The sequence below is a fragment of the Lissotriton helveticus genome, chromosome 3_1, assembly GCF_964261635.1.
Source record: "Lissotriton helveticus chromosome 3_1, aLisHel1.1, whole genome shotgun sequence".
Lineage (NCBI taxonomy): Eukaryota > Metazoa > Chordata > Amphibia > Caudata > Salamandridae > Lissotriton > Lissotriton helveticus.
In genome coordinates this window covers 455137094-455209182 of record NC_136061.1, presented here as the reverse complement: position 1 = coordinate 455209182, position 72089 = coordinate 455137094, and the positions used below count along the sequence as shown (strand labels likewise).

General features: G+C 42.3%; 1 protein-coding gene across 1 annotated transcript; it reads left to right on the top strand.

Annotated features, from left to right (window-relative positions):
- Positions 1–30539: 30539 nt before the first annotated feature.
- LOC144824616 (gamma-crystallin M2-like) lies at positions 30540–37701 on the top strand. The gene is made up of 3 exons (XM_078683670.1): positions 30540–30566; positions 35687–35929; positions 37366–37701. Exons 1-3 carry the CDS (start codon positions 30558–30560, stop codon positions 37639–37641), a joined length of 528 nt encoding a protein of 175 aa, XP_078539796.1. The 5' UTR covers positions 30540–30557; the 3' UTR covers positions 37642–37701.
- Positions 37702–72089: the final 34388 nt, after the last annotated feature.

The following is a 72089-nucleotide window of genomic DNA, read 5'->3' as shown; positions in this document are numbered from 1 at the left end:
ATTGGATCAGTGGGAGGAGCCAGAGGTGTGGCCAGAATGCGCAAACCTCCCAATTTTTAGTATTTATTTGGTTTCACTGCCCAGTTTTATCAACCAATGGATACACATGATTATTTAAGGTTATAATGAGTTATTGACAGTAAAATATATTCACAAAGTGGGATATGCTTCTAATCACAGAATACAATGTGGAAGCACAAGCCCTTTGTCTCCAAACCATGGAGTTTCTGTCATCAGCACTTCTCCCTTTTCCACAACAGCAGTTCAAACATGATGGCTTAATATTCTGGGTTTGCAAATATTTTCTAAATAATAATGGCTCTGCCATATTTGCCTCATAATGCAAGATCTGCTGCATGATCTGACCATTTAAACTAATAAATTGCTTGTAGCTCTAACGTATCAAAAGTTAATAATAAATGTGACTTATGTTGCTGCGAAGTTGATGAAAGTAAATGACTCAGTGTTTTACTTATAAACTGCAAGTAACAAAAGGATCTCTCTGACAAAAGCAGTAGCCTGGCCTATTTACATTATGTGCACCTTGTGGCCTGCATGGTACATGTTCTTTGCAGGAGGTACATTAACCCTCTGAGCTACCTTTCCATGAGTCAAATCTTCCATTAGACAAAATACCGATCTCTCTCTAGGAAGAACATTAATCACCAGAGTCATCATGACATTTTTATTGTTACTGAACATTGCTGGAGGCCAGGAAGGAGGCAGCAACCGCTTTTAAAATCATAATATACTTGCGAAAATGATGCCCCCACCTAAAGTCAGCACCTGTTGCGGTCACACCGGTTACACCACCCAAGAGCTGCCCCTTCTCAAGGGTCCTGTGATCTCAGTGACAGGGTCACTGTTGTTCCAGGGTGTGCTGCTTCATAGACCTGCCCTCAAGACTGGAGGTGAACTTCAGTATGGTTAGTGGTGGACAAACCTTGAAGGTTAACCTACATGCTAGGGTCCACCTGCTTGTGCTATGACACCGGGGCTTCTAATGTCTTGTGAAGCATTCTAAGGAGAATGGTCTGGCGGACTGGTTATTAAGGCTGAACCTGGTTCCCCAGTTCCAAATTCAGCAGCCATAGTGCCATATCCTCTCCCCCACTGAACACCATACTGCCCCACTGAGAAAAACTCTTACTGCCTTCAACTACAACCCAATTTTTGCCAGCTATAAATACCAGGATGCGGCTCAAATTAAATTATGCACTAGGCAAGAGCAATATGTGGCCTACAAAAAAATGACAGCATCCTGGAAAAAGCAAACGATCATAGGGAATGCAAAATTTTGCAAACCATGTGAAATGTAAGCAGGAACAACATGGTTACCTTAATGCTTTTACACTCACTGTTCAGAAATCAGTGAGTGCTTTTGCCTGAAAAGGTAAGGACATGACTACAGGGCCCTGAATGGACCCATTTCAATGGCCATTGCTTATATCCTTACAAAACGTAAGCAGTATGGTAAAAAAGACAACATCCCTAGATGCAGAGCAGCAGCAGTACAAATTTTGCTTTTCAATCCTCACATTCCAGGATTGGTGCACTAGTTACATGCCCAGGGAAAACAAAGCCAAGACAACAAAAATAGCGCGTCAGTGGCAAACTCTGTAAAAGTGGCGCTAATCTGTTTGGGTGTGAATAAAATCAATCAGGCCAGTTTGCTACCACTTTGTCTTACTTTATTTAGTTACTTATTTTTCATATTTTTAAACTTTTATTCCCGATACTGCATTTTGGAACAAAATGACAGAAAAATACGACATTGATTTCCAGCAAAAGTGATTTGCTTTTTTGGATACATTTCACAGGGGAGCAAATAAAAGAAAGGAGAGGAAAGAGCGTGAGAACCCCATGGGCAATGTGGATTCTGGTATCATTACCAAGGTCCCCTTTTGATCTTTTACCTGCTAAAATGGTAGCTTCTTTGGGCAACTTACTTTGCCCTTCGATCCAGATGCTGATGAACCTTTCTCTTGGGGAGGGTCGGGTCCCACAAGAATGGAAGAAAGCTTTAGTGAATCCTATTCGTAAGAACTCCGCTCTGCCATGGACAGATCAGCCTAACCTCCGCCCCATTTCCCTTCTGCCGTATTTCAGCAAGATGACTGAGAAGCATGTGAATACCCATTTGTCGAATTTCATCGAGGCATTGGGAGGCTTAGACCATTCCCAATCGGGATTTAGATCCAACTACAGCACAGGATCAGTGCTCCTTTCCGTGACTGATACCATCAGGATGTCACAGGATAAAGGGGGCTCAATAATTCTGGTGCTGTTGGATTTGTCCGCAGCCTTTGACACGATATCGCATGATATACTTCTCAGTCATCTGCAGGAGGTGGGAGTTGGAGTTTGGCTCTGTCCTGGCTAGAGAGCTTTCTCTCAGGCCACTCACAAAGTTTCAGCTTGGGCTCCTTTCGCTCTACATCTATGGAGCTCACTAAGGGGGTTCCACAAGGCTCGTGCTTAAGCCCTACACTATTTAATGTGTATGTGGCCCCGCTAGCCGACCTTGTGAGAGCGCATGGATTCACTCCGGTGTCGTATGCTGACGACACTCAGCATTTATTTCCCTTCCAGACCCTCACCCCTGCAATTAAACACTCTTTTGCTGAAGGTATGAGAGCGGTGTCCTGTTGGATGACCTCCAATTTCCTGCAATGTAATGTAGGGAAAACCGATGTCATGCTATTTGGGGAGACTCCTCTGCTGTGGTCGCCAGACTGGTGGCCACTGGACCTGGGGCCTGTCCCCAGTCCCAAACAGATAGTGAAAAACCTAGGCGTGCGGCTGGACCAAGGACTATCGCTTAAGGAACACGTGAATCAGGTTACCGGGTCCTGCTTTCAGGTTATTGGACCCCTGAGACGCGTGTTCCCTTTTCTGCCAGACATCTTCAGAAAGACCCTTGTCCAAGCCCTTGTAGTTAGCCATTTGGATTATTGTAACGGTCTTCTTTTATCTGCTAATGACACTCTACTGAGCAGGCTACAAGTGGCTCAAAACACCACAGCAAGGCTGGTTCTTAATGCCCCGTCTAGAACTCCATCCCGCCCCCTCCTGGAAAAACTCCATTGGTTGCCCGTCCGGCAACGGGTCAAGTTTAAAATCTGCTGTGTCATCCACAAAATAATTTTTGGCTCAGGCCCTCAGTATCTGACTGAAAAGTTCACCCCCTATAAACCTTGACGTACCCTACGCTCCAGCAATCAATCTCTGCTACAGGTTCCGCCAATTAGAAAGGCGAGATTGGGAGGCCGAGCGCTTTCGTTCTTGGGCCCCAGTCTCTGGAATAAACTTCCTCTCAATCTGAGACAAAACATTAACTATCTTGCCTTCAGCAAAGACCTGAAGACATTTTTGTTTCAGACAGCATGATTCTTAGTATACCCAGGAGAGCGCGGTCCTTAGCACATAGGGTGAACCAAGCGCGGAAATACCCCTCCGGGGGTCAAGTCCTGCGCTATATAAGCCTTTAAATAAATTAAATAAAATAAATACTGTTCAATCCTTGGCACTGTTGATGCTTACATTGTAATAGTGCTTTATGTGTCAGGGGAATTCGTTTACTCTCCTGAAAAAGGTGCTGTGCCTAACTAGACAATGTGGATTTTGCAATGGGATTGTGTTGTATTTTACATTCAGGCAATATTGCTTTTGCCATAATAGTGGTTCTTTACATACAGGGCAATGTAGAAACTCACATGGCAACATTTTTTTCATACAGGGGCAATATACAAACTTTCACATTACAAGTATCTGTAACCTATCCCTTACTCTAATGTCTGCATTTTAGCCTGAACTAGTCCTTAACCCTGAGCAACACCCTTGTCACCGTGACCAAAAGCTTGACACAGCGAGCTGTTTCATATCACGGTTTTCAGTAAGATAATTCCCTTCTCTAAGCACTATTATTGTTAAGACTGTCCCATCCACCCAGATGTCAGCGAAAATGATCCAAGTGTGTTTGCTTTCCTTTTTGTGCTGTGAGGCGCTCCAGCAAAATATTTGACACAGGAGGTCTTGGGCCCCGTGGCAGCTGAAAGTCGTCTTCGCAGGCCTCCCCTCCCGACAGCTCAAAAGACGGCCCCACAGTGGTCTTCTACGAGCCCACAGCTCGTAGAAGATGGAATCAGTGATCAGAGGCAAGCCTCTTCGCTCCGCACTGCCTTCCTCCACCCTCCGCCCGGCCCCGCTCAAGAATTCACAAGTCACTACAGGCAGCATAACCGCTTGACCACCACCCCTGATCATCATGAATCATCAATCAGGGGAATCAATTGGTGCCGGACTCGGAGAAACTCACCTGCTTTGTTGTTGGGAGACAAGGGGTGGCTATGTCGGTGGCCAGCAGGCTAGCCTAAGCCTAGGAATAAAATTAAATTATGGCGGCCCACAAATAAATCCGGCGGTGGTCAAGACAGTGCCTCTACTTCTCATCACTCGTCTCGTGATGCTCCAGTCACGCGCACTTTTTAGGGCCCAATCTGCGCATGCGGTTTGCATCCGGCCTGGGCCTAGAGAGGCGCGAAGTCTACACGGCGGAGGAGGAGACAGTGCGCACTGCGCACAAGCTGCTCCTCCTCCTGAAATGTTAGGTTGCACAGTCACTGCACACACCGCATGGCGTCGGGCCAATCAATCTGTGTCAATGTGTGTTGCTTGCTGAAATTGCTTTGCTTGTTTTCCTGTATGCAGCTGCAGCCTGCAAGCTGCTTAAAGTGACTCTGACTCACGTCACTCATCACCAGTCACACTCACCACTACTCGGACTGAAAATCGGCCCCAGCGGCAGGCAGCATCCACAAAACCGGCCCCCTGTCGCAAAACCGGCCCCTACCCCATCCAGCCTACCAGGGAATTGCCTGGTGCCCGAAAATACCAGTCCGGGCCTGCAACCGAAATCTAGGGCCTCCTCAACAGCACCTCACCTGATTTTCCCTTCCTGATCGAAACATGGCTCAACCTAGCCTCCAATCCAGACATCGCTGCATTCTTCCCACCCGCCGGCAAAATCATACACCAGGACCGAACCCACAAACCAGATGGAAGACTCGTGAACATCTACAAAAACTCAATTGACAACACCTCCTTCACAGACTCGGTCACTAACCTCATGTAACACCGCCACTCCAGGACACGAATGGACTACAATGCCACCCTTATAGGAACCTTTGTCTACTATCTACTGGACCCCTGAGCAGAATTCAGCAACCACATCACCTGAATTTCCACCTGAAGGACAATACAGACCCTAACTCCATGGCCTTGTTGACAGCCTCAGCAACCTCTGACTCACCCAGCTCAAATCACTGAGAGACCACTCCCTTGATCCTATTTCCTCCTCCAATAATAGAATCACCATCACCAACACAACCCTGCTCACATGGTCTGACCACTACATCATACATTTCAAGGTACCCACCCACCGAGCCACCCACCAGAAAAACCCAAAGAACCATCAAGACACTGAGGCAAAATATCAAAAGAACACTGGACCAAACCCTACAGGAATGCCCACCCAACCACACTGGGAACCTCGATGTCGACACCAAGCTCTTCAATAAATGGCACGCCAACTGCACCATTCTTACCAGAAAAAAAACCTACAAAAATAAGAAATGACCCAGCTGGTACACGAATTACCTCAGGGAGTCCAAGCATTACTGCAAACAACTTGCGAGAATATGGTGACTTGACAAAAACAACACTATCAAGATCTACATACAAAGCTGCCCTCAACCTCTACCACATCTATAAGATGCAATGAAAAAGGCCCTAACTCTCAGACTCAAAGCCAGCTCCAAAAACGGCAAAGAACTTTTCACCATCGTCAAGGAGTTCTCCAATCTCACAGCTCCCAACAATGATATCATCCTTTCCCAAGATCTACAGTACATTCAACCCACAGTATATCAAAATGAGCTCCCCGACCAGCCGGACACCTCCTTCATCCCCAAACAGCAGCTAAGCAACTGGATCTATCCCCCCACTTTAAATACAACCTTGGAAGAATCTCTAATGCACTTACAGCTATCAACAATACCTTCATAACCACCCCATCTGTCCCATCTTGCTGGTAAAATGCAGAACTCAAAGTTCTATTGAAGAAACCAACAGCTGACTAGGCTTGGGCAGTGAACTTCATTCACAGAGGTTGTAGTGTTTTCCAAACTCCACAGCAAACACAGAGTTCTGAAAAACTCAGCTCTGTGACACAGGGTTAAGTTGGCGAGTGGGGAAAATGCAATGCTAGACCACCTTCCAGCAAGATTTCTCAATGCAGGCGGTCGCAGACCACTCACATTGTGAAACCATCCATTCACATTGAGAAAGCTGCCGCTCAAGTAGAAAATCTACACGAGCCGCAGAAAAAAACAGCTCTCTCTTGCACTGCACATAGTGCTGTTCGCACTGATTTTCCAGGATAAGACCCGGCACTAAAAATCAGACAAACTACGTGACATAACATACACCACTGCCTCCGGAACTACGCAGAGCGCAGCAGAGTTTTTTGGTCACTTCTCTGAGTTCCATGTAGTGGAACTCAACGAACTCTGCCCAGGCCTACAGTGGATCCCAACACCCTCAGTATCTAGAGACCCACCTCACTCCTGACTTTTCCAGCTAAAGTAATTGAGAAAGCCGTCAATACCGAACTTGCAGTCCACCTATCATTACATTAACTCCTCGACAGCTCTTCATCAGGCTTACCCACCAAACTCAGCACAGAGAAAGCCCTCATTGAGGCAACCGATGCCATCGGAAACATCCTTGACCAAAAAAAAATAGCTGCACTCATCCTCCTAGACCTTTCCACAGCTTTTGATATGGTCTCCCACATGTCACACATCAGAAAGCTTCAGCACATGGGTATCTGGTGATCGGCCCTCAAATGGATATCTACCTTCCTCAGGTCAGCACTCTTAAATGTCTAAATGATGCCACTCTTGGACATTATCAGAGCCCAAGGCATCAACAAAGTATTCTATGCCAATGACACATAGCTCATCCTCTCCCTTACCAACTCAACCAGCACCGCTGTTGCATGAACATGAAATACCTTGAAAAAACAAGATATAAGAGGCATTTGGAAAAATAGTAATAGTTTGTTTAATTAAACAATGCTGCTTGGAGTACATGCATAGGGTCTGAGGACTGTCTCCATTTACAATCGGTCTAAATTAGACTTTTATACAGTTCATTGAATGTAATAAGATTTTTCTGGCAAACCTTTTTGGTAAGGAATGTGTACCTCTGTCTTTGGAGCCATAAATTAAGGCATTGGATGAGGAATCCAGGGGGCCTTGATCTTGCATGGACACAATGTGGCCAGAGGGTAACGTGTCCAGATGTCTGGCATGGGGAGCTGTGTGTACTATGTGTGCTGTGTCTTGATTGGCTAAGTGTTCCTAACTTCATGTGCCATCTCACTATATGGTGTTTTGGGATCATGCGTACCCTTCCGGCCATATGTGCTTTATTGGAGCCAATATCCCAGTAACATTGTGGTGTCCCTGCGCCTATCTGTGGAATTGATTGGGGATTTCCTGTTTGTTTATTTGTCTGCTGGCTACTTGCCACCCCACCTGTGATTTGTCAATCAGTGACCTCGGGCCTGGGTCTCGGGGCCATCCTAACAACATATTTCTGAGTCAGGGTTGACGTGGAGTTCACTATGGGCGAAATCTTCAATAAAGATGCAATTTTGTTTTTATACATGAATGCATCATTATTCATATTGAGATCTATTTTTTCACTGTTAGATGCAATTTATTTTTATACATGAATGTATAATTATTCATATTGACATTGACTTTTTCAATATTAGCACTCGCAAAGATAACTAGCCACTTGCATGAGAAATGCCACAGCTTGTATAAAAAACAACTGCCTCCAGCCCAACACAGACAAAACCAAAGTCCTAATCTATAGCAACACCAATTGCCCCTGAGATGCCTCTTAGTGGCCCTCTGAGCTTGGCCCCCCATCATCCTGGACCCCAACTTCTCCATGATCAGAGAGATCAACGCTGTTTCCTCATCATGCTTCTAAATCCTGTGAATGCTATGCAAGATTTTCAAGTGGATCCCACTGAACACCAGACTAACGGTCACCCAGGCTCTTCTCACAAGTAGACTTGATTACGGAAACACCTTCTACATCGGAATACCAGCCTACTTCAAACCAGCCAGAACATCATTGCCAGACTCATCCTGAACATCCCGCGAAATAGCAACATCTCTCCACACCTTAACAATCTCCACTGGCTCCCAGTCCAAGAAAGATGTAAGCTCAAGCTACTTAAACACACCTTCAAAGAACTCATCAACATCGGTCCTGCTTACCTCAATCACCGCCTCAACTTTTACCAACCAACAAGACACTTTCGATCTGCACCTCAGGCAAGAGCACACCTCCCTCTCATCTAAAAGACAAGAAGCAGAGGAAGCTCCTTCACATACCTTGCAGCCATGACCTGGAACAACCTCCTGAAATACCTCAGAACCTCCCCCTTCCTCATGGACTTCCAAAGGAACCTCACAATGTGGCTCTTCCAGACAAAACAGGCATAATCTTCTTCTCCCCCATCAGGCCGGCACCTATCCAGCACCTGCATAACCTCACGGACAATTAGCCATGCTCTACAAATTCATATAACATAACAATCCATCTTGGAACATTTTCTCTAATGAAAAACTGAATGGAGGGCACTGCTCATCTTTCTTCAGTCTTTATTAGCTATTTTTCCAGGAGACATGCTTGGTGTCTGCTAGCATTTGCAACACAACTTTTCTTTGGCAAGGTACCTAAAAGGCTAATAAGTACCAATTGTATCTCCTGAGTGCCTCCAATTGTGTGCCCACAGTTAATAAATGTAGAGCACTATCAGAGCCTAAACACTGATATCTTCACTTCCATATCTAAACTGAATTCCAGAACCCCACTATAAAGAAGCTTCGCTTCCACCCTATCCTGCCGAGGGCAGAATAAAGCATATAATGTCGATCTTCTAAATGTGCCTGATGGTTAAAAAGAACCAACATCTAAGCAAAATTCAGCTATAACACTAAAAGACATATACATCATATTAAGAATAGCTATATTTACCGAATCTGAGATGAAGACCTCAGTACCCTAACCACAACCCCTAAAACACTATTCAGGAATAACAGAACAAAGAAGTAAGACTCCAAATTATGTACTAGTCAAATAGACAGCACTGCCAAGCCTCGACTCCTATGTGACATATATTCTTATTTTCAACATTGTTCAAACCCTACATGTCTATCCTCCACACAGCAAGTTCCTCAACTTTATGACAAGTAACATCTCCAAACAGCAATGACTCAGAACCAGAGTAGCAATGTAGGAAATATCAGCCACTGCACGCTGATGCCTCAGAGATAGTGATCATGAAGTGCTTCGAAATAAAAAGAGAAAGGAGAAAACAAATTCCAACCAACGACCTCCTTTCTTCGTCACAGGACAACAACATTATCGTAGACAGCTAAGATCTCAAGCACTGAGAATCTGTTTCACTACATCCAAATTGAAACAAGTATAAATCTAAGAATAATCCTACAGGAACCAAATCATCTAAAGACTATGCACTAGCGGAAATCGACTCCTCTTGAGTTTAATTGCCACTGAAAACCAAGGATGAACCCAGTATAACAAGTATGATTACACCTGAAAGGCAAGCTAATCATACTTTGCACTGACAAGGCACTTGCAACCAACTGCATATTGATTGCAAACAAATCCCAATATACTGTCTCTCAAACAGCCCCGACCCCTCTTGATTATCACATCAATTTATGTGCAGGCCAGATCCCAGATCAAAAGTGAAATCAAACAACTTCCCTTGGTAAAGGTACTGAGAAATTAAACCCAAATACTAGTATTGGACACAAAGCTTAATTAAGCATAGACATAAGCAAAAACATTTTTGTATATAAAATATATGTAATTTATTTAAAACAAAAAGTTTTTAAAACATATAAAAATACATTGTCGTTTCATAAAATTTCAAACAGTGAAAACACAGTCATAATTCATTTAGAATAAACACAATCTCATACTGTAATCAATGGAAATCATCACCTAAATCAAACAAATTATACGATTAGAAAAAGAGAGAGGGGAAGAGGGGAGAGACAAACATAGACATCAGCAATTTGTCATAAAGATTTGCACATCAAAACCCTCATTTCAGGCTCAATCCTAGACCCGCTTTGTTTGTGTTGTTCTCAGGGTGAGCTAGATTTTTTGATTGTGCGATAATGGGCATCGATGCGTTTCGATGGACTCTTTCAATAATGTGCCTTCTTTATCAAGACTATAGAATATGTATCTCCTTTTATATGGCACTGGATGGTTGCCTCATACATGAAAGTCCTTATTCCATTTCCATTTTGTTTTACTTTGGATTTGTTTCCGTTTTTGTAAAAAATCGCATCCCTGTTTTTAATTTAATCTGATGGTCCCTTTATGTTTCACTCTTTGGTACCCCTGTTCAGATTTTTTCTAATTGATATTTAAAAAAGATATTTTCTTCCTTATTTTAAAGGATGATTCCTCCGTATTTATTGGTTTTCTACACAGCACTTGGCCACGACATCCGCCGTCTCGTTCTTCTCCCTTGTGTTTAAATCCGATCTCAGCGCACGTTAGTCCATGGATTGGGTGGGTTCAGAAACACCTTATTATTCATGCGTTTTCGTGCAAAGTTACGATCTGTCTGACTCCACACCCGTATCCCGAGCGCCAGCGTCCGTCTTCTTCTTCCAAAAAACCAGATCAGCCATCAACAATCATATTAACAACCACTACAGCAAATACTGTGCCCCCTCACCATAATTATTGGAATCTCTTAAAAAGTACACCTCTCACAAAACCAAACCAAACTCTGCTTTACAGAGGGCAAACTCACCAGTCCAGGTTAACTGGCATACTGATTAAATAACAGGAAAGACAGCCATTCAAGATGCAAACATATACTTGATAATGAACCTGCAGCAAGCAGAATAAAATTGTCCACACATTGAAATCCCTCCTCTCACATCTTTTTTTTTCTTCTTCTTTTTATATAGCGCAAACTAGACCAGAGAAATTGGGTATCAGAGTGCTTTACATAGCACCCGTTTTGTTACAGAAGGACACATTCATTTTTGTTAGGCACAGGGAGGCTAAGAGATTTGCCCAGATTCACAGAATGTTCAGGGTTGTTGCCGAGACTCAAACCTGGTTCCCCAGCTTCAAGGTCGACCGCTCTAGCGGTAAGGCTACATCCTCTCCCCAACTTCATCCAAGCCTCCATAGTCCAGACCACTGGGCAATAGAAATACCTCCTTAGCCTTACTAATAAACAAAGACTGTTACCTACCGCAACTCCCATTCTAGCAAGCTGAACAGAGGCCCCAGCAAGTGAATTAAGCTCCTAGGAGAATCACAAAGAACCATTTATGCTAGCAAATGCTAGATTAGATTCCAAAAATCACACTACAAACCATAATTTATCATTAAGAAATTAACTTGATGTCTTATTCATCATAGAAATATGGTTCGCCAATTACTGTGCTCCAAAAATGTATGGCACATTTCAAGAAGACTTCAAAATTGTTATAAAAAACCTATAGCACAAAAGAACATGTGGATTAGTCGGAGTTCATAAAAATGAAATCTTTACCACCATGCTCTCTAAATCGGCAATCAAACAATACAAAAATCAGCTCATTAAATGCAACAGTACCCCAAACCTGTTCATCAGAAGATGGAAGGTGCACTCGTTGAAAGTAGACACACACACTTTAAATCCAGTATTATTGCTTTCCTTTATTCAAATTTTCTTTAACAACCAAGGCGCACAGCCAAAGCGTTTCGTTCCGAACAGGAACTTCGTTTGGGCTCTACTTGAAATGAGCCAGTAGCTGATGCATAAGATCCAACGAAGATATACAAGGAAAGTTATAAAAGGCACAATATTCAAGGTCAATGCTATTGGCAATAATCTAATTAGTTTATATGTGAAATAGCCAAGAAGTAAAATATTAGATCTGTGTGGATCCACGTCTCATCTCAAACATATTTGAAGTCAATCAAGGTATATTGGCCTAGAACCATTTCCTAAATACACTGGTAATAAGGTGTCAAGGTCGTCAAAAACAAGGCCCAGAAGATACCCAAGTATATCTCATGAGTCAAAAAGGTCTCGAAATATAAGTTGCTCCTCGATACTGACGTGTATATGCAATAGCAGGACAGATGAGATGAGGCGCGTGGTGAGTATCGCTCTAGTCCATATAATATCAGGACAGAACTCCGTGACGAACGACGACTCCCGACTTAGTAGCTGGAAGGACCCGACCTTTTTGACTCCCACAATAGACCATAAAAAGCTCCACTTAACAACCACATTCATTAATCACAGGGAAATGAAAACTACTCAAACATGTACTGACCACCAACACAAGCTCTGGAGTAATTTTCAAGGGACGGTAGGAACTTCATTTCTGCCCAGGGACGACCTGGATTCTCAGGCTCTAGAAACATGAAACTCCACAGAGGCCCCTGACATGCCAGAGGAAACTCTGCATCAAACTCTCCCAGTCACTGATGAAATAAAAGATCAGGAATAATTAAAAGTTTTGTTGTAGCCCGAGTACATCTCGCAGGGGAAATGGGACATCCTCAATAGAGGCAATCTGCTGAAGCTGTGCGCAAACATTCGGGGTTAGAAAAAATAAAAACTACTGATATTGACAGTGTGTCCTTCCTCGCCCCCAGATCAAGCGAAACAAACGAGACGACAGAGATAATCTTCGCCAATTAGGCCATGGCCGAGACCCTGATAGGAAATTATAAGCAACTGGAAAACTGGGGCATACAAATTATGACCCCGGTTCTGACAAAATACCTGGCGATTTTGAAAAGAAGCGACCCAAAGGACCAGCAGGGAAATCAGGAACTGAACAATGGGGATTGGACACCTACAAAGGATTCAAATCGTCCAGCAACTACCACTGGTTCTATTCTCCACGGTACCAAAGGTGGAGCAAAAACAAGTTTGACCAGCGACAACTCATTCAAAATAACAACACACGCAGAAGGGGGCATCCGCTCCTGTTCCACTACGGAGAACACTAACAGAGACTGGTCTTGGCCCCCACGGGCCCTAGATCCCTGCCCCTAACACCAAGTCACTCGCTAATAAAGAGATTCTGACATCTGAGGTCCGGCACCCCCTAAGAGTCAGTTTTGATCAGCACAGGTGCCCTTCGGATAACATCCAAACACTAGAAATCATGAGCTGGAATGTCGCAGGGATCATGAAGATTTTGCAGAGCCCACTGGCACCCACATTTCTCGAAGGAGCTGACCTTATCTGCACCCAAGAAACATGGGCAACTACACCCATACCAAAAGGAGGCTATACAGTATATACCAAACCGGCCATCAAAAATAACATATTTAGGAGACCCTCTGGGAGGATCTCCATATACATTAGGCACTCACTGAAAGTAAACTTCACAGAGGCAAAGAACTCCTCAGACATGTTTCTGGCGGGTACCCTTAATACGGTCGATGGCCCACTATCGTTTCTTGTGATTAACGTCTATTACAACCCCCATGTGCCTGGCCCCAACGACAAGCTCAACCAGTTGATAACTCTGATAGAAGCTTTGCTCATACAGTTTGCATCCATTGAATCCATTATTCTAGGAGATTTTAATACTCACAACATAAGGGACCAAGCACCACAAAATCACAGCTCAGGGAGCACCAGGATCTTCAACGCCCTTATACGGACGTACAATCTGGCAACAGCGCACTCTCTATTCACAAAACATAACCCTAGGGCCTTCTTTGCACCAACCTATAACAATCCAACCACAATAGATTATATCTTTTTAAGTGAGAGAATACAAAAACTCATGACAAACTATAGTGTGCACCCATGGACGGAAAGCGACCATGCCGCCTTAACTGTCCAGTTAACCATCACAGCAGACATTCGCCACTTTCTGCATTGCATTGGGGCATCCAAAGAGGAAAACAGCATAAACGTCTTAAAAGAATTAAATGGGGGCCGATGCCAATAAATAAATTTGATTCTTGGAACCAAATGTGGGTAGGCTGGCAAACCAGCTCAATCAATGTGTTCATCATAAGCGAATGGGACTCTCTCGCCTACGAACTAGCCTCATTGCTTCGGTGGAGCACCAGACATAGAACTCCCACAGACCCAGCACACTCCCTAGGACATATCCCAGCAATCAAGGAAAGTGCTAAACAATTAAATACCAAACGAAGAGCTTACCAGAAAACCGGATCAGAGTCTTCCAAAATCCAATTTAAATCAGCTGCAAAAATCCACTCTAAACTTTGTCTGGAAAATAAGACGAGAATGCACTGAGACAAAATGGCTTAAGATCTTTGACCTGTTGGCACAGAGTAAATCCCAAGAATTTTGGCACTACTTAAGCAACCTTACCCACGGGGCCAATAATAGGGAGAATCTAATTGATGCTGGCACTTGGGTAGCCCATGTGAAAAGCTTGTACTTGGATGTTTCCAACACAACTCCTCCAACTAGCCCATTAACACCAGGGGACGGAACAGGCAACTTTACCCCTGAAACCACTTTTTCGCTTGATGATCCAACCCTCCCAAGTAAGGGATTAGTCTGCACTTCCCTAAAGAAGATTCAACAGAACGGAACACCTGGCCCGAATGGGCTGCCCGGCTCCCTCTTCAGAGAAGACATAATCTTCTGGACGGAAAACTTCACACAGCTATATGCCGAATGCAAGCTCTTGGGGGATGTTCCAGATTCCTGGAGGGGATCATTGCTCCACCCAATATTTAAAAAGGGCTCAACACCGATCCAAAGAACTACCGCATGATCGCCATGCTGGACATCGAGGGCAAAGCTTATGCAAGCACTCTCCTAGTGGAACTAGCAGACTGGGCTGACAATGAAGACCTTCTGCCCTTTTTTCAGACCGGGTTCAGACCTGGGGGCTCCACTGTGCCCTGTCATATCTAGCCCAACAAGCGGTGACCCATCAAACCCTGCACTCTTTGCCTGCTTCATCGACTATTCAGCAGCCTTCGACGGGGTAGATCGTACCATCCTCTGGCAGAAATTGGCACGTTGGAATATCAGCCCGCCTTAACTACAAGCAATTAGATCACAGTATTCACAAACTTGGGTTAGAGTCAAACTCTCGACTGAGTTCACCACAGAAAAAATCTCCACAGATCGGGGGCTAAAACAGGGCTGTGTCCTGGCCCCAATGCTATTCAATTTATATACAGCCGGCATGGGTCAAGCCCTGCATGGAGCCACTTTAGCCACCCCCAGGATCGGGCACACAAAGATCCAACTGATGCAATACGCAGACGACCTGCTTCTTTTAGATCACACCAAAATTGGATTACAAAAAGCGCTTGCAGCCCTCGCAATCTATAATGTCAAAAACAAGTTGGTTGACAAACCAACCAAATCTAAATTAGTGATTTTTGGCCACTCTCCGAAAAAAAGGGGCCATGTGGACGCTGGGTCCATTGACCTTGGACCGTGTACAACATTATAACTATCGAGGGGCATGGCTTAGGGAAACGGGCCGCCCACGGATTCATCTTAACAAACTAAAGGAGAAAGGGTAAAGGGTTACTGAGGCTCTCTGCAAATTCCACGCCACCCTAGGTATCCCAACAACAACCACCATTCAAAGAGTACTGAGGGCAAAACTACTACCATCTATCAATTATGCCCAGCAGGCCTTTCCAGGCAAATTTGGGAACGACCTAGAAAAAATACACTGTACTGCCTACAAAAAGCTATTTCCCCTACCAGCTTGCACCAGGAACAACTTTATCCGTCTAGAGTTTAACCTCAACCAACAAAAACTGCAAGAGATGGCGGCTCTGAGTAAATACTTCTACCTAACAACCACAGCCCCGGAGAACTCAATGAAAGCGCGCCATAAAGTACATCTTTCAATAACCTGGTAATCCTTGGTCCTCTTGTCTCGCCTCTGCTAATGATCAGCTGCAACTTGCAACAGAGAATTGGGACCCAAGCATGATCAAATACTCCAGTATCAAAAAAACAACAAAAATGCAAATAGGTCTACAGTCTCGGACCCTGGATATGGAATCCTTAGTAGCAAGAGGTTTTCACGAGACCCAAAGTCTCCCCCACACACTGCCCAGCCTCAAACTCCAGCTTACGCAGGCTGTGGGGAGAGAAGCCCTAAATAGAATTCTAGCTGCAAGACTACATCTCCTCCCTCTCAAAGATCTATATCCAACTGGGAAAGTAAGGTCAGCCATTACGGAGTGCCGCCCTTGTAACTACAACCACGAGTCTTTGGGCCACATTCTACTCTGCTGCCGGGCCCTGCATCTAGCCCACAGACTCTACCTTAGACCAATTCTGCTCCAACTGGGCACTCGCACTGCACAGGAGGCAGTCCTTCGCCTTTACACATTGGACACAGTGAAGCACATGGCCAAGTTTGGCAAATTTGTCCACCTCACTCGCCTAAAACTGATGGCCACTTCGCCCTAGGCTGCTAGGCAGGCACTGCTGGGGCTGCCGTTCGGCCCCCTCCTTAAAATAGACTGATTTAATACAAAAGACCGATTTAATATAAAAGACTGATCAACACTTGGCTGTTTTTACCCAATTAAGTAAAGAGAATCTTACACTGTATCGTATATACACTTGTTTTTTAAAGACTTTTTAGACTTTATAATGTGTTTATATAAACTGTATTCTTGTAATGGTTTTAAGTAACCACACAAATAAAGAATTCATTCATTCATTCATTCATTCACTCTTGCAGTAGCTGTGCACTTTAGAAGTATTTTTCATTTATTCATTCATTCATAAAGCACTAGAGGATGCTACTTCTTCCTTTACAGTAACAAGATGCTATCACCACAACACATTAGACAGTATACCCCACAGCCAGTCAACACAGCTTAGTCAATATAGTTGGGTTACAATGAATTCACAACACCACACATGATAATAAATAATTTACTCAATAGCACACACTATCCAGAGATGTACTTGGGAGTATAGGGTTGTAGGGATGTCACTTGCACTTTAAAGTCACAGTAAAGGTCAGAGTTCCAGTAAATAACATCCAATGGAATACATTAGACACCACACTGGGACCACATACAGCACAACTCAGATATTCAATATAGTTAGGTATTACCAAGCAAGTTAACAACAGCAACAACTATAATACTAAAAAAACACAAATATAGTTTTTGTTACCCTCAGGTACGTACAGAAGGTCTAGCAAGGTTCATATCAATCCATCAAATGTCACACTCTTGGATTTCTAAAGACTCTGACCTCACAGACCATTCCACCACACTCCAAACACAAACTCTCAATGTGTTCTGTGCCAAGACTACTGGTGATAGTACTTAAACAGAAAGCAGATTCCAGTTTGCAACATAATCCTTGAAACCTGGGCATTACTAGCATTACTGTAGCCTGTGAGGCCATAGTAATGCTAGTAATGTGCTATAAAAATATTTGATAACATAATATTGTGTGTCCATGTTGTGCTTATGTTTCCTGTTCAGGCTCTTTTTGATACAAGTAAATGCTGTGTATTTTCACACCTGACAACTTCCTCAACAATTTATATGCTTCACAGCTGAGCCCTGTCTTAATAGATTATAAAGTACTTATCCTCTGGTATTGCTACCATAGAAAAGGTTCACAAATTCACCCTCATGCACTGCATCATACACATATATATATTTCTGCTCCTTTATCAGACCTGTCCCACTCTGGGCCTGCTCATCAGTATCCACTAGTAATATGAATCATGGGTGAATCTTACACTTGTTGAAGGTTGGTCCTACAACACTTCCAAATATTCAATAGTTTACTAAGTAGAGTGTGCTGTTTTCCTCCGTATATATTCACATAAAATGTAAAACCAGACAAAGTTCACCATTTCAGAATTTGTTGATCAAACATTTTATTGTCTGTGATCCGTCATACAAGTGCCTTTATCGTGCTTCAAATGCATTTTCCAAGAGATACATTTTTTTTATTACACACAATATAGTTCCAATTGAGTCTTAAGTAGTATACCTTGATTTGATGCATATATTGTCCCGTTGCAGCTTAGCAATCCTGAGATGTGTTGTTTTATTCCTTACTCTGATTTATAGGCCTGGACTTTCTCAAGGCTGAAATTACTTATAGCTCTGGGGCTTTTTCAAGGCTGAAATTTAAACAATATAGAATGGGACTTTTGACAAGTATTTGGTTTTGATTGTAATCTCCTGGCTACCAGTACCAGCCTTTTGTGAATATATTGGCACCTGGTGTTAACACTGCACCAGTATTGTATGTGGTGATTGTCTGTAGTGTGCACTTAGTATAAATATTGGAACATAGACACCAACTCTTTAGTGCATTTCTGGACCTGTGGATACTCTGCCAGGAAGAAAGACAGCTGTGCTGCTGAAAGGACTGCCACTCTGCTGCACTGGTACTCTGAAGGAGCTCCTGCCCTGCTGTGCTGACCTGCTGCCTGCTGCCTCTCTTGCCTAGGTGAGAAGGACTGGACCTGCCTCTCTTGAACCCAGAACCCAGAGTGACTTCAATTGCTAGTTGGCTAGCCTCTCAGAGATACAATAAGCTTCCAACAAACTTGCACCTGCACCTGGACTCTGCCATCTGAGAGCCTACCCCGCCAAATGGTGCCACCTAGGCTTATGGCAGCCCCATCAGAACTACGGCTGAGTAATGCATTCTTGGCACAAGCTCTTGCATCCCTAGTCGACGGCAGCCTCAACAACAATGACGATCGCCACAATGTAGTCTCATAGCTCCTCGGAACTGGCGCTTCGCCCCAATTGCACGCGGCATTCTCGACGCCAGACTTTATGTCGCAAGCCCGATCATTGGATCCTTGATGACCATGCCCTCGCAGCACAGCCTCACTACATCTCGAACCGACGCATTGCTTTGGGTGCATGATGCATCTTTGACATGGATCCTCGCTATGCAACGCAAACCAGGATTTAAGTTATCCTGTTCAGTGGGCCTAACTGTCTCTCTCTAGTCACCCACGCTCCATTGCAGTTAGCCTGAAATTGGGACTGAGTTCCAGTCTGGTGCAGCTATATATCCACAGTTGGTACTTTGTGCTTTTTGGTGTTATTTTCATAATAATCTTAAAAATTGCATATCTCAAGGTCTACTGGCGGATTTCTGTTGTTTTGGTTGTATTTCATTTATTTTCAAAAAGTCATCTTTTTCTAACCTTGTGTGCAAACCTTTCTATGTGGTGTTTTCACTTTATTACCATTTTATGTTTTGCACAAATACTTTACACATTGCCTCTGAGCAAGCCATGACTGCTCTGTGCCATGCTAGCAGAAGGTTGAGCACAGGTTAATTTAGGGTTGGCTTGTGCCTCACTCTGACAAGGATTGTGGTTGTTGCTTGACCAGGGCTCACACCCCAGTCAACCCACAGCCCATTTTTTTAAAGCAGGGTATTACATTAAAAACTCAAACAGGTGTAAGCCACTGTTACCATGTTTAAAAGGGAAAACACACATACATTATCACTGGATAGCAGTGGTTAAGTGCAGAGAGCTCTAATGTCAACAAAAGTGAATTTCAGCAAAAAAGTGCAGGGTAAAGGCAAAACGTGTTGGGCAACAGTACATTTCTACCTTAGTTCTTGGAATACTCTTTTGGACAAACCTACCAACAGAATGCTGATACCAATATCCTCATTTTCATCTTCTAGACCCTAACAAGGACAGACAAATAAATACCAGGAATAAAGAGGTAGCATATCAGAAGCATGAATGCATGTCACTTGTAGCTTCAATGCGGAGTATCAGATAGTGGGCACATAATGATATGTTTCTCTTTTAGGAGTATGCAAAAACATCAGAAAGTTACAAACTCTATCAAACGTATTCTAGAACTAGCAACATAATTGAAAGGTGTTTTTGGAACTGTCACAAACTGTATATGCCAGTGCATGCTTACCTATAGCTATCTCAAACTACTGGAGTCACTTAATATATAATTTTGATTTACTTACGAATTTATTACAGCCTTTTCTCAACACATCTTATTACTTAACATCGCACAATCGCCTTGCATGTGTACAAAGTTACATTTCAATTCATAACTGATCACAGGTGCAGTACTAAAACAAGATGGCAAAATATTCACAAAGGATGGTACTGCTAACCCGGATATTACAATCAAACCGAAATACCTGTCAAAAGCCACATCCTATATTGTTTAAATTTCAGCCTTAAGAAAACCCCAGACCTATGCACCAGAGTGAGAGGGAAAACTCATATTGGCCTCTAAAGATTCTTAACAAAGCCCTTATCAACCTGTTTAACAACAACAAAACTCAGGATTACTAAACTGCATTGGAACAATAAGTATATCAAATCAAGGTATACTATATGAAACTCAATTGGAACTATATTGTGTGTAACAAAAAAGATTGATATCCTAGACAATTCATTTGAAGCACCACAAAGGCACTTATATGATGGATCACGGACAACAAAATGTTCGTTCAACAATTTCTGAAATGATGACCTTTGTCTACTTTTAGATTTTATGTGAATATATGCATTGGGAAATGACACACTCAACACAATAAACATACATGATACTGGTTCATGATTAAATCCCTTCTGTTTTAGATCCCTTATCCTTGAAATATTGCATTTTAATACTCAAGGGTAAGGAAGTGGTTACCCACCAGAATCACAGAGTAATTTACGCACCTACGTTGAGATTAGCTTTGCAAACTGCATTCTTAACAGCTGTAATTTAAAGGTGTGTGTTCGCAAAACGGGAATTTATGCTCATGTAGAAACTCTTCCTCCAGAGGTGAGCATTCCAGGATAGGGACTCCATCATGCGTTGATGAACACTCATTACTCTGTGGATTTTAGGCCTGGGCGGAGTTCACAGAGTTACGTGGCTCTCCGCAAAGAGACAAAAACTCTGCCAAGCTAAGCAAAGCTCCGCGGGTGGTGCCGTGCATTACCTCATGCTGTTCATGCACCTTTTTAGTGCAGGGTGTTTGTCCGGCCCTGTAAAATTAGGGAAAACAGCATCACATGCAGCACAAGAGGGCGCAGCTTCTTTCTGCCGCTCAAGTAGAAGTTCAACTTGAGTAGCAGTTTTCTCAACTCAAGCAGAAGATTTCTCAATGCGAGTTGTAGTGGCCATCCACGACTGCCCGCGTTGAGAAATCTGTGAAAGCACATCATCAACATTGTGAAGCATACAGCACAGGAGTGTGATACTGCACATCATATCTGTGGAGTAGGAGTAAGTCAGTATGCCTCCTGATCATAGAAAACACCTCGAGCATGCCTTGAGCAGATCAAACGTTTGTTTTGGGGTGTTGAGAGTCCTGCTGTATGATTGATTGTATGCATTTTCGGCTGTAGTACCAGGATAATATAGTGGAATCCTGGGCAACAGCCTCATTAGAAATATAGAGTCACCAGAAGGGGCAGAAGCAAGGAGTTTGGCATCCAAGTACATTTACTAAAAGAGTTTTCATTTGGATGTCACACAATACGAAACTGGTCTATTGGTCTTTCAATTTCTACCACTTGTTATACTATTGAGAGCGTTGTAATTTTGCCACAACTTCCATAATGAATTGTCATTGATGTTGAGACGCCTGTATGGTAGGTACTGTTATATGGTGGGGTTACTATAGGTATGCATTACACATTTGAGGAAAAAGAGAATAGAAAGAGACAAAAGGCCTTTCCACGTCATCACAAAGGGAGCCTAGTGAAACCGGGAAACCTGAACACAGTGAGAAGACAGGCTAGAGGGAGAGCACTTAGAATAGAGGGGACAAGCTCAGAAAGAAGTGAGTCCCACAGGACAAAACGCAGAGGGGTGATTTAAAGCGGGCAATGAAGGTTGCCCAACAGAACAGACCAGAAGGAAGCCTTTGGGAGGAAACTGTTTTCCGCTGAGTTCCTCCCAACCCAGGCGAGGACAGGACTAGTACTTGGCTCCTGCCATTCACCTTGAGGAATGTGGCTGACACAGGCAGGTGCTCTGGTTTGGGATTGGTCTCATTCTTTGGTGGGGCCATCCCTAGAAGGGAGGAGGGGTACTGTAGAGGAAACGAGGTTCCAGATGAGGATATGCCCAGCAGAACACAATGGAAACAAGCATTGGCATAGCCAATAGGTCTCGCATTTGGGACCTTAAAAGTGTTCAGCCATGCAACAGTTGGTGTTGTTGCACCAAGGATATTCTGCTGCATAACTAAATACTTATAGGGTCCAAAAAGCGAGACCTATTGGCTATGCCAATGCTCGTTTGTTTTTTGTTGATTAAGTTGCCAGATCTACAATAGCTGGACATGGTTTTTTGTTAACAGTTCTTTGCATCAATTGAACTTGTTTTCATTGCTCTGAATGTTGTTTCCATTCTGGTTGTAGGAAGCAGTCATTCCCGGGGTGTGGGGGCTGCATAGCTGTGCGCACGTGCCGAAGTTTGCAAATGAGAAAAAGCCTGGTGCAGTCACAATTTACAAGTGTGGAGTGAGTGAGCCCCAGGCAGCATGACTCACTCACACAGGAGTTCATGCACTGCACCTGCATACTCAGCATGGTTTAAGGAAACTCGACCCACTCGCTCCCAGGCATCGAACACATATTTACCAAGAGCCTGCTTGCTGCACTGACGGCTGGTGGTGTGTGTGCCTGGTAAAAGCGTGCACTGACAGCTGGTGGTGTGTGTGCCTGGTGAAAGCGTGCACTTACGGCTGGTGGTGTGTGTGCCCGGTGGAAGCGTGCACTGACGGCTGGTGGTGTGTGTGTGCCTGGTGGAAGTGTGCACTGACGGCTGGTGGTGTGTGTGCCCGGTGGAAGCGTGCACGGACGGCTGGTGGTGTGTGTGCCTGGTGGAAGCGTGCACTGACAGCTGGTGGTGTGTGTGCCCGGTGGAAACGTACACTGACGGCTGGTGGTGTGTGTGCCCGGTGGAAGCGTGCACGGACGGCTGGTGGTGTGCGTGCCCGGTGGAAGCGTGCACGGACGGCTGGTGGTGTGCGTGCCCGGTGGAAACGGACAGCTGGTGGTGTGTGTGCCTGGTGGAAGCATGCACTGAAGGCTGGGTGTGTGTACCTGGTGGAAGCATGCACCGATGGCTGGTAGTGCGTGACGGCTGGTAGTGTGTGCGCCTGGTGAGTGTGCACTGACAACTGGTGGTGTGTGTGCCTGGTGGGAGCGTGAACTGACGGCTGGTGGTGTGTGTGCCTGGTGGAAGCGTGCACTGACGGCTGGTGGTGTGTGTGCCTGGTGGAAGCGTGCACTGCCGCCTGGTGGAAGCGTGCACTGGTGGTGTGTGTGCCTGGTGAAAGCATGCACTGACGACTGATGGTGTGTGTGCCTGGTGGAAGCAGGAGCATTCACAGTGATAGAAGACACAAATTAAACTGACGAGGAGGGAGGGGGAGTGCGAGCAGAGGAGCATGATTCACAGCTAGAAGACACAAATGAAGCTGACCAGGAGGGAGGGGGGTAGTGCAAGCAGAGGAGCACGATTACAGCAATAAAAACACAGATGGCAGCTATGCACGAGCTTGTGAACGCAAGCTGTAGGCCAGCAAAAGCCTCTGGTGGCACTTTTAAAAGCCACTTACTAAATGTTTCTAAGAGACAGCGCATGCGCTGTCTCAGGCGAGACCTAAAAACACAGATAGCAGCTCTGCACGTGAATGCAAGCTGTAGGCCAGCAAAAGCCGCTGGAGGCACTTTTAAAAGCCACTTACTAAAGGACTCGAAGAGACAGCACTCTGTCTCTGGCGAGACTTAAAAAGGACCTAGGTAACACAAAACTTTGAAGGCAAATATCCATTGTCAAAGACAACGCGTCCTACCAATTACCCGAAATGAAGGACACCAATAAGATCCTCCATCGCAATGTATCCAGATAAGCAGTACATGACTAGTGTAAGACACCAATATGTTTATGGTTAAATAGGTTATACCCACATGCACATCTTTCATCATTCTTCTGTCTCCTTTGACTCCGAAAGCAAAAAATAGATAAAATAAAAATAAAAACCAAACACATGCACCTCCCAAATCGTTGTACCATCTTGCAGTTTCTATTAAGTTGACATGAAGTGGTCAATTACAGAAGTGCACAAGAACAGGATTATACAACTCTGGAGGTGCATCAGTAACACCAAGGTTCAGGTACTGTACTCACTCAATTACAGCAGTTTCAATTTGATATCTCACCTAATCAAGCATCCACAAAAAGGGCTGCTAGACCATAACCTGGTGCAAACCTAAGGCAACTGACAAACTTTTCAAAATCTACAGACACTTTAAGGAAAGGAACAATCCTTAAAATAACTTACAGTAGGTCTGTGGGATTCTGATTTGTAGACAGATATACTTTAATATTATACAAAAAAACCTGCTTGCAAAACCTTTTTGCACTTATCTTCCCCAGTTCTATTAACACACACATACCATTTTCAAAACTTGCGTATCGTCTGAGTGTTCCAGAGACCAGGTTTGATACAAAGCATTATAGGAGGTTGGATGCCCAACTACAGCCCTGCACCTCAAGAATTTTCTCACTTAACTGGCAGGAACTAGAAAAAAAACGAAACTAACCATGGTCGTACTATGACAAAAAATAATTTGCATTCCATCCCAAACATCAGGAAAAGGCTGATCAAAACGATTTCAATGTAACGCCTGCGAAAAGGCACACGCAATGTGCAATAATTACTGCTCGTGTATGACACTGGATTGAAACAGATTTGTCTGGAACAAGGCACTTCAAATCACATACGATCGCTGCCATCGAATTACAACACACAACTGAGACAGGGAACGTACAAGGAGTTACAACATGTCCAACAGCAGGTAAACAAATGCAAAACACTTTATCTTACCCAACTTGCGCAGAATCCTCTTGCACTCATCCCTGCTCAGATCCAGGAGTGTTGGCCATACCACGGGCATCTTCCTGCATTCAGGTCACAGAACTGCTTCCTCCCTAGAGAAGCAAGTTACAGGGTATGAAGGGATGGACTTCTCCCAACTAGTGAACTCCAGTTGAGCTTCAAAGTGATGGTTTCCACGAGTGATATGCAAGTGGCCTGTATTTTGCTTATTCGGTGTTAACCTTGAACATGCCTGCTCAAACCTATGCACCGATACCCCATTTGCATGACTCGCTCGCCGCTGGCATCAAACATATGTAGAAGGCGACGCAGCGGAAGCTGGGGACGAGTACAGAAATGGGAGGCGGGGAATGCAAAAAACAAGAGAGGCCAGAAAGCACCGCAGGGAAGGGGCGGTGCAGGGGCTGTGGATGAGAGCAGTGAAGAGGCTAAGAAAGAAGGGGGAGGGAGGAGCAGCGAAGAACTAGAGTGAAGAAAGAAGTACTTGGAGCGAGAGCAGTGCAGAGCGGCAGGGATAACAGGGGCAGCGTAGTGAAGTGTAAAGACTTGGTCTCACACGTGTCAGTCGAGCATGAAATTGTAAATTGCATTTACATAGCTCTTACTACCCCTGACGATGCGTCGAAGCGCTTATATTTATTCCAGTAAAAGCCTTGACACAGGAACATAAACGGCGTCCCCTTCAGCTCATACAACCCTAGTGACAATCTACTAAAGTACATCATGCAGGGAGTAGTGTCTGGGGAGAGAGCAGCGCAAGGGGGAGGGAAAGCAAAACATTGGCGTAGGGTAGCAGCACTGAAAATGCCAAGAAAGCACGGCGAGGGTGAGGCCGGCTAGAAAGAGAGACTGAAGGGCAGAGAAGTGCATGTAAATTGGGGAAAGAGCAGTACTGACGTGGAGAGGAGCAGCTGGGCTATGCAGCGTAAGTCTTGAGGGGCAGACAATATAAAAATGTTTATGGGCAGTGGAAAGACTTCAAGAGCATCGGGATGACTGTGAGAAGCAATGGGGATATTGGGCTGGACACTGCAGTAGATCGGAAGAAGAGTTGTGAGGAAACTGAGGCAATTTATTATGTAGGATTATCATTGGGAGGACAGTAGGCAGACGTCTGTCACTAGGTTGGCTCTGAGGAAGGTCATATATTCCGTCGGCAGGACTGTCAGATAATGTTGAAGGTAACCCGTTATCCAGCAGGTCTGACATTTAACTACGGAGCTCTCTGGTGACTAGGAGAAGGGGGCGCCATGGCTCAGTGACAGGGGTAGCTTTACCATCTATGCCCACATAGACATAAAGCAGCAGCCTGTGAGAAGCAAAGGGCGCTGCCTTGCCAACTTGATTCTCCTCCCATTCCCCGAGGAGCCGTACCCACCTTCCCTGGGAGCATCGGTGAACCAGTGGCTTGCAGATACACACAACAACAGGGGTAGCCTTCCTAACTGCGGTTCTAAAGATGCTAAAGATGGCGCGGGCACCAGTGCGCGTGCGTGTAGCCATGGCATGCCGGGAGTTGAAGTTTTTAACAAAGACAATTGGCTTCTACCGGTGACATAAACAAAGGACTTCTGAGAGGAGATGTAAACAATTATAATTGGACATTTCATTATGGTAAATGTTTGAAGCGGCTTACAAACAAGTACAAACAACAGCAGCCACCGCAGCGAACACGGAAGACTACGAAAGTAAAAGCAGCTCAGTACTGGGTTGTAACTGAGGGCGGGGGCTGCCTGCGCATGCGCGTCATTCCAAAGTTTCGTTTTTAGGAGCGAGCCCCGGAGCGAAAACGAAGTGGCAGCTGAAGTCCCGGGTCCCAGGAGGGGGCCCGGGTGAAGACCAGCAGATACCAGTGCGGGAGAGAGAGACACGGAACCCGGAGAAAGAGACGAGGGGGCCCGGGTGAAGACCAGCAGATACCAGTGCGGGAGAGAGAGACACGGAACCCGGAGAAAGAGACCGGTGAGTGGGGAGATGTGTGTGCGTGTGTCTGTGTACATGTGTCTGTGTACATGTGTCTGTGTGTAGAGCACGGTGAGTTGGTGAGGGGGGGTCGGGAGTGTGTCTACATGTGTGCGCGTGCGTGAGAGTGATCCATGGTGACTGAAGAGCCTGCCGGAATCGGAGCGCGTGTTGACGCGCGCGACCTGATCCCGGCAGGCTGCTTCATGCGTGCGCGTGCCAGTCTCTTGTCCTCTCCCTTTCAGTCCTTGAAAGGCAGAATGATCACAATAAGTCTCGCAGCGACGGATCGCTTTGCGATCCGGTTCGCAGGTGCGAGACCTAAAAAAGGAAGTAGTAGGTGTTTTTTTTTGTTTGTTGTTGTTGGCATGAATCAAATAAACTAAAGTAATTAAATAAAGAAAAGCCAGATAAGCAACTATGCTGAACAAAATTAGTTCAAGTGGACCACAAACTTGGGGCAGAAAAGGGTCAAAGAAACTGAACCAAGACTGATGTATTTTATTAGTGAAAAAGGCAAATGAGATTTGTTTAAGGTATCTGTATGATAACACAGGCAGTTACCAGGAAGAGACAAGTGATTACGCGAAAACTAAAGTAGAAAAATTATATGGCGTGGATGGTGTGCTTCATGGTTCCTGTATATTTGTTCAATGAACCTTGGTAGAACTAGAGTATATTATTATAGTCAGTGGCTTCTAATACATTCAGGACCTCCCTTCCCTAAATGCTGTAAAACCTAGGCTTGATGAAATTGACTGTCTGAAGGTCTGTGGAGAACACAATATGTTGGGGATTAGTCGAGAAGTGCACCTATGATGAGCCTCAGTACCATGAATACTGTCACGGTTCCTATTCTAGATTTTCTGTTTTCCCTCATTTGGTAATTTTATATTCTACTATTTCAATTCTCTCTATATTTAGACTCTTCTATCTGCTTCATGGAAAGTGTGACTTTTTAAAGACACATGTGAAAATGTTTGCATTATGTCTGCTTACTCGCTAAGATGATTTATTTTATTGTTTATAATGCTTTTCACCTATAATCAATATGGTAATCAAGATGACAATTTTATCACCATGATTGTTTAATCTTTTATATACTTCAGTGTCTACATGTGCTACATTTGTTTACATAATATAATATAAAAATCAGTAATCAGATAAAATAAAACCAGAGGTATTGAACCATAGTCAGAGAGGGACTTTGTGCTAGGACTATCAAGCCAGAGGTCACGTCAGTTTGCAGCACCACCCAGCCTCAGTCGAAGGCGACATCAAGAACAGTGCATGGAAGTGGCCTTCATCGTGTCACTGCTTATTTTCCAGCTGTGATAGAGAGCCCAGGCTTGCTTTTTACTGCTTTAGCTAAAATTAGCATAGCTCGAGTGTGACTGTTCGGTACCATCAAACACTTTCTGTGCAGTGTTGTTCAGTGGGCTGTGTATGGGTTGCAGTCCAAGTGGATTTCTAAATTGTGTTTTTGCCTGACAAATTGGGTATGTATTCCCTCCTGGGTTCTGATGTCTTGGTCCTTGGTTCCCCCTCTGACAAAAATATTTAATGATTACAATAGATTTGTGAGAGGGGAACTGTTGTCCTGATGGTGATGTTGTTCTCTAGAGCAGTAGCCTTCTGTTGACCCCCACTTAAACCACACTACTACTACACAATACTGAAACCCAGGGACCTCCAATGAATCATTATTGGAATCCAAGGACCCCACTGAGTTATTAGTGGAAGAAGAGGACACTGGCCTGTGCATTTTCGATGACTTGAACTGTAAAATAAAATATAAAAATACAGAAGCACGCATTCATCAAACAATTATACAAATGATGAAATATTTTATTTAAAACACAACCAAATATAAAAAAATTATCAAAATTTTAATTATAATAGGAAAGTCAGACCTTTTCTAAATTCAGTTGAGGCCTCCCGTTATCCATACTAAATTCTGTGTAATGCACAATTCAAGCTGAGGATACTAACTTAATTTTTAGTCTTCAGTTTCAAATTCCTTCACCATTACAGAATGTGTTAACATGTTCAACTGCAAATCTTACTTCTTCAATTATGTAAACTATATTAATTTGATAATATTATTTAATTTTCTAAGCAATCGCGGACCTCTGGGTATGCTTTGCGGACCACCAGGTGTCCCTGGACCAAGAGCCACTGCTATAGAGCAAACCATTGGAACTAAGGAGGTACTGGATGTCCAGCCTGTGGGTTTTTCAAATATTATCAGGTGTCATGTTCAGGGGGGCAAAACAAGTCCTGGAAACCCAGTCCTATCTGCAGCGTTGATAGGCTGGCCTCACCCTTTGGAGTTCTGCTGCTTCCTCCTCTTGCTCCAGGATAAGAGCCTGTTGTAACAGCAGTAGCCGGAACACGTGTAAGCAATAGAAATGAGGAGTGCCTGTTCGATCCATTCCCAGACTTCATGTAAAAGGAGAAACTATACATTTTGATTACTTAATAGGGTTCTGTCTGTGGGTAATTGCAATCACTTGTGTCTTCTTCTTCTCTGATGCGTTGTTGTGCCTAGTTATACTTTTATTTTTCATTTTAACTTTTTGGGAAGGTATATGTAATGTTGTACTTTGCTGTTGTGTCAGCCATCATTGTTGATTTTATGAAATGAGATTTCAGAAATTGCTTGATTTTGGGGGGTTGAGAGAAGATTAGCACCTGCTCTGAGCCGAAGCACTTGTTTCATCTGAATTCTTTATGTGGAAGTGGTGATCAGTAAACTAGTCAGTTCTCTTTTTCTCTTTATGCATGTGGAATTACAAGCCGGTACTTTGGGTTTTTCTGCACATGCAGAGATTTCGCAAGCAGATTTGCTGTTTGAAATCTCCGCATTGGGCGATACTTGTATTCGGGTGAAGTCAAATCAACGTATGAAACCATGGAGAAATTTCAATACGCCCATCTTGTAATTTGGGGATTTTTATAGGAAAAGACAGTGCACGCGGCCCTGTCGGAACTTAGAGCAAAATGAATCTTCTGTTTCTCTCCTCTGTGCTGGACTTGATATGTCCTAAAAACTGTCCTAACATGTAATGCAACAACAAAAGACATAGATGATCATAACTCAGCCCGTTGTAATTTCAATTATTCAATGCATCTACAACAGAAATCACATTCATGGCGCTGATACCCCATGAGACAAGTTCTTTCCGCTACTTTTTCCGTTTTTAGATGCCAGACCACACCGGACATGTTTAGTGAGCGCAACTTGAAACGCAGACAAAGATAGGAAAAAAAGGCCCGGCTACACGGCCAGAAAGATTGTTCCTTTTATTGGCCCGTTTTCTGAACTAAAAATGCTGCCTTTGACAAATGAACAATTTGTCGCTGTCCCTGCTCAGCAAAATGCGAGCAGCGGCATCACCTCTAATGTAAAGGCAGTGAAAGGGCGCTCTGCGTGTTTTGTCTCACTGGACAGAAACAGCTGCACGCATTCATTGAATTGTGCTCATGCAGATAGTGGCAGGTGAAGATGTATATAAGGGATGCTGTGTGCCCACCCACAGCACCGAGGTCTCACAACCATCCAGCAGCCAACATGGGGAAGGTAAGTAAAAGAGGGCCTATATGGAAGCATTGCATAGGGTATACGCATACATAAAGCACATACATTACATTAATTAGATGCGAAAAGTTACTTTATTTCTGGATTTCCAGTTTAACACAGCATGGTCAGTGGCAATATATGTGAATGTGGTTCACCTGTTTACCTACACCAGCGTAGCGCGCTTCCCTCTTCGACGTTACTTTTTTTGTTCACAATACAGAATGATTTTGGTCATGACATACCAACATCAAGGCAGTACATTATACAGGAGTGGTGGGTTGCCTCTACCCTTTAATCACCCAAGTAGTAGTGTACTGTAGAGGTGCACGGTTCATAAACGTGATCAGCCTCGTTTGTTATCTACAGCCTCATTTCTAACTCCCAAAGGAGGTATTTTTTTTATAACAACACAAACTTCATGAGGCTGGTGTAGTGTTTTAAAAAACAGAGAATGTGAAAATACCATAAAATACTTTTGGAGAAAAAAAAACATACACATTGTGGGACTCGCCTATAGGGCTATCAGGCAGTGCTCACTGATAGACCCGGTACGTGGGCCTGTTTTTGGCTGTTTTTTGTGGACCTGCTTTATGGTCTTGTGTCCAGTTTGTACTGTTGATTCACCGGATACTGCCACAAACCTTGCCTGCAGCATGCACAAATGTGTGCAGTCTCCATACCGTACAAAAACACCTAAACAATGTGTCTTGCAAAACACCTATACAGCATCTGTACAAAAAGTTCAAAACCGCCATATTTGTAAGTGTGGGTTACTTTTTTAGCTATCTGATTCGCTAATGGGGGCCACATTTATTTTTATGTCCGGGCCTATTTTCTGCTGTTGTCTGACCCTGGCCATACAATGTAACAGAGACAGAGTATTATCTCTTAAAAATATTATAATCTCCAGCAAAAATATGTTTTGATGGAAATATCATCAAGAGGCACAGTCTTGCAAATGGAGAAACTCTGCAAATTCATGAAGTTGCAAAATGCCTCCCCTTCGTGAATGTCAATCAATCAGGGAATTTTAAAGCGCACTATTCACCCTAGAGGGTCTCAAGGCACTGTTTGCAGGTGATATAATAATTTTGCACAATCCTATTTTTATTTTCCAAAAATGTAATAATTTATAAATTGGTGGGCCTCTTTTAAACAGAGGCAGCCAATGAGAGGGCGGAACCGTGCCTTATTGCCAGCCTTTACTTTTTCTGTGAGGGCTCGAAGGGGCTACAGTCCCCAAGAGTAGCCTCAGTCTGACGGACACTGCGTCATTGTGGCACAACCTCAGAATATTGAAGCCTGTAGTCTAGGAGTGTAGCCTGCTGTCGCACGCCCTAGAACAAGGAGGGAAATGCCTCCTCTGGCTGCTCTCTGAACTGTGAAATACAGCATTAGTCATGGTTTAGGGGGCCCCTCTGACATCTAGACCCTGAAGTTAGTGCGTCTGCTCCACAGAGGTGTAGCTTCATGGGGAGTGTTTGGGGTGTTACATTCCCCCTCGTAATTGTATTTTCTGATGAATAGCTTGGTACAGGTGCTTTCAGTCGGTGGGTATGGTGAGACGCCTGTCAGATTTCACCGAGGATTTTTGCATGCACACACTGACAATAACACACAGCTCTAGCTCATCTCTGTTTTGAAAGTCCCTCAAAATGTTGGTCATGTTACAAAATGTCGAGTTTTTCTCACTTAGTACACCTACCAATCTGCAATCCTCACCCTTTCCACTGCCACTCAAGTCCCTATCATTGGTTTGTTTGATTTATAATGTATTTTAACATTATATGCCAGCATGAGTGTTGGGAAATCTGAAGCTCACCCCCTCCACTGAATCTTACTGACCAAGATACTCCCCTACTGCTCCACCAATGGAAGCTACATCCATGGTGTAGACTGGAAGCTTGTGTAACCCTTGGTGCCGTATGCTGTAATGTACTATTTCATACAATATTATATTAAAACATATTGTAACTAGATCTCAGTGCTTAATTCGGCCCAGTGGTTGCAGGTGGGACCCACTAGCAGTTAATTTTGGGGAACAGCCCTTATTTTTCTTCAGCAGGCAGTGAGGCAGATTAAGAGAGTAAAACACAAAACAAGGGAAGGAGGAAGAGAGATGGAAAAACAGTGACAAAGGGAGAAAGCTTTGGTGAACAAAAATTAAGAGTGAGGTAAGTAGGCAAGCAGTGACTGATGGTTGATTTAACAGGTTTAGGGTGGATTAAAAACCATGCAGCCTTGGTACTCGACACACCACAAGCACTGGCCATGGGCTTCTGGAAATAACTTTCTGCCATGACTCATATTCTCTCATGAATAAGGCACTGCTAGGCCTCAAATGGATCACCAGTCCTGAAACAATTCCTGTGTATTTTGACTTTAAAATCTATCTTGTGGTAGATATGACAGCATTTTATCCCCAAAAGGCTCCCGCATACATGACAGGAAGATTTTAGTGAGAGGAAAACAGCGTAACTGATTGTCCACCTTGACAATCCACTATAGGGGACCTATCATGTTACTTGTGAAGCTTCACACACAAAGCTAGAGTGCATCTGCAGAAATAACATACAAAGGGCCAGATGTATGAAGCGTTCTACTGCTCACAAACGGCCCATCCGGCTCCTTGCAGCTGGTAAAATGCTTTTTGGCATGTACAAAAGGCAAAGTGCGAATCAGTAATTTGTTACTGAATCGCATTTTGCTTTTGCGATTCAATATTAGGAAGGGGTGTTTTTACGGCTTCCCTTCCTAATACTGAATAGCACTGATATGTAGAAATGGTTTGCGACCGGGAATGTGATCATAACATTTGCAGTTACTACCAACTTCAAGATGGTGGTAACCCTTTGCAAATGGGAAGGCATCCCCAAGAGACCCCTTGCCCTTTGTGAATAGAAAACGTTTCATTTTTCTTTTTGTAACACATCACATTTCCCTTTAAGGAAAATGGGCTGCTTTACAAAAAGAAAAAAATGCTTTATTTAAAAGCAATCATAATCGCAATTACAGACATGGTGGTCTGCTGACCTCAGCAGGCCAACATTCCTGTGATTTTTGCGATTCCTAATGGGTCTCAAATTGTGACCTACCTCATTATTATTCATGATTTAGGTAATTTGTGACCCACTATTTAGTAGCAGAAAGTGTTCAACTCGTTTTCGTACATGCTGTTTTGCAATTTCGTAAGTGCAAATCGCAAGGATTCGCAATTAGGGAATCAGAAAACGGTTTCTTAGTACATTTGGCCCTAAATGTCCACAACTTGGTGAAGATTAAGGGGGTCATTAGGATGGCGGGCGGACTTTGCCCGCCCGCCATCCTCGTGGTAATAGGGACCGGCTGCCGTAAGGGCGGGGGTCCCATCACCAGCATTAGGATGCGCCCGTTACAGTGGCGAGCGCATCCCGCATTCCTACCATCACAATGGCAGGAAAGCATGCTGTGCACTTCCATGCACAGCATGGCAGGCAGCGCGCGGTGCCTGCTATGCTGTGCATGGAACTGTTGGGGGGGTTCCATAGGTACCCCCCATGTGCACCCCCCACCGCCCCCCGAGTCCCTGGGTCCCCGCAACGGGCCCCCTGAGGGATTGTCCACATGCCTTTCCATGGTGGCATTGCCGCCACGGAAAGGCATTGAAAAATGCCCATCATAATAAGGCTAGCGGTGTCTGATAGACACCGCCACCATATTATTCCTTATCCGCCCCGGCCGCAAGGCGACCGGGGCGGAAAAGCGGCGGATGGTCTGTCCGTCCGCCGAGGTCCCCCCCGCCATACTAATATGGCGGGGGAAAACGAGTGTGGATGTCAGGTGGATTGCCTCCACCAGGCCGGCGGTGGCTAGCGCCAGCCTGGCGAAGGCAATCCGCCTGACATCATAATGGGCCCCTTAGTTCTCAGTGGGTGAGAAATTCTTTCCACCCTGGATGTTAATAACAGTGGTTTTTGGACAGCAAGTGTTCAATGGCATTTATGTCATACATCCAAGATGTTTTCTTGCACAGAGTGAATTGAAATTTATGTATCAAAAATGCATGGTTGATGTGACCTTATTTGTTTACATACAACAGATCCATATAACATTCTGTGACCAATCACATTTATGCCTTCATTTTAATTTTATCACGTTTTATAAAATATAATTGATATTTCATTAATTCACAGCTTGATTCATATTTAAATGACATCTTTCACCATTTTGTAGTATTTAGAACTTCTTCGTGTTTCAGAAAATACCACTACATTCACCAGAAACACATAGAAAATCTGAAAGGAAAATTTTTGCAAAAATAAGAATCTAATACTTCAGACTTAAGGTATAATAAACCATCGATACATCCTCAATTAGGTAAATTGCCTCGTCACATTAAAGTTATTTGTTCACAAACCTGAAAACTTGCTTGTGCAGTCATATTGCTTGCTCTGAGATATACTTAGCCACACTTGATTTTAATTCCTGATTTCCGATGTTGGATTTATGTTCGTTAATCTTTAGTTCCTACAGGACACAAGATTAAAAAAATGTATATGGCGGATTTTGAGACCTGTAAGAAACAATATTATTGAATCAAAACCAATCAACAGAAATTGACAGATTGGTGTCAGTCACCACCAAAAGTTCTGTTCATCCTATAGGCATTCTCAATGGTGGAGCCAATAGCTGCTCTTCCATTGAGATCTTTGTCTTCCCCAAGATCTACATGAGGTGGGAAGCCAGAAGATGACTGACTGACCTTACACTTTTTTGATGGATGTCCCATTTAGCCGTTTTTTTAAGCAGGCTCTGTTTGTAGCTTCTGCTAAAATTACTTTAAGGTAATCATTTTAAGCAGTCTCCTTGCTCTATACAATGAAAATACTGCCCACTATTTCTGGAGCGGTGTGACACCATACTCTGTGCCCTATGAAAGAGTACTTCGCAAAAATCTACTGCTAATGAGAAACAGTTCGAAATTAGTTGTAAGGGGATCTTTACTAGTTTAATAAATTCTCTGCATTTAATAGAAACTAGATAACTAACACATTTAAAATTCATCACCGAACCATGAGTCATATTACACTCTGTCATTCTTATTCCTTATAATTAAACTGTCTTATTTTCATCCATAATAGATCATCTTCTACGAGGACAGGAATTTCCAAGGCCGATCCCACGAGTGCAGCTCTGAGTGTCCTGATCTCACTCCTTTCTTTAGTCGCTGTAACTCCATCCGGGTGGAGAGTGGCAACTGGATACTCTATGAACACCCCAATTTTAGAGGACATCAGTACTACCTGAAAAGGGGCGAGTACCCTGACTTCCAGCAGTGGATGGGTTACAATGATTCCATCCGGTCATGCCGCTTGACCCCTCAAGTAAGTGGTGTCTATAGTTTTACTTTTAAGCTAAGTCAGAAACTCGGATCCTCGGTTCACAAGAGATGCAGTCTAAACTAATGTCACTGGTTAAAGGACAAGGCAAAGCCGCATAGCTCTATTGATGCCAGTTTGCTCTGCTACCTCTTTCAAATTGTAAGGAGCTCTACAGGAAAAGCATGGCAGTCATCAAATGGGATGTAATGTCAACTTGTGTGGTGGGAATCTTGTCCCTAGAACTGAATTTTCTTTGCCAAAAAAGTCCCTGCAAGGATGGGGTGAGGACTGTACTATCGAAGAACGTAAGAAACAGTTTTCCCATACTGAATGCGCACGTTTTGTGCTTAAATAAGATTTGTGTTCAAAAACAGAGGGCCATGTGCATTCTGTAGAAGATTCAGAGAATCTAGGGGCATATTACCAACAACTAGCGATAATTATCGCTTTGTTGGCTTAGCTGCATTAATTTTATCGCCGTGTTGCTGCAATTTTTATCGCTTAGGAACCTTGCTATTATCAAGGTTTATCTCCTAAGCGATAAAAATCGGCCGAAATGCATGAATATCGCTGTAAAGTCAGTGATATTCATGCATTACCGAGCTGATGCTCTTAGCCCATTGGATAACATGGCTAAGAACTGCTCAGGGCATGTGTTAGCTTTTGGAGATATTCGCGCTTAGCGCGAATATCTACAAAAGTTGGTAATAGGAGATAGCGATGTTAGCGACTGTTTCCAGTCGCTAACATCTTGGCACGCCCACTTTGCATGTCATTAGTGATAAATATCTCTGACATGCAAAGCGGGGCCCAAGATGGTCGCTGTCTCCTACTAGCTGTCGCTAACTGGTGTTAGCGACAGCTAGGTAATAGGGAGATAATTTTATCTCCGCTTTCTTGGCTTTTAAAGCCAAAAAAGCGGAGATAAATCCCTTGATAATATGCCCCACAGTCTTTATATATTATCTCATCTTTTTTTAAAACCAAGTATTAGCAAACTGGTAGTCCAGGGAAAACATGAGCCACCAGTCTTTCGAATTTTCTGAATACTTTCCATAGGGATTTCTAAATGTCTTTTACTAAAAGCTATAATTTTACTATAGTATTATAATTCTATAATATTAGTTTGGTTAAGCATAATATTAGTCTACTAAAACATCATAATGCTGACATTTTGCAATATTCGTGTTCACAATAGTTTATTTTAGCACATGAATGATTTATATTTTGCTTACCTTTGTGATTAAGACACACGTTGTTGTTTGCAAAGTAAAGTATAACCTGCTCGTGATTAGAAAAACAGAAATAGTTATTACCTTCGTACTGGGGATGTATTAGCATTTCATGAGAATGTATAGCTGGGTTCTATTATGTAACCTGTGGATGCTTTAACAAAGGTTATTCCAATCATCCGTTTTCTTTTCTTGTTTCTTATCCAGCACCGTGGATCTTACAGGATCAGGGTTTATGAACGAGAGAACTTCGGTGGCCAAATGATGGAATTCTCTGAAGACTGTCCCCAAGTTCATGAGCAGTTCCGCTACAATGACATTTACTCCTGTAATGTACAGGACGGGCACTGGGTCTTCTATGAAGAGTCCAACTACAGAGGACGTCAGTACTACCTGAGACCCGGCGAGTACAGGAGATACAGCGACTGGGGAGCTATGAGCCCCAGGGTTGGTTCTTTCAGGAGAGTCAGGGATCATTATTGAGTTACTTAGTATGTGAAGGCCAGTGTATAAAATTAAACAATACATTATGTCACAATAATATTCCATCGCTTTGTCTCGTTATTAACATTAAACTGATGTATATTAGTAAATTGAAACTACCATGCTGTCTTTATAGATACTGTAAGTTATAATGGAGATTTTCTTAGCTTTAGTGAAAGAAAATCTTGATTTTATTGAAGACAAGGAGGGAAGTATGCTATTTTTTCTTACCTTTATTTTAACAGCAGCTTACTGTATGCTGTCATAAAGAGCAAAACAACCAATCATGAAAAGGCTTTCCTATAAATATATTGACTGGGAGCATTACATCCTCTTTTCTTGCAATGGCAGTTAAGAAAATTGAAACATGGGAACTGTAATCAAGCCAATAGAAAGAGCCAAAATCAGTGCAAAAGCGTTCACAAAATAGTTCATAACACACTGAAAAAGTGGGTATTGAATACTGAAGTCATCTCGAAAATCCATGTCTTTCCTTGCAGAACAGATTGGAAACTGTTGGTGAGAACCGAGAACATAAAGTTGCGATTGCTTCTTAAGTTGCGACTGATGCAATAGAAAAAACAAAGAGAGGGTTAGAAGCATATTCATGAGAGATAATACCCGCCTCCCTGTCTTTAATAAACTAAAGACTATCTTTCACTAAAGTTAAGAAAATCTTTATTTTATTACAAGACCCATAGGCTCCTATTATGCTAATTCAAAGCAATGTAACAATTGTATTAGCAACATGAGAAACAGGTTTGCAATAAAAAGTTCTAAAAGTAGAAACATTACTCCAAGCAGCAGATTTGAGGACGTCATCCAAATCCGCTCCAGCACCTCAGGCACAGGACAACACCTCAGGTAGAATGGGCTTCAAAACTGAAATATCAGTGCCAGCCAAACTCATAATCCATTTGACCCAATGGGTTAGAGTGGGAGATGAAACCGGATTATAAGGAGCTCTAAAAGAAATAAGAAGCTGGGGGTCGGACGGCTTCCCCAAATCCATGTTTTTTAAAATATATTCCCTTAAACAACTTCCTACACACAATTTTGTGGTATTCTAAAAAAAAGTATAAAACACAGTCTACAAATCTGGAAAAAAACATCCAAAGGGGTATATTGCACAGAAAAAAAATCTAGAGCTTTGATATCAGTAAGGCGTTTTAAAGAAACCAAACATAAAAGAACACTCAACTTTGCAGATAAAAGTGTGAGAGGTAAGAAATAATTATAAGGTTTATTAAGAAAAAAAATTAAAATTACATTTACATCCCAAATTGAATTGTATTTTATTAAATGAGGTCTTCCATCCACTCGAATGTGTTCAGCCGATATTGCCGATCTTTATGTGTTAATCATTCTATAAGCTTTCCCTTGGGAAGCAAGAGAACCTACAAAAATAATTATCCATGTTAAATCTGCTGTACAGGGATCTGCACCCCTGCCCATGCACCAGCAATTCCTAACTCCCAACGCTCATTTGTATGCTTTGGTTGTCCCTGGGCCCCAAGATTGCGGAATGAGTTGAGCAGTTCTGACAAAATTCCTGGGGTTCTCAAGGAAGACACACAGCCAACCATGCCACTAGAGTGAGGGACCGATTGAGAATTAGATTGTGGAGTGAAGCTTGAGGATTCTGAAGTAACATTGGAAATAATAGGAGAAGAGTTGGTTGATCTATAAATAACTCCAATATGTTAAGGAACCACGGTTGACCCTGCCAGAATGGAGTAATCAGTAACACTTTCTTTTTTTGACAATGTGCAAGCATTTGAGATATCATAATGAAGGGAGGCAAAAAAATAATTCACCTGACTGGACCAGTTCTCAAGAAATGCATCTGTTGCTAAAGCCTGAGGATCTGGTCTCCAACGTTAATAGAATTAAATTTGGGTATTCAAGCGGAAGTGAAAAGGTCTAGTAACAAGGGACAGAATTTGGAAAAAATGTCCCTGAATACTGATGGGTGAAGACGCCAGTCATTTGAATCTTTAAATCTCTGGAACACTAGTCCACTACAGTATTCAGATTCTCTGGGAGATACTATGCTTGAACTCAAATCTTTCCCTCTAGGCAAAACTCCCAAAAGTTCTTGGCTGGATTGGCCAGAGGTTTTGATGTTGAACCTCCCAGATGATTTATCTACTGAATGGCCATTAGGTTGTCCATTCAAAGAAGAATGGAATAACTTATCTTGTTTCTTGAAAAGGTTTGAATCGCAAAGGAACCTGCAAGCATCTCTAATCATTTGATGTGCAGTGATGACTCCTTTTTGACCATGCGCCACCAGTCGAGAACCAATCATATCTTGTACCCCAACCAATCCGATTTGCATCCGATTGTAATATTAAATCTGGTAATGTAGAGAAGATTGCTCTTCCGTTCCATGCTTCTAGATGATCTAACCGCAATTGGAGTTCTGAACAAGACTCCTGATGTAAAGGAATGATATCTCCATACTGAGAACCTTCCAAAGATGGTGAATCTTTAGTCTTTGCAATGCCGGAAAATGTAGGGGACCTGGAAAAATGCTTTGGATTGAGGATGCCAAAAGGCCTTCTGTACAAGCTAATAGCCTGAGAGTCAGATTGTGCTGACCCAACACCTGACTTAACTCATTTTTGATGCGAGAAATCTTGTCTGTTGGAAGATGAAAAATTGTCTTGGCTTAATCTACTATGAAACCTAAACATTCGAACTGACGAGTCGGTTGAAATACAGACTTGTCTTTGTTGATGAGAAAATCCAGGGCCAGATGTAGGTCGGCAAATACCGGGTGGTAACGGCCGATTTCGGCCGTTACCGACCGGTATTTGCTAATGGAGATGTAGGGGCCTTAAAATATACAGAATCTGTATATTTACCGATTCGGTAAATTTACAGATTCTGTAAAATACCGAATCGGTAAATTTACTGAATCAGTGAATACAGATGTAGGTGGCACTGAAAACAGTGCCACAGGCCATTACCGATTCGTTATTTACCATGTAATACTATTGCATGGTAAATAACGAATTCTAGTGTACATGTACATGTACACCTGGGCCCTGTGGCACACATACATGCCCCAAGGGCATGTATGTGTGTCACATTACACACAAGACAGAAACAGGGGTGCAACAGGGTGTCAAAGTGACACCCTGTCCCCCTTGGCAAATCGGTAATTTTACTGATTCTGTAATTACCGAATCGGTATTTTCCATTGAATCCTATGGGCTTCAAGGCCCATAGGAATCAATGACAAATACCGATTCGGTAATTACAGAATCGGTAAATAACGAATCCTACCGATTCGGTATTTTTTACAGAATAATTACCTACATTAGATTTACCGATTCATGAATACCGAATCGGTAAAATTCGGTATTTATGAATCGGTAAATCTAATTTACCTACATCAGGGCCCTAGACTCTGAAGAATAGATTTGAAATGTGTTAGATGTGTTATCAGCAAATCTCTGTCCTGATGTAGGAGAAGAAAGTCGTCCAGATAAAGTATTAATCTGACGCCCTGATCTCTCATGTGAGGGGCTGAAGAAAGTCAGAAAGAGGGCCTTTTGTACTGATAAACAAAGTTTTTCCATTGGAACTGAAGGAACTTCCTGAATGACTGGTGAATCGGAATTGAGAGATACAGATCCTGGAGATCCAGGCAAACCATCCGATTTTTAACAACAAAGAATCTCTGAGATGGGTGATTGTCTCCATCTTGAAATAATGACAAACAACCTAATTGTTTAAAGATCCTAGATTTATCTGAAGGATTAAGATGAGAAATCTCTATTGCTTGTTTGTGAAGAAGGGATTTGATCTCTTGAGAAAACAAGGGTTCTAAATGCTTTGAAAAAGACAGGGGAAAAGGAACCTTCTCCTGAACTGGAGTTGTAAAAACCTCTATACAATCACCTTGTTCCATTTGAAAAACCCATGGACCTGAGGTTAACCGGATCCAGGCAGGAAAAAACTCAATTGACTGCTTACTGGATGATGGCCAGAAACAAGGACACTTACCTGAGTTCTGATATCCTCTGTTTCTGAAACAATGTTGTCTGAAACCCCTGTTCTTCAGTAGATAAAATTGGGGTATGTAGTTTTTCTGCCAGCTGAAGGAGCCTCTGGTTTGATTAAATGCACCTCTTGAAAAGCGTCTCCTGCCTTTGCCGGCCCTGCCAAAAACCTTGTGACTAAAAATTCTTTGTAAAGAAGATTGAGCTTTGTCTAGAGAATTAAAAGTTGCAACATATTTGCCGAGTTCCTTGATTTATGAATCGCCAAAGAGCAAATCATAAGCCTCTTGACCGCTTCCTTCGATGTCAAATTAATTATTTTGGGGTCGACTTTCAGATGTAGGCTCTTGCGTCTTTCTTGGGACATGGCTGACTTGACAATACCTAAGAGACATATTGCTCTCTGGTCCCAGTTAGTCTGAGTTATCCGATCCACTTTGGTGCCTTCAATCCTAGATTTTTCTGCCAAATCTAAAACTCTGGTAAAGGGATCAGTGAGAGCTACCAATCTGTCCGGGCAATTGGTCCAGGTTCTGTCCAGGCAATTGGTCCAGGTTCTGTCCACCTCCTTTTTAGGATCCTTTCCAAACTTAGTGAAAAACAAAAGCATATTTGGATCAATGGTGGGAGTAACTGCAATACTATTAGGCAGGGAAGGAATAGGACATTTGAAATGAAGACGACAGATAAGTGGAGGATCAAACATCGGTCGACCAGAAAAATCTAATATTAAATTAGAAGTATTATCAGATTTTGATGACTCTCACAATTTTTTAAGAGAAATTTTGGGTTCTTCTCCCCAGGTCCAGACCAGATCATTATGTCTGGATTATCCTTATCCATATCATCATCTGTGTCACCCATGCCATCATTTGTATCTCGTAATTTAGCAACCTTATTGGGCATTTTGAACTTCTTTGAAGTATGATTTTCCTCAGAAAGAGGTTGAATAATAGGAGAGTCTTTAGCCATAACTGTAAACTCAGAAAAATGTTTTTTAGCTTTCTTGGCACTAATATCATCATAATCATTGGCCAAAATTATTTTCATACAGGCTTCCAAAGTTTTAGAAATATAAGACATCGAACTGGAAATGGCATGTTGTACGGAATCTTTTATAAATAAGTTAAAATTATGTGAGCCTCCTTATCCTCAGAATACATTTCCATGTTAAACAATAGATCACTGATATCTATACAAAATCCGGTTAACTGTCACTTTCAGCATTCCGCAAAGAGAAACTGAGAGGAAACTAAGAATGAGCCACAAAGCGGCTGCAGAAATACTTTAACTATGGGCGTGACTAGAGGCGGGTCCGTAGGTGTGTCAAACAGAGAGAGAGGAGGTAGGTCATTGATGTAAAGCAGCAGGAAGAGGCAGAAGGACGCGTAGTCCAAGATAGAAGCTTCAGGGCCGGAAAAATATGGAAAAGCGGATGCAACGTTGCCTGCGATTTACAGCACGAAAGGCAATGTCGGAAAGATGCTGAGTAGCATATCATCAAAGGCTGAGGTAACGGACAGCGCTGATAACTTCAGAGGCAGCGTAGGCCATTGGTCATCGCAAACCCGAAAAGACATTGAGACAAAGAAAGTTACCCGAAACCACGTGACACTAAATAAACACCAGAAGATAATGTATAACGATAAAAATCAGGAAACAACATTATTTACCACTTAAACTGCATAATATACACCTTTTAAAGATAAATATGTAAATATACTTATCTTGACTTCGAGCAGCAAGGAAATAGGACTTGTTGCTCCCAGTCAAGATATTTATAAGACCGACTTTTCATGATTGGTTGTTTTTCCTCTTTATGACAGCATACTGCAGTTTTTCTCTCTAAGGATGCTGGGATTTGTAGTTTTCATCAGTGATGTCATTTGAGATGTCATCAGTGATGTCACTGACCATGTCATGAGTAATGTAATGTGTGACGTCATCAACAGTGCTTTGCGGTCCCGCAAATTATAGTTAGCTGTACTAACTATAATGGGGGATTTTCCCTAAAACCTATGTTTATTTCAGTGAATATATATATATATATATATATATATATATATATATATATATATATATATATATATATATATATATATATGTATTACCTACTGGCGGTCGCCAGTAGGTAGTTATAGTTAGAACCTAGTTTCCATAGGAAATCCACAACATTCTATTTGGGAATTTACAAGGGCCTATTATCAAGCCATTTATCGCCGCTTTATCGGCAGTTTCCTGTCAATAAAAGCAGCGATAATGTATCGCCTTTTGTTGATAATATGCTCCCTCATTTCTATGATAGTAGGTAAAACTTTCCTTTTTTTTGTGTAGCAGTTGTACTCTCTACGCATGCGCAGCCTCATTTCGAAGCCCACGTTTTTTTCTTCAAGTTCAACAAGCAAACCTCTCTATATTTCAGGTAGTAAATTTGTCGCTTTCTTTTCCCGGGTCGTGTGTGTCATCCGCTGCTGTACTTTTGTAATATATTAATAATCCTATTTTTTCTATATTTATTTGAAAGGTAGTGCCGAGGGGACAAACGTTGATTACGTACTCCGTCCACCGCCATTTTAGTAGTTTTTCACTGTTATTTTTATTATATCTGTTAGTTAGAACTCAGTAGTTTTCAATCCTAGTCTTGAATATCTTACTATAGTATTTCAACATTATTTTTATTGTGGACCGTCATACCCCTCCCCCACAAAATAAAAGAAGTATGTAGTTTTTTTATTAACTTTTATTAAATCAATAAATGTAAACAAAACTCAAATATGCCTATATTAGAAGCAACTAGAAAAATAACTTTAACAACAAACAATATTATAAACAAATTGTTAAATGGACTCCAAAAGCTGTCCGATTGGTAATCTGCCAAACAAAAAAGAAAATTAGAGTTTAGAATTATGTAGATGTGAGTAAATGAGCTGAAGCATTACAAGTTTTGGTAACTCTACAGTTTTACGTGTGCAGTGTGCCTCGTACATTTCAGTTCTGTTATATTGCCGCGTTCAAGTGGTGTCAATATGGAAGTGTCTATTGCGTTACTGACGCCCGTTATGCCGACTTATTTCTAATGCATTGCTATGAAGGCTTTGTAGATCTAGGCCTCTGTGCTTACCGTTGTATAAACCTTGCGGCCAAACACTTCAAGCAGTTGAATTCACAACTTGTTTTGAACAATTCTTCTACACGTCCCAGCAGACAGCAGTGTCTATAAGTTTAAGAGAGAAAGAGAAATGATGTCATAGAGAGTGAGAGAGAGACAGAGAGAGAAAACAACAAGATGTCCTTCACATCTAACATGAGCTTTAATTGAAATTCCCTAGAGCATATTATCAAACCAATTATAGCCACTTTAGCGGCACTTTCCTGCCGATAAATTGGCGATAATTTTGTTGCCAAGGCTTGATAATATGGCCCTCTCTCCTTTCACAAATAAAGGTAACACTATAATTTTACGAGTGCAGTGTACCTGTAACATTTCCCTTGTTATAGTGCCGCGTTCAAGTGGTGTCTATATGGAAGTGCCTACAGCGTTACTGACGCAAAAGTAGCATAACGGCATTGTAAATATGCCGATTTATTTCTAATGTATTGCTATGAAGGCATTGTATATGGAGGCTGCTGTGCTTACCTTGTATAAACAGTGCGGCCACCGGAGTTCACCACTCGACTTTAACTCTGCTTCTACACGTCAAAGTCTATTCAATACGTTGAAGACACTTCCATTGCTGTTGCTCGATAGGCCGTGGTTGCTTCTGAAGGATGTTTGGTGAAGGAAACAAAAGGATATTTTGATTAGTCATTGTAAACTGAGTTGCGTAACTACTGTCAAAAGTGAATTTTAATGTGGGTTCTTAATATTCCGTAGTTAGACTGTTGCAGCTCCAGCCGCGGCCGGTAGTGGGAGTACCGGCCTGGTGGTGACGTGGGGAGGGGGGGGGCAGGGTGGGGGTTAGTAATGTATGGAATACGGACTTTAACAGGTAAGTAAGCATAATAATAAATAAAACTAATTTCGTTGCGCGCACTGCATCACCAAATGCGATGCAGTGCAAGCAACGAAATTTGTTTTATTTATTTTTATGTTTACTTACCTCTTAAAGTCCGTATTTCATACATTACTACCCTCCACCCTGCCCCTCCCCCTCCCCACATCACCGCCCAGCCGGTACTCCCAATACCGGCCGCGGATGTTATCGCCACTTTTATCAGCAGGAAACTGCCGATAAAGCGGCAATAATGGGCTTGGTAGTGTGCCCTTGTGAATTCCTATAGCAGCCCAGGTTAACACAAGAACCTGGGGTGCTATGGGAATTCACAAGGGCATATTATCAAGCCCATTATCGTCGCTTTATCTGCAGTTTCCTGCCAATAAAACGGTGAAAATTCGAACACCGGTCCTTGATAATATGTCTGTTTGTATTGTGAATTTATTACGGACATTTCAGTGATTATAAAAATGTTACTGCTATTGGGAAAAAAAACTTAAATATGTAAATTAATACATTATGTAGGATTGCGTTCGTCTAAAATATTAAGTCGCATTTTTGTATGTAGTCAGCTACAACCCTTTGACTCCTTCTGATGCGTATTGAAGTGTCACTGCTCACCTTTTGTGGAAACGAGTTTCTTCATGATGTAGTCACGATCTTCAACAAAGAAGTCTCATACGCGTTGCCGAGTCTTGATACCTCTATGGCTCACGACATACTCGTGCTCCCATCATCATCATCGCAAGTTCTTCACCCGCTCAGTGCTTCGGGCACCACTAACTCAGTGACCAAAGAGGTCACTCATGTGGGGCTGGGCCCTTTGTTCGGTGCTTTTGGAACAACTCTCAAATGGCGTACAACACGTGCGCTCCGTCTTTTTTATAGAGAGGGTCATGTGTGTAGTGACAGATGCGCTGAATGAGTGTGGTGTGGGTGTATACCAGCCATGAAGGAGTGTGTGTGTCGATCTGACAACTAGACCTGCAACTAAGAAATCACTTCAATGGAAGTTTGGGCCTTGTACTTTTGTTGTGTTTTCCTGGTAGCGTAAGAGTGGCCTTCTTTTTTCTATGTGACGTTATAGAGTCACCATCTATGTAACCTATTTTGTGACGCATTTTATTGTACAATGCGTTTGAAAAACTAGTTGTGGTAGGGTGTTTTTTAAATTAAACTGTGTACTCTGGTTACGAGTTTGTTGAGTGTAGAAGTATATATATATTTTTCTATTTTCTCTTCTATCATAATTGTGCTGACTTTTCTGCTTTAGCGTGCAGTACTATATTATTTTATAAAATGTATAACAAACTGTTGAAATCATGTTTGAAATTAAAATGAAAGCATGTAAGCTGCTCTCTGTGAGGAATAGCAATGCCGGCTCCCGCAAGAAGTGGGGAACCGGCTGGAATCGTGGAGGCCTTGCGGCTGTTCCCACAGTTTGCAATGTTAGATTTGAGCCCCGGGGGATGGGGTCCTTGGGAATTAAAGAAAATTAGTGATAAAGGCTATTTTTCTTCATGGTAGATTAATCGTACGCGTACCAAGCATGTATGAACGACGTACAGTTGGAATATTGGAAGTCGTCCTGTAAGCGTACCTAAGCAAGAAAAATAAAACTTATTTTAGATATTTATGAAGTGTATTTGTTTATGTGTTGTGTGGCTCTAAAAAGAGCCCTTGTGTTTATTGAGAGATTTTAGTACCTACAAGTAAGTACTGATGCAGAGTCTTAAGTTTATGAGGAAGACTCTGTTCCCCTCATCTGTAAAATGTCCTATAGATGTCATGCAAATTGTAACGCAGATTGTTGTTGTAAATAGACCCCATTCGATAGTCTCGGAGAAAGGCAGAAACAGATTTATTCACATGTTTCCTAGCTTTCTCAATCTGTTGCCAATAGTGGTTGGACCAGTTCCATTTCTGCCTTTGGCACATATTAGAATATACAAAGGCAGTTTTGGGAAACAGTGTCATCAATTGTGCAAAGGTGTCCTTCATAAGCATTTCCAGACCTACCCCTGTCAAAGTGCCTAGGTCATTGCCACCACAGTGCACAATTATGAGGTCAGGGTGTTGGAGATGCAAAAAGGATTTCACCAATGGAATCAATTGGTGCCACTTTAACCCTCTCTGTCCAATCCATTTAATGTCTACATTTGGTAAACGTAGGTCTTTGTGAATTCCTTTCCGTTCTGTGTACCTTTGACTCCAGAAAATATAGCTGTGTCCCACAATCCACACTGTTAGCATCTTGAAGAGAGGTATGGATGCACTCTGAAGGTCTCTGTAAATGAAGTGGCAGTTTGAAAAGTGAGATTTTTTCTAAAATGGTGGACAACATGCAGTTTTGAAAAAAGAAAAGGATTGATTAGTTGTTCGAGAACATTCTGTACTAAGCTACAATGAATGTTTCTGTGTTTTAAAAGGCTGATTTTTATTGGTTAAGAATAAGTGTTAGCAAGGAACGTTACATAAAATAAGCTGGTATATGCTCAAGTGAAGCATACTTGCTGTTTTAATTTGCAACAATGTATGATGAACTTTTCACCTGTGTGCTGAGTTAGGTGTTCCCTGAAGTGTTTCTATGGTAACTGGCAGATTGTGGAATGGAGGAAGGGTTGAAAAATGTGTCAGTTGGAAAGGGTGCAAAAGTTCAAGCAATATAAATGTGTGTTTCGTTTTGAATATAATGTGGGAATAAATGTGATTTTTTATTTATTTGTATATGTGTGTAGATTGAGTGTGTAGTTTGATCGGAAAAGTTTGCTATTTGCGATAGGACTTCCTGATCCCGTAGGACTGTTTAGGGGGATTTACAAAGATGTCCAAGTTCAAAATCTTTGATGGCCTTTGTTGAGCCTTTGATGGCCCTGGGGAGCACCGTCTCCGAGGGTCGGCTCTTGAAGTGTTATAGGGTGCCTATTCGTGGGAGTCTTCTGTTTGCTATGGTTGGGCGAGAGTTCTCTTTGAAGTAGGAAAGCAGATTGTTTTTCGTCTGGGAGAGCAGTATGTAAGGTAGTTTCTCTGACCAAAAGCAATTCCGGCTCCCGAATGATGCAGGGAGCCGGCTGGTACCGTGGTGGATTTGGGGCTCTACCTACGGTCTTTTACGTTATATTTGAGGCTTGGTGGCTGGGGTGTCCGGTGATTCTAAAAAATGAGTGATATATGCTATTTATTTTTTTACGGTATATTTATTGTGCGACTACAGTGCGAATTTTTTAATTTGTTCCATAAGCGTACATAAGCAAGAAAAATGAATTAAAAATAAATCTTTTACAGATATTTATCAAGTTTATGTGTTTATATCTTTGTTGCTTGTAATGAGACGTTTTTGCTTTATTGGTAGTTATAAGTAAGTGCTTATGCAAAGTCTTAATTTGTTGAGGAGCTGTGTTTTATACAGTGCTGAACTTTTGACCTCTGTTGACAGTTGACTTTTGCATGATCTGTTGGGGGTAGGGTGGAAAGTTATGTCAGTTGGAAAGGTTTGGAATGTTAAATCAATAGAAATGTGTGTTTTGTTTTGAATTAATGTGTGCGGAATTTTAATTGGTTATTTATATGTATGTATGTGTAAAATGAGAGGGAAAATGTTCCATTTGACGGTTCTGCTGCAAACACGGAACTAGAGTGATTCTGTACAAGAATATCCACTGTGTGAGTGGTATTCTTCTTAATCTACAAATCAATTTGAAAGGTGAGTTGATAAGTTGTATGGGAGTGTGTGTGGTGCATCTTTGTGCATTAAGGAATTATGAGGTATATCAATACAGGCGATAATATTATTGCCGCTTTATGGGTAGAAAACTGCTGATAAAGCGGCGATAATGTTATCGCCTGCCTTGATAATATGCCCCTATATTCGTTTGGTGTTAAACATTTTATAGTAGTAAATGTGTTTTGCTATAATGCATGCTGTTATGTTTTTTTGTTTAATATCAGTTTGTGCATCTCTGTACATAAAGGGATTATGGGCCATATTATCAATAAAGGGCGATACATTATCGCCGCTTTTATCGGCAGGAAACTGCTGGTAAAGCGGTGATAATGGTCTTGATAATATATCCTTGTGAATTGCCATAGAAACCCAGGTTAACACTAGAACCTGGGCTGCTATCGGAATTTACGAGGGCCTATTATCAAGCCCATTATCACCGCTTTAGCGGCAGTTTCCTGCTCATAAAAGCGGCGATAATGTATCGCCCTTTACTGATAATATGGCACTGACGGGCATATTATCAAGGACCGGTGTTAAAATTATCGACGTTTTATGGGCAGGAAACTGCCAATAAAATGGCGAAAATGTTCTTGATAATACGTCCTTGTTAATTCCCATAGAAGCCCATGTTCTGGTGTTAACATGGGCTTCTATGGGAATTAACAAGGGCGTATTATCAAGCCCAGACGCGGCCCCTGGAGGGAGTTGCGGTGGCACAGGCGGGACGGGGGAGGGGCAGGGTGGGGGGTGATAAACAACGGAATCAGGATGATTGTAGGTAAGTAAACAATTAAATTAATAAAACGAATTTTGGGCCATATTATCAACAGCATAAGGCGATACATTATTGCCAGATAAAGCGGCAATAATGGCCTTGATAATATGCCCTTTTGAATTCCCATAGCAGCCCAGGTTAACACCAGAACCTGGACTGCTATGGGAATTTACAAGGGCCTATTATCAAGCCCATTATCACCGCTTTATTGGCAGTTTCCTGCCGATAAAAACGGCGATAATGTATCGCCTTATGTTGTTGATAATATGCCCCTTAATTTCGTGCCCTGCATCGCATTTTGTGATGCAGGGCGCGCTACAAAATTAGGGGCATATTATCAAGGACCGGTGTTAAAATTATCGCCTTATTATCGTATTCATAGCGTATGCTGAGAATGATTAGCAGTAGAAACTATGGTGCGATCACTCTCTCACTGTCAAATCAGAGCACAGGGCACGCTATGAGAATAGTTAGAAGTGGTCACTTATTGGAGATCCGATTCAGCTGTGTGGCTTATTGTGCGATGTTAGCAGGCATCGCTTACATGATTACGATAACTGAGCATGTGGTTTGCTATAAAAAAGTTGTGTTTACTCCTCTGTATGGGAAGCTGGATGTTTCCATCTGGCTGTGGATTCCGACCTTGAAAGAAGAGTTAACCAAATGAGCCGTATAAGAGCGCTATTGTCTCAAAAAGAGGTCGCTCTTACATCTGCTAGAGAAACATTTGTCCTTCATGTAGCAAACACCCGCACAGAAGTGTATGCTTTATTAAATACAGATGTGCCCCGGAATTTTAGGGAGTTAATTTAGACTATCTTTAATGCGCCCTCGAGTAGGGGGTTAGCTTACTTTTTTAAAGTTATAAGCATTGTCTTGTGACTTCTGTAGAAACTATATTTGGTGTCTTGTCGGTGTTTTTTCATTCGATTTTTCCAGCATCTTTGGTGAATTGTGCTTAATGCTCACAATAGTTGCCGGTGTGCTTGTATTAATTTGTTTACTTAAATATGGATGCACATCTTGCAGCAGACGACAATATTTCTCGGTTGTTGCTGGTCCGCAACCGAATGCTTAGTTACTATGGAGCGCTGCCTCTTGCAACATTGAGTGCAGTTTATGGATTATCGTTTCGATTCTCCTTTTTCCCTTGCATTCAGCCTCTCTTCCATTGCCTGAGCTGTGATTTCGACTGGGCCCTGGATTTGTGTCTCTGCAGTACAGTGTCTCCCAAAGCGGATTATGACTAGCTGATGAGCCCCTTAGTGATTCATGACGTGCTCTGTTCTGGCGGCGGGGTTATGGCCTTAGCAGCAACACATGGAATAATGGGACGTTGGAATGTTTTTGCAGCGGCGCTTGAGTTCTTGGCACGCAGTTACCTTGAAGATGACCCGAGTTTTCCTCTGATGGTGATAGAGTCTCCGGTTGTTGAGGAACATGTATGTTCATTCCCACTATTTAATTGGATGGGTGAAATGTTTTCAGATGAGAACAATGACTTCCTGTTGGAGGCTGTTGCTACATATTGTGCTTACACGGTGTTGGATTAAGACTCTTTAATTTTTCTACCTATTCTTTATTATTTAGTTACTGCTTTCTATGAAAGAGCTAATAACTTTTTTTTGGAAATGTGAACATGACTCTGCTTTTTAGGCTTGGACTCTGCGTTCGTAATTTGCCCACGTTTATATTATGTGCTTTGGTCAAGGAAATGTGTTGTGGGCTGAGCCTTGCACTCACACCGTGTTAAGTTAGCATGGGTTTATTAGAAGCTTAAACGTCATTTTTGTTTTCCTGCTCTGCTTTGCACACAACACGCACTTGCAATATTGTTTAGAAAAGGGTGAGTATTTTGCTTCATATGAGAATAATTTAATATACTACATTTGTAGACTGCTTCGCTAGTTTAGTGTGTATAGTGAGAGCATGAAACATCAAGGTTATGTTGGATACTATGTGTGTTATTCGGAATGATGTTCGCACGTTCGAGCCATAAGAGATATGCAGCTGTGGCATCTCTTATACTTGCGCGTTTAGTAATGAAGTGTGCAGGTATGATTACACACAGTTTGAGAACATTCGTGTCTTGACAGTTTGTGCAGAACTCAATGTGATCCACTACTGCTGAGTAACAGAGTTATGGGTCTGCCTATGTAGTCGTATGAGATCTTCTGTAATTATAAACTAACCTGCTAAGTAGGGAGGGTGACATTTAGGTATATTTTAAATCTGTTTCCCTTTTGCTTTCTCCCTTTGTATTTTATGGAATAGTAACAATGCTGACAACTTTGTTTCTGATAATATGTTTGCTTGTATTATGTAAGGTATAGGGCAGGAGATTACGGTGTTAGAAATAAACATTTCAAAGTTGCAGGTTTGTTTATTAAGTCCTTTTTTTGGACTGGTGTAAGAATGTAACGAAAGAGTGCTCTTGTTATCCACCTTACCTGAGGTAACATAAGTCGCATGGTGTGGGTTGACTAATAATTGGTGTTTTTGCTATAGAAGGATGAACCAATGAGTCACTGATTGCTAGTCTGTTAGGGGGTTTGGGTACTAAGGTGGGGTTTGGAACACTGTAATTCCCTGAGGTCGTAAGTCTTTATGCACAGTTGTGTGTAGAAGCAGAATTACTGCAACAGTAGTTACAACAAAAAGGCTCAATAAAGGGCCTTGAGTTTGAATCAAAATATTAAATTGAAGAATAATTGATTAGTGCAGCCAAGAAAGGGAGCAAGTGTAAATTTCATAGTGCCTTCGGCCGGGGTAGTTGTTATAATAAAAAGCGTTGATAAAGTACCTGTACTTTGAATTTGAATTAAAGAAGAATGATTGATAACCCCAGCCAAGAAAGGGAGCAAGTAGGTGTGGGTATGCGTGGATGATGTGTTGATGGAGCAGAAGATGAATAATGTGGTAAATAAATAATTAATTACCGGTACTATTTTTGAATTACATTAACAATAACAGATAGCTCAATAAATAAGAGGCAGGATCCGATGTATCCGAGTTTGAATAGGCTTTATTCAGGCAAAAGGGAAGGGACTGGAACGGGACAGCCTGAAATAAATGGGAAGGAAGGAAGGCAGCTGCACCATTTCATTAACAGTGCAGTGTATATATAGTAAGACATTTCAAATACATTACATACAGTAGGCGTAACTTGTGACAAGCGTAAGATAAGAACACATGGGCGGAAACAGAAGGCGTGTACAGGGCGTGCACTGAGACATGTGATGTGAAACGTCATAGAAGTGTCATAAAGTGGGCGGAAACATGGAGGGGGCTACCTGAGAGCAGCTGGAACCTTTAACCTAGTGGTGCGCGCAAACGGGCAATGACGTGTTACTAGGGAGAACTGGGGGCTATGACTTCTACACTAGAAGAGGAGACTAAAGTCTGCGGTGTCAGGACGACATGTACCTATATCATATCTGGTATCTCGTGTTTGGAGTACATGTTGATAGAATCTAAAAGTTATCAGGGCAAAGGCTACTTCACACTAAGGCTGGTGCATACATATTTTCTACATGTATTGCGGGTGCTAGGAATATTAATACAGTATTTCTCCTGCATGGAGACAGAAAGACTAGACCATAGCTGAAACTGTTGATGCGGTTCAGTAGCTTAGGAATGCAAAGGAGAAAAGCTGGACTGATAACTAGAAGCATAACATACTCTTGGCAGACAGGCAGGCAGAGCCAGGCCGGGCCGGGCACCGCGCGGCAGGAAGTAAGTGAAGGGTCAGGGATGCAGGCGGGGGCTGCATCGCTCCTCGGAGAGGGTTCAGGAGACTGGAGCTTGAATCTGGTGTCCGGGCCCTTTTGAGGCCTAGAAACGGGGACAATGCGGTGAATTAACGTGCACACTGTAAAACATGGCAACATAGGCCTAATACTTGTTGCTTTCACGAGAACTGGATACTGGCATACTAGAGTTGGACACAACTATAATTGCGTCTTTAATCAATCATAGGGGGATATATGCATATCGATCATGCACATATAACATAGGATGGGGAACACGTAGGCACATATAACATGGCAAAATTTACTTTTCCACATTCCCTCCTTGTGCCCTACGTTTCCATCAGCAAACATCAATATTCATGATACCATCTATCTGTTCATGTAGCATCATTTGCTCGTCTCGAATTGTCTTGGAACGGGATTTAGGACTAGGAATACAAGAGGTAGCACACATGCCGCAAATCGCAGGGCCACATTGTAAACAGAGGCAGCAACTGAATATGATCATTACTGCTATACCTAGAAATGACAATACTTTCCATCCCCAGGCAGATATGATACTCCAGAGCCAACTGGACCATGTCCAGGTGCCTGGATTCTGGTGTAACTGATGGGCAATTTTATGAAGTCTGGTTATAGCTGAATAAACAGACGGCGCGTTATTAGGAATGAAAATGCAGCAACTAGATCCGATGACTCTACAAGCTCCTCCTCTATCGGCCAGTATGACGTCAAGAACGAGACGATTTTGGAGCACGACAAAACGCATAGCAGATTGCTCTTCGGTTAAGTTACCTAGAGCGGAAGTAGTCTCATTCACTACTGCTTCAAGGGTTCTGGTTAACCTACGTATTAACTTACTATTCTGGACAGGACCTATAAAGAAAAAGAAACCTTTATTGAAGTCTTGATATTGTTCTAGGGCAGTTTCAGTTTGATCGACAATTGGGGACTCAGTCTCCCTTCTATGTCTAACGTGTACTAGATGTGTGTTTCTGTGATAATCAGATGGGGCTAGAAAAACTGGTGGCAGTAGGAAGGCAATGTAACATGTTCCATCCCAATCTAGGGGCAGACGAACATATGCGGTCTGACCACAAACAAAATAAGAATGACGTGAGGCTTTGAAAATAGATTTCCCACTGTCACTATACTCGACCACAGTAGTACAATCACTATGTCCTACATGTGCGGAACCATTCTTTCTGACACATAATTCGCCTTTAACTGGTAGAACTGAAATAGCAGGCAAATCTGGAATAGTATCGGACTGAACATTCAGAACCATAAAATTCGAGGAATAATTACCTAAATCATATACTTCATTTTCTAGATCTAACCCTGTTCTATGGGAAAGACCTTGCTTGTCTGGGAAACATGTTCGATTCAGAAGGGACATATCAGTTAGAGATGACGTTAACGTGGACCATGCTCCACACGAACCATTATGTGAAAACGGATAAGGAAAGAGTGGCAGAACTCCCTTCGGTGTCTGGAAAGGGGGGAGTCGACCACACACCCAACAATTAGTGGCATTGCTGGTCTGGTGTGAGTAGTGCAGCATTCGGATAAAAGTATTATTACGCATAGCAAGACGATAGGATAACTCGTGAGGAGGCAGGTCACTAAATGTGTGCTCTACTGTAACATTAGAAAACATATGTACATGTGAAATAGGAAAACATAAATGTAAAGCATAACTTATGCATGTAACCATAAGGCTTAAAAATAATAGAAAGAACAGAGTAACTATACATCGACTGCAAAGATTCTTTCGATAGCGTATTCTCTTAGAGTTTTGACTAACTCTCTCACTGTGTGGGTCTGTCTCATACATGTCAGGAACCTGTCTAACCGTTTCACCCGAGAGGGACTTAGACAATTAAACTGGCTGACTTACTAGACCTCAACTTGGATTTATACTCCTGCTGCGGAGTTTTCTCTAACAGGGGAAGTTTAGATTCATTGTCTGGGCAGTCCTTGAGAACGGGGCAGTCCTTGAGGAAAGTTTTGGTTTTAAGTCCATGGAATTTCTTGACGTGGCTCGCGTGTAGCCACCCTTTTCGGTTTTCCACTTTCACTGCTGTCCGGGTGGTGAGAAGGACGAGACGGGGCTGCTTCCAGCGGGGCTCCAGCGGACTTGAACGATCAAAATTACGGATCAGCACGAGATCCCCCGGAACGATCTCGTGTGGTTTCACCTCGGTGTTGTCTGGAAATGCAGCGGCAACCTGTGAACGACAAGATTGTAGTGCAGACATCAAGGAGGCAAGGTAATCTGTCAGCATATTACTGTCAACATCAGTTATTTTACGGGGTCTAGGTGTACCCCACATGTTGGGGGGACGACCAAACACTATCTCATAGGGAGATAGACCTGAACGGGAGTGAGCGACCATTCTCATATAAAAAAGGGCAACTGGCAGTGCTACTATCCAATCTACGCCTTTCTCGGCACATACTTTTGCGATGCAGATTTTTAGAGTCTGGTTATGTCTCTCTACGAGACCGGCTGCTTCAGGATGGCGTACGCAATGGAACTTCCACTGGTACCCTAACAGAAGGGAAACTTGTTTCATGAGCTCGGATGAGAATGGCTGGCCGTTATCTGAATACACGACCCTAGGTAATCCATAACGGGGAAAATACTCACGAACCAACTGCCTGGCAGTGGTCGCAGCTGTGTAATCTGGAACTGGATATGCTTCTGTCCACCTGGACAAAGCGCATACAACTACGAGGACATACTTGAAACCTCGACATCGCTCCATCTGAATATAATCCATTTGGAGGACTTCAAAAGGGTGGTCAGGAGGATGGAATCCACCTTGTTCCACCGGGACACCTTTACCTGGATTGAATTGACAACAGATCATGCAGGTACGTACTTTCTGTCTGGCTGCTGCTCGTAAATGTTTGTTGAACCAGATATTCTGGATACTGTCTAACATGGCTTTTTCTCCTAAGTGTGCTGGACTATGTGCGGTGTTAATAATGACTTGAACCATAGAGTCGGGGAGAAACCATGTGGCTTTTCCCTTCGTCAACCATCCTTGATCTGTCTGGACCCCTCCTTGTTCGGACCATTTCTTTATTTCATCGGGAGTAGCATGTAACTGTATATCTATTACATCTTGTGTTGGGTCCTTAACTGTCATACAAGTAGTCTGATCTGGAATGTGTGTCGGTGTCATGTTAACTGGAATGTCTGGAGTCTGAGCTGTAAGCTTGGCTGTTCGATCTGCTAGATCGTTACCCTGGGAAATGAGATCAGTGACTTTCGTATGTGCCTTGCACTTCATGATAGCGATAGCTGTCGGTAAATGTATTGCATATAACAGAGCTTGAATGAGGAGACCATGCTGAATCTTGGTCCCATGAGAAGTCATAAAACCTCTTTCTTTCCAGAGCACTCCAAAGTCGTGTACGACTCCGAATGCATAACGTGAATCTGTGTATATGTTAACTTTCAGGTTCTTGGCACGTATGCAGGCTTGGGTCAGAGCGACAAGGTCTGCTGCCTGAGCAGACAGGGTGTCTATACGATGTGTTTCTATAACTTCGGTTTCAGTAGTCACTGCATACGCGGCTACTAGTTCTCCTGTACTTGTTCTCATACATGAACCATCCAAAGGGAAATATTTCTAGAGCCTGAGAGTGGAGCCCCTGGAACCTCGTCATGACTGATGGTAGTCCTACTTGCCCCTGTATTGATCAGAAACTTTCTGTCTTTCCCCAATACTTGACTGTGTACATAGGGACCCTCTTGATCTACAGGAATCTCGATGAGAGGCAAGCCTACCTCCCTCTCTAGGCTGTTTCATGAATATGGCTGATAATCTGGATACTCTGACTGTGCATACTGGTACATCTGCTGTGTAACGTGTTGTGTTGCAGCGATAGGCTGCGGTACTGTAACTGACTGTTGTGCATTCTGTGGTGGCTGGGAAGTCTGTGAAACTTGTTCTTGTCTAGGCGGACGTGGTCTTTCTTTAGTTTTACCAGTAGCTATGTTGTGTTTCAGAACTGCACATTCGTTTATAAAATGACCTGGCTGTTTACAGTAATTGCATGTCCCTTTAACAGGAGCTGCAGGATGACTGGCTTGATTCGGACCCCTCTTCTGACTGTCTTGTGGAATAGATTGTGCAACTAATACTTTCATTTTCGTGTCTTTCATACGTCTCCTTTCGTGTTCCTGCTCTTCCCTGATTCTGTTCTGGTGATACTGGAGCATCTGGAGCATCTGTGATGGAGTATTAGCTTGCCAGGTACTTTCGACTTTCAGTACTCGATTTTTAACTTGTGGACTTGAATTCTCGACTAGTTTAGTGACAAAAAGATGAGGGTACGACTCACTACTTGTTTTCAGACCACTATTAATAATAAAACATTTCTCAAATCTAGAATAAAAATCACTAGTATCTTCGTCCTGTTTTTGTTTACAGGCTGAGATGGCATCCCAATCTTCCTTTTTCGTGGCTAGTAATCTTGGCAAGACTTGTATTAACAATTCGGGCAAAGCTTTAGCTTTTTCCCCAAGAGCGGTACCTGGTACTCGTGTATTATCTTCAGTTTCTAATGCTGTCCAATCTATCTTTTTCTCTCCCACCTCCCATTCTTTTTCTTTGAGTTTTTCATATATGCCCGCAGGCAACAGGACTTTTAACATTTTAATAATATCAGGATACGTGTATTCTCCCATACGGAGCATGTCCTTTAATTCACGATGAAACCCTGCTGGATCTTTATCATGACAGGGAATTAAATTTTTCATTTCTAAGAGCTCTATTTTCGTGATAGGGGTGTAAACAAATACTCGTTCTAGACTACCATCTTCTTTCTTGACTGGATGTACTTCTCGTAACGGATTCTGTCTGTCTATGTAGAATGATTTATTTTCTGGGGGTGAGACGTGAACATAATGTGGATTCAGAAACGTTCTGTATTTGTGGCGCTGTTCTAGAATGATACTAATTAAATCGGTACCTAGACCTTTCCATCTATACTGGAGTAACTCGTTCAATACATCATGTAAAGGACCTGGATCAGAATGTTGTTCCTCATACAGTGTAATGAGGTGCTGAATCATATATGTGCCCACCAGACGTTGCTCGGCTGGGGGCAGTTTCAGAAACATTTGGGCCACTATTTCGTCTGGAAATGTGGTAGAATCACTAGTCCATCGGACTGCTGATCGGGCTAGTTCTTGTTCATACATTGTACTAAGCTCGCTATACCCTATTCGTGATTTCAGAATGTGATCGGTAGCTTGGAATACTTGCTCAAGAGAACACTATTCTGGTGCTGGAGGAGGAAAAGTTTTCTTGTAATCTAGGCGTGAATGTCGGTCGGAAAGTCTAGTTCTACCTACATACGCTATTCTGGAAGGATTCTCGCTGTCTACCTCTTCACTGGAAGAGTCACTCTCTTTCTCGGTTGCTCTCTTTGCTTCTCGTTCCTTGTGTATAGATATTATTTCCTTACGAATTTTCTTGTACATACTCTCTATACAACCTTGTGTCTTGTGTTTTCCATCGGCTATATTGTCACTTCACCTAGTCAGGACTTTCAGTTCTTCTTGATCTTTTCCTGGATAATCTTGCTCTCTTACTAAACTATTAATCAGGAACTTTAAAATCATGAGCTGAGTCTCGACTTTTCTTTGAACCATGGCTTCGTAGATACTTCCTGGATTCACTCCTGTACAGATAAAACGATATATTCTGTCTAGATGTTCCTTCATATCGGGCAGGGTGATCAAAAAGCTGGCAACTCGTCTTAAACGTAATGAATACAAGATCATGTGATCTTCACCTGGAACTGGATCATATATACAATCAGTAAGAAGTCGCTTGAGATCTGTGTGTGTCGCCACTTTTGGCGTACGCTGTAACGCTAGTTCATGTAGCGTCAGACGTTTCGGTTGAGGCGGGGTGCGAGGAGAACCTCCCCCCGCGGCTCCTAAACTAGAATCGTCGGTGAATACTGTACGGGCTGGTAGAGTGACTGGCATAACGGGTGCATGTACTGTGGGCTGGGCCGGGGGTGCTGTAACAGGTACTGTAACATTAACTGGACCCACGGGACCAGCAGCTGGAGGAGCAGGAATTACATTATTAACGGGAGCAGGCGGAACAGGATTTGCATATTCTGGGACTGTATCGTCCAAATAGGACGAAAGAAAAATATCAGCTGCGGTCGGTTTGTGACGTAGCTTAATCGGGACCATTGGCGGCGGTAAATTACAGGGTGCTTCCGGGGTTGCCTTTGGCAAGCCCTCGGCAAGAAGAGGATACATACCTTTAATAAGGGCATTTCTCTGTCTGTCTGACTGTTCTGCTCTAACTCGTTCACCTTCTTCGATTAATTCCCTTTCTTGGGCTTTTTCTGCGGATTCCCTACTTAATTCTGTTTTTCTGAATTCTTTTTCGGTTCTTTTATGAGATTCTTTGCGCCATAACTCGATGGCATCTTTCTGGGACTGTCTGGCTTTCTTTTTCCATAATGCTTCTTCTACTCGCATGATGCACTCGGCATCCCATGTACCTGATACGGGCCATCTATATTTCTCTTCTAATTCCTTGGTATAGTCCGCCCATAAGTCTAGATATATTATGGCATCTAAGCCATGCTTGTGATACATAAAATGTCCTGGACTGTCCCTAGGAGGGACAGGAACTGCTTCTTCGAGTAACCCTTTTCTGGTCTTTAACTGACGTAATTTCGAGAACAGAGGCATTTTTAGGATCTTACTTGCGAACACAATACACAATAATCACAGTAATAGAATAGCGAACAAAGCACTCATACCACGACATAAAAATACATTAATAACAGTTCGAACAGAATACTACCTGATACACTGAAAACAGAACACATGAATTTCTCGAGAACAGACTTACTAGAATTACTGGATGCACTGCTAAAACAGTACAGAACATACCGGTCCCATAAAGAGACACGTCGGACCCGTATCCACCTAGGTGAATACTTCGGACTGGATCTGTGTACCCAAACCCAACGGACCAGGACCAAACTAATAATCCTGTCTAGATACTTCCCCCGCGACGGTACTCACCGGGAAGCAGAAACTGGAAGGCCTCGGACTGGACTGGACTGCTACGACGTCGGACTACGAACTTCGGAAACTTCGGTTACAGGTGGGCCTCCAGATACTTCGGACCTTGCTCTCTCGGCTTGGGCTCTGGTCGGGACGAACCGCATTCCACACCGCTTCGTCTGGATGTCGGACCGCAGTCTCCGTTTCCTCCGTAGGCCTGAGGGAGACTTGAAGCAGAAATATCTGCACGTGCACGGTATTGTTCCGTCACGGCTGCAGAGGGTCAGGGGACCGGCGTTGCATCGCCAGCGCGTGAGGAAGGGGCTCGTCCCTATTCGGGCGCCATTATGTGGTAAATAAATAATTAATTACCGGTACTATTTTTGAATTACATTAACAATAACAGATAGCTCAATAAATAAGAGGCAGGATCCGATGTATCCGAGTTTGAACAGGCTTTATTCAGGCAAAAGGGAAGGGACTGGAACGGGACAGCCTGAAATAAATGGGAAGGAAGGAAGGCAGCTGCACCATTTCATTAACAGTGCAGTGTATATATAGTAAGACATTTTAAATACATTACATGCAGTAGGCGTAACTTGTGACAAGCGTAAGATAAGAACACATGGGCGGAAACAGAAGGCGTGTACAGGGCGTGCACTGAGACATGTGATGTGAAACGTCATAGAAGTGTCATAAAGTGGGCAGAAACATGGAGGGGCTACCTGAGAGCAGCTGGAACCTTTAACCTAGTGGTGCGCGCAAACGGGCAATGACGTGTTACTAGGGAGAACTGGGGGCTATGACTTCTACACTAGAAGAGGAGACTAAAGTCTGCGGTGTCAGGACGACATGTACCTATATCATATCTGGTATCTCGTGTTTGGAGTACATGTTGATAGAATCTAAAAGTTATCAGGGCAAAGGCTACTTGACACTAAGGCTGGTGCATACATATTTTCTACATGTATTGCGGGTGCTAGGAATATTAATACAGTATTTCTCCTGCATGGAGACAGAAAGACTAGACCATAGCTGAAACTGTTGATGCGGTTCAGTAGCTTAGGAATGCAAAGGAGAAAAGCTGGACTGATAACTAGAAGCATAACATACTCTTGGCAGACAGGCAGGCAGAGCCAGGCCGGGCCGGGCACCGCGCGGCAGGAAGTAAGTGAAGGGTCAGGGATGCAGGCGGGGGCTGCATCGCTCCTCGGAGAGGGTTCAGGAGACTGGAGCTTGAATCTGGTGTCCGGGCCCTTTTGAGGCCTAGAAACGGGGACAATGCGGTGAATTAACGTGCACACTGTAAAACATGGCAACATAGGCCTAATACTTGTTGCTTTCACGAGAACTGGATACTGGCATACTAGAGTTGGACACAACTATAATTGCGTCTTTAATCAATCATAGGGGGATATATGCATATCGATCATGCACATATAACATAGGATGGGGAACACGTAGGCACATATAACATGGCAAAATTTACTTTTCCACAATAAGGTGAAAAATAAGAAAGGCTGCAGACATGCAAACTTTGTACTTCTTTGTAAGGGAAGTACCTGTTTAGTTTTCCTCTGCATGAATATATATATATATATATATATATATATATATATATATATATATATATATATATATATATATATATATATATATATATATATATATATATATATATATATATATATATATATATATATATATATATATATATATATATATATATATATATATATATATATATATATATATATAAAACCTATGGTTTTTTCAGTGAATTTCTAAGGTTTTTTAAATGCTAATTCCTAACTATAACGTATGTGAAACCTATGTTTTTTTCAGTCAATATATATATATATATATATATATATATATATATATATATATATATTCAAAACAATGCAGGTTCCCTCCTGGGGGCTTGCTGGCATACCGTCAATCAATGACTGTGAGCTGATTGTACATTTAGTGTGTTCGGACCTCGAAATGGGAACCTGCATTGTTTTGAATGAATAACGGCCGTTCCCTGGTCGTGAGGTGAGAGCCACCGCATCACAGCGGGTCCGGGCATGCACCACTCCGGTGCGTGTTGATGGAACTAAATGGAGTGGAAACCGAGCAGGCTGTGGAAACTCTAGCTCCAATTGACTGTAATAAAGCGGAGCAAGTCCCCAGACGGGGCTGTTACATCTGAGACGAAGTTTTAATATTTTCAACAGCGCATCCACTGGGAGTTAATTTCTGCGCACCACAATAACCAGAATGCTTTACAGCCACGCCCACTGAGGCAGGTATTCAAAAGGATGGTGCATTGCAGCAGCGCTGTTTTCTTGCCTACGCCACTGAAGAAAGTTATTACTGAAACGCGTCTGGCGGCACATGAAAGAGATGGTTGTGCCCTCCTGGGGGCTTGCTGGCATACCGTCAATCAATGACTGTGAGCTGATTGTACATTTAGTGTGTTCGGACCTCGAAATGGGAACCTGCATTGTTTTGAATGAATAACGGCCGTTCCCTGGTCGTGAGGTGAGAGCCACCGCATCACAGCGGGTCCGGGCATGCACCACTCCGGTGCGTGTTGATGGAACTAAATGGAGTGGAAACCGAGCAGGCTGTGGAAACTCTAGCTCCAATTGACTGTAATAAAGCGGAGCAAGTCCCCAGACGGGGCTGTTACATCTGAGACGAAGTTTTAATATTTTCAACAGCGCATCCACTGGGAGTTAATTTCTGCGCACCACAATAACCAGAATGCTTTACAGCCACGCCCACTGAGGCAGGTATTCAAAAGGATGGTGCATTGCAGCAGCGCTGTTTTCTTGCCTACGCCACTGAAGAAAGTTATTACTGAAACGCGTCTGGCGGCACATGAAAGAGATGGTTGTGCCCTCCTGGGGGCTTGCTGGCATACCGTCAATCAATGACTGTGAGCTGATTGTACATTTAGTGTGTTCGGACCTCGAAATGGGAACCTGCATTGTTTTGAATGAATAACGGCCGTTCCCTGGTCGTGAGGTGAGAGCCACCGCATCACAGCGGGTCCGGGCATGCACCACTCCGGTGCGTGTTGATGGAACTAAATGGAGTGGAAACCGAGCAGGCTGTGGAAACTCTAGCTCCAATTGACTGTAATAAAGCGGAGCAAGTCCCCAGACGGGGCTGTTACATCTGAGACGAAGTTTTAATATTTTCAACAGCGCATCCACTGGGAGTTAATTTCTGCGCACCACAATAACCAGAATGCTTTACAGCCACGCCCACTGAGGCAGGTATTCAAAAGGATGGTGCATTGCAGCAGCGCTGTTTTCTTGCCTACGCCACTGAAGAAAGTTATTACTGAAACGCGTCTGGCGGCACATGAAAGAGATGGTTGTGCCCTCCTGGGGGCTTGCTGGCATACCGTCAATCAATGACTGTGAGCTGATTGTACATTTAGTGTGTTCGGACCTCAAAATGGGAACCTGCATTGTTTTGAATGAATAACGGCCGTTCCCTGGTCGTGAGGTGAGAGCCACCGCATCACAGCGGGTCCGGGCATGCACCACTCCGGTGCGTGTTGATGGAACTAAATGGAGTGGAAACCGAGCAGGCTGTGGAAACTCTAGCTCCAATTGACTGTAATAAAGCGGAGCAAGTCCCCAGACGGGGCTGTTACATCTGAGACGAAGTTTTAATATTTTCAACAGCGCATCCACACGGAGTTAATTTCTGCGCACCACAATAACCAGAATGCTTTACAGCCACGCCCACTGAGGCAGGTATTCAAAAGGATGGTGCATTGCAGCAGCGCTGTTTTCTTGCCTACGCCACTGAAGAAAGTTATAACTGAAACGCGTCTGGCGGCACATGAAAGAGATGGTTGTGCCCTCCTGGGGGCTTGCTGGCATACCGTCAATCAATGACTGTGAGCTGATTGTACATTTAGTGTGTTCGGACCTCGAAATGGGAACCTGCATTGTTTTGAATATATATATATATATATATATATATATATATATATATATATATATATATATATATATATATTTAGAACAAAGGAGGCGGCACAGTCAGAGATCAATTTAAGCCTTATTTATTGCAAGACTTCACCCCACCAACGCGTTTCGGCCTAACTCGGCCTTGCTCACGGTTGGTTAGTCCCTCTACAGTGTTTGTATTTATACTGACCCATTTGTAGCCATTTATGAGGCATTATGGGAGATGTAGTTTTAGTGCAAGTAATTAAAAAAGAAAAGAAAGACTTTGCATCTTTTTTGCACTTAAATAATGATTTTTGTTCGAAATCAAGGGTTTAGTACCCATTGTCTTTGTTAGATGTTCCACTTAGGAGTTGTTCTGGGTGTAGTACCCATTTTAGTTCTGAGGTTCTATTCCAGATGGACATGCAGATCCTCTCCAAAGTTCATCCCCTTCGGGTGTTTGGTTCGGAGTCTAATTATCATACGAGACTCCATTTGTCGCAATCTTCTGACCACATCACCTCCTCTTTCCATTTTGTCTAGAACTTTCGCTCCAAAAAAATGCATTTGCCTCCAATCCCCGTTTTGGCATGTACTCATGTGCTTCGCAGTGGCATATTGCATGTTGGCATTTTTTACTGCTCGAATATGCTCTAAGATCCTTTTTTTTAGCATGCATGTGGTGCATCCCACATATCTCATTCCACATTTGCACTCGATTATGTAGATGACGTTTTTTGAAGTACATGAGATTTGTTGATCTATTCTCATTAGCTTGCCATCTGGTTCTTCGATTGTTTTCATGCTCTTTCCAATTTTGCAGGCTTTGCAAGTGTTGCATGGTTGAAATCCTTTTCGCTGCATTTCTAGCCAGTTTTCTCTCGGTTTTTCTTGGAAGTGGCTTTTGACCAATAGGTCTTTAAGTGAAGTGTTTTTCTTGTATGTTATCTGCGGTGAGTTGCCAATGGTGTTGCCAATATCAGAATAATTTTTCAAGAGATGCCAGTATTTTCTCATTATTTTGGCAATATTGGAGCTTTCTTTGCTGTAAGTCATTATTAGTCTTGGAGGTGTGTGGGTTTCACTCTTTTTAGGTTGTTCCATCAAGGTTTGGGTGCGTGTTTTTTGATCAATTTTCTTTTTGCAATTGGTCAACACTCTTTCTTCGTAGCCTCTCGCTCTGAATCTGCATTTGCTTTCCTCAATGATTTTCTCCGCATCTTCAGCTACTGAGCAGTTCCTTTTTAGTCTTGTAAATTCGCCATATGGTATGCTTCGCAGCAGTGGTGTGGGATGGAAACTTGTCCCATGAAGCACACTGTTCGTGGCTGTCTTCTTGCGAAATAGAGTTGATTCCAACTTTTCATTGTGCACATATATTTTTGTGTCCAAGAAGTCTATTTCTTTGGTGCTTGTGTTGCATGTGAATTGCAGTCCGACATCATTGTTATTGAGTTTGTTGAAATATGACTGGAATTGCTCATTTGTACCGTGCCATATAATGAACAGGTCATCAATATACCTGACCCATAACATTATTCTTTCCAGATCTTGGTGATTTTCTTCATTCCACGCTATGGTCTTCTCCCACCACCCCATAGTGATATTGGCGTAGTTTGGTGATAGAGAAATGCTCATAGCGGTGCCATTCTTAAGAATTTTAATGAATGTGACCTGGAACCCTGAATTCTTACTGGTAACCATTGATGTGGTCTCACTTTACACCTCAATCCGCCATGACATTGGAATGCAAGCCTGTGAATATTATTTCAAACAACGAAATATCATATACCTGGACCATTCGAAAATGCTAATATCAATGATTGATCTATGCTTAAAAAACAATGTTTTTTTCTTCAACAAGCAACTATTCAGACAAACCTGTGGCACCGCTATGGGCATTTCTCTATCACCAAACTACGCCAATATCACTATTGGGTGGTGGGAGAAGACCATAGCGTGGAATGAAGAAAATCACCAAGATCTGGAAAGAATAATGTTATGGGTCAGGTATATTGATGACCTGTTCATTATATGGCACGGTACAAATGAGCAATTCCAGTCATATTTCAACAAACTCAATAACAATGATGTCGGACTGCAATTCACATGCAACACAAGCACCAAAGAAATAGACTTCTTGGACACAAAAATATATGTGCACAATGAAAAGTTGGAATCAACTCTATTTCGCAAGAAGACAGCCACGAACAGTGTGCTTCATGGGACAAGTTTCCATCCCACACCACTGCTGCGAAGCATACCATATGGCGAATTTACAAGACTAAAAAGGAACTGCTCAGTAGCTGAAGATGCGGAGAAAATCATTGAGGAAAGCAAATGCAGATTCAGAGCGAGAGGCTACGAAGAAAGAGTGTTGACCAATTGCAAAAAGAAAATTGATCAAAAAACACGCACCCAAACCTTGATGGAACAACCTAAAAAGAGTGAAACCCACACACCTCCAAGACTAATAATGACTTACAGCAAAGAAAGCTCCAATATTGCCAAAATAATGAGAAAATACTGGCATCTCTTGAAAAATGATTCTGATATTGGCAACACCATTGGCAACTCACCGCAGATAACATACAAGAAAAACACTTCACTTAAAGACCTATTGGTCAAAAGCCACTTCCAAGAAAAACCGAGAGAAAACTGGCTAGAAATGCAGCGAAAAGGATTTCAACCATGCAACACTTGCAAAGCCTGCAAAATTGGAAAGAGCATGAAAACAATCGAAGAACCAGATGGCAAGCTAATGAGAATAGATCAACAAATCTCATGTACTTCAAAAAACGTCATCTACATAATCGAGTGCAAATGTGGAATGAGATATGTGGGATGCACCACATGCATGCTAAAAAAAAGGATCTTAGAGCATATTCGAGCAGTAAAAAATGCCAACATGCAATATGCCACTGCGAAGCACATGAGTACATGCCAAAACGGGAATTGGAGGCAAATGCATTTTTTTGGAGCGAAAGTTCTAGACAAAATGGAAAGAGGAGGTGATGTGGTCAGAAGATTGCGACAAATGGAGTCTCGTATGATAATTAGACTCCGAACCAAACACCCGAAGGGGATGAACTTTGGAGAGGATCTGCATGTCCATCTGGAATAGAACCTCAGAACTAAAATGGGTACTACACCCAGAACAACTCCTAAGTGGAACATCTAACAAAGACAATGGGTACTAAACCCTTGATTTCGAACAAAAATCATTATTTAAGTGCAAAAAAGATGCAAAGTCTTTCTTTTCTTTTTTAATTACTTGCACTAAAACTACATCTCCCATAATGCCTCATAAATGGCTACAAATGGGTCAGTATAAATACAAACACTGTAGAGGGACTAACCAACCGTGAGCAAGGCCGAGTTAGGCCGAAACGCGTTGGTGGGGTGAAGTCTTGCAATAAATAAGGCTTAAATTGATCTCTGACTGTGCCGCCTCCTTTGTTCTAAATAATTATCCGGGTCAGGATCCGACCCCTGGGCAGAGCACACACTGTGGAGCGCGCTCCCATGGCTATGGGATCTCTTTGGTTGCTGATATATATATATATATATATATATATTGACTGAAAAAAACATAGGTTTCACATACGTTATAGTTAGGAATTAGCATTTAAAAAACCTTAGAAATTCACTGAAAAAACCATAGGTTTCACACATGTTATAGTTAGCTGGACATTTCACTCATATAAAACCATTGAAATTCCCCCATTATAGTTAGTTCAGCTAACTATCACTCGCGTGCCCGCAAGGCACTGCTGATGACGTCATATATTACATCACTCATGACATGGTCAGTGACATCACTCATGACATCACTGATGAAATCTCAAATGATATCACTGATGACATCACTGATGACATCATCCTTGTGAAAGAGTGGCAGACCTCCTCTCACCCTAATATAACCTTTGATACATACATTCAAAAATAGAAACTACAATTTTGAAAAGAATGGAGATACCAATATCAGTTACAACAACCTGTTCAGTAATTCCACCATCTACATACACATCCACTCATTCACCAACAGTTCTATATAGTCACTCATACATGTACTCACTCATTATATGTAGTCATACACCTATACATCCTGTTACACACCGATACTCATCCATACAGTTACTCACACACATACTCACACATGCAAATCAACTATCAAACATCCATTTACTTGCATATAAAGCTATATACACACCACTACACTTACTTTTACAGAAACGTACACATACTTACTCTCTTAAACAATCACTTATAGAAACACATACTTATTTATACAGGAACTCTTCCAATCTCTCACTCTCATATATAATCACTTATATACATCAATACTCACATATAGTAGATTAAAACATATGTAGTTACTCATAAAGATACTATTGAGACAGTCATTAACTCACTAACACACCCATGCACATACTCATCCACCCATACAGTCCTGCACACATGCTGTCTGCAAAACACATACAAACAGTGAGTCACTCATTCATGCATCTATGCGCTAAGTAATACTCCCCACCAAACCATACAGACACTTATACTGATACTCAAAAAGCCAACTAAAAACTCTTACATACACTCATGTAGCTACTCACCATCCCATCCAGCCATTTATAGACAAAGTGAGACACTGATACAGATATTTGCATATTTAAACATCAGTCGCTAATACATGTATTCACTAAGATACACTTAATAAGTCAGTTACGCAATCATTTTTACAAAAAAATATCCATTTAGACATTTATTTACCCATTTATTTTTCCAACAACCTTTAGATATACATATATATAAATATGCAATTTTCATTTAGACACACATTCACTGGATGATGTCATCAGTGATGTCATCAGTGATATCATTTGAGATGTCATCAGTGATGTCATCAGTGATATCACTGACCATGTCATGAGTGATGTAATATGTGACGTCATCAGTAGTGCATTGCGGGCACGCAAGTTATAGTTAGCTGAACTAACTATAACGTGGAAATTTCAATGGTTTTGTATGAGTGCAATGTCCAGCTAACTATAACATGTGTGAAACCTCTGTTTTTTTCAGTGAATTTGCAAGGTTTTTTAAATGCTAATTCCTAACTATAACATGTGTGAAACCTATGATTTTTTCAGTGAATATATATATTTATATATATATATATATATATTTTTCTCCCAATTGTACCCGTCGCAGAGGGAACTCTGTCTGTCGGTGCCAGCAATAAAGACCGGGACATGTCTTTCTTCAATTACGAATCAAAAGAATATGCGGAACACTTCTTGGCAGTTTACGATGTTTATTCACAGGTTACAGCGCAAAACTCCTACGCGTTTCGAACAAACGTTCTTGGTCACGGCAGTGTTCTACACTAGTCCTTCCTTTCTTTCCACATTTTATACCCTTCCCTTTCTCATTCTGAGGGTGGTGCATTGTGGGCTTTGCAGTTCTATATTAATAAACATTTAGACGTTTTCTTAATTCATGCATTATGAACATTATTATACTGTTTCTGTACATGGTGTTGTATGTGGGAAAATATTAGAAACGGTACTGTCTATTACATTAATCCTATAGTAGGAAATATAATTTTTTGGTTTTATTGGCCTGTTTGACCAAGGTTTCATGACTCTATCGTGACAACAAGCCATTCATACCAGACACAGTATGACGGCTAGTGAGTACGCATATTCAAATATTACTTCATTACTAGGGCTGAGTGCCCTTTGCCCCACATATTCTATCACACCTTTAGTTCTGTAATAGCCCATAATTTGTGTGCACTTTTTCTTTTTACTGTGGCTGTCCCTACAATCCAACATTACTGATTCATTGAATGTCATTATTTTCTGTCCAATTTTATAAATGAACATGCATCTCCACATCTGCATTCAAACCTAGTGGATGCTTCGTCTTAAATTTAATTATGAGCTTAGACTCCAATCTTCTCAACTTCTGTAGTCTATCTCCACCTCGTTCTTGTTTTGGAATTGCTGCCAGGCCTAAGTATTTCATATCTTGCCAAGTCTTACCAACATGTGTTTTCATATGTTTTGCCATGGCATATGTATTGTCTGCATTCTGTATTGCCCGGATGTGTTCCAGTATCCTCTTTTTCAACGGGCATTTGGAACTGCCTATGTATTCCTTCCCACAATGACATCTCAGCATGTAGACTACAAATGAAGATTCACACGTTATTTTTGTCTTAATTGTAAAGTCTTTGCCTGATGGATCTTTTAGATTTGTTGTATTTTGTCCTATTTTACATGCTTTGCATGTTTGACATTTTGTAAATCCATTGCTCCTCTTTTGGAGCCAATCCATAGGTTTGTTTGATGAGAAGTGACTTTGAACCAGATGGTCTGAGATATTTGGCGCTCTGCGATATGAGATCAATGGACTTGTTCCAATGGTTCTCCCGATGTCAGGGTCTTTTAATAGTACATGCCAATATTTAGACAGTATTTTCTGAATTTTGTAACTTTCCTTTGTGTATGTTACTATCATGCGTGGTCGATCCTCATCTTTTTGTTTAGTTTGCAAAGGTTTTGACATTGTCTCGGCATTTTTCTTATCCAGTATTTCCAATCTTGTTTTCAGTCTTGCTTTTGTTTCACCCTGTATGATATCCTGATTCTTGTATCCTCGTTCGCGAAAACGTTCTTTGGTATCCGCAAATTTCTTTTCCATTTCTTCGTTTGTTGAGCAATTTCTCTTCATACGGAGAAATTCTCCATAGGGTACACTTTTCTTTAGTTTCGGTGGGTGAAAACTGGAACCATGCAGGATGCTGTTCGTTGCAGTCTTTTTTCTGTGTGTGGTTGTTTCAATTTTTTTGTCTTTCACAAAGACCTTAATGTCCAAAAAGTCAATTTCTTTAGGACTAATTGTATATGTGAATTGTAATCCTTCTTCATTGGCATTCAGGATATTAAAAAAGGCCTCGAATTCAGCTGCTGTTCCTTTTCACAAGAGAAATAAATTGTCTATAAAGCGTAACCATAACGCTACTTTAGCCATGTAATGGACACTCCTCTCCCACCACCCCATCATGAGATTCGCGTAGCTTGGAGAGAAAGAAACTCCCATGGCTGTCCCACAGCTCTGTTGGTACATTTTTTGATTGAACAGAAAGACATTATTGTGTAAACA

Bases quoted from the DNA above. Each gene is read 5' to 3' on its own strand.
- LOC144824616 (XM_078683670.1), top strand. The intron at 35,930-37,365 runs GTAAGTGGTGTC...TTTCTTATCCAG, and splicing joins CATGCCGCTTGACCCCTCAA to CACCGTGGATCTTACAGGAT.